At 44.2% G+C, this 72,089-nt stretch overlaps 2 protein-coding genes, 2 long non-coding RNA genes and 1 pseudogene across 4 annotated transcripts; 2 read left to right on the plus strand and 3 right to left on the minus strand.

Annotated features, from left to right (window-relative positions):
• Positions 1 to 5,215: 5,215 nt before the first annotated feature.
• LOC103635063 (protein DOG1-like 4) lies at positions 5,216 to 6,675 on the minus strand. The gene has a single exon (XM_008657622.4). The coding sequence runs from the start codon at positions 6,115 to 6,117 to the stop codon at positions 5,440 to 5,442; it is 678 nt and encodes a 225-aa protein (XP_008655844.1). The 5' UTR covers positions 6,118 to 6,675; the 3' UTR covers positions 5,216 to 5,439.
• Positions 6,676 to 12,504: 5,829 nt separating this feature from the next.
• Positions 12,505 to 25,178, minus strand: LOC100037755 (R2R3 Myb transcription factor MYB-IF25). Its single transcript, NM_001112467.1, has 3 exons — positions 25,046 to 25,178; positions 24,777 to 24,906; positions 12,505 to 13,243 (listed from the first exon to the last, which is right to left on the minus strand). Exons 1-3 carry the CDS (start codon positions 25,176 to 25,178, stop codon positions 12,505 to 12,507), a joined length of 1,002 nt encoding a protein of 333 aa, NP_001105937.1.
• On the plus strand, positions 13,250 to 18,762 carry LOC103635064 (uncharacterized; annotated as a pseudogene).
• Positions 20,173 to 21,275, plus strand: LOC109941558 (uncharacterized). Its single transcript, XR_002264216.3, has 3 exons — positions 20,173 to 20,454; positions 20,896 to 20,939; positions 21,035 to 21,275. It is a non-coding gene; the product is annotated as an uncharacterized lncRNA (long non-coding RNA).
• Positions 25,179 to 39,253: 14,075 nt separating the features above from the next.
• Positions 39,254 to 39,850, minus strand: LOC103635066 (uncharacterized). The gene is made up of 2 exons (XR_004851947.1): positions 39,746 to 39,850; positions 39,254 to 39,661 (listed from the first exon to the last, which is right to left on the minus strand). It is a non-coding gene; the product is annotated as an uncharacterized lncRNA (long non-coding RNA).
• Between the last annotated feature and the right edge of the window lie 32,239 nt (positions 39,851 to 72,089).

Raw genomic sequence — 72,089 nt, forward strand, 5'->3', positions numbered from 1 at the left:
ATACATCCAAGACTTGCCAATTCTTGGGAAGATCCCTAGTGTCCTGGAGTTCCGAGGAACAAAATTTTGTTTTCCTATCCACCGCTGAGGCCGAGTACATTGCAATAGGACACTGTTGTGTGCAATTACTTTAGATGAGGCGAACACTTAGGGATTTTGGCTACAATTTGAGCAAAGTCCCACTCCTATGTGATAGTGAGAGTGCTATTTGCATGGCAAAGAATCCTGTCAAACATAGTCGCACTAAGAAAATAGACATCCGACACAACTTTTTGAGAGACCACCAACAAAGAGAAGATATCATTATAAACCATGTGAGCACTCATTCCTAATTAGTCGATATCTTCACCAAGCCTTTGGACGAGAGAAGATTATGTGAGTTGAGGAGTGAGCTTAATATCTTAGACTCACGGAACGTGGATTGAAGTACTAACACTTGCTTATTTTTCTTATACCTTGAGCATGTTGTATTTTATATCAATTGCATTTTCATGTGTTTATTAAGGTCAAGTTGTAGAAAATCATCTTCGAACATCACAAATCTAAGTGTTATGGATGCACGCATTTTGGGGAGGATAGTCTACAAGTTTACCTCCTTGAGACTAACAATGTTTTTGGAGTTGATCATGTGTGTGGTCTCAATGTTAGAAAGGGAATGGTGGACTCGAGCAAGGACTTTCTGCACTTGAAATAAAAGAAGGCTCCAAGTCCACTCGTTTGTATTACCCTGGTTTTAGTTGTTTATTCATTTGGAGTAGTGAAGAGTAGGCCATATGACTTTCTTTGTTTTGGTGCTTCATGCCAAAGGGGGGAAAGTATAGGCCAAAGCATAAATGTAGCAATCACTTAGCCAAATTTTCAAAATGTTTTGGTTTTTTCAATTGGTGTCTATTGGATTTATATGTGAAAACCCTCTTGAGAAGCTAAGAGGAGAACCATTTTCAAAATCTTCGTAAAAAGGGGGAGTTCTTGTCTCTTGTGCAAAAAGTGGGGTTAAAATAATTTGTTTTTGACTTGAGATTCTAACTTGAGATATTTTGAAGAAAGAAGCTTTCAAACTTAGAAAAGAATTTGATTTGCAAAATCAAAAGTCTAAGTGGTGCAAAATTGATCCAAACATGTGAAACACTTAAAACCAACTTAGTTGAGCTCAATTTGCATCCTTTTGGATCATATGAATTAGAAACTAGTTTTTAGTTAGTCATATTATTTATGCTTTGGTTGTGTTGGTATAAATCGCCAAAAAGGAGAGATTGAAAGGGAAATGGGGATCATTTCCATATAGTTTTGGTGATTAGTGTCCAACACAACAAATTGGACTAACTATTGGCTAAGTCGATGAGCACTGGTTTAATTCGAGGCAAATTGAGTAAAGCAAAGTACAACTCAGCTCAAAGGAGGCCACAAAGGGCAACTCTTGGTAAAATGGTAAAATTGTGACCAAAACATGCATTTTGGCTTGAGTTTGAGTTGAAATAGAAAATTACATGGTATATGAGCTAAAGGTATGGACCTATATTTAGGCATGTCAAACATACTCTAAATTTGTTTGTCTAAGTCATAGAATATCTCATCAGAAAATCTAAGTCGATTTGGACAAGTTTGGTCCAAAAACAACTTCAACTCAGGGTTCTATGGCACACCTGACCGGGTCCGTGCGCCACCGGGCCAGTTTTTTAGAGACAACTACAAGAGGACTCTGGTGGCCTAGTGCACCAGACTAGTCCGGTGGTGCACCGGATTGCCTCCGTACGAACTCCTCGACTTTGGGAATTCATCGGGTCGTCTATAGGAGTGGTTCAATGGTGCACTGGACCACGCAGTAACAACTTCTTCGGTGCCCAATGGCTACTTCAAAGGGAGGAGGACACGTGGTGGTCCGGTGGTGGATCGGAGCGGTCGAGTGCTAATCTGTTTCAGAAGCAGCCAGTCAGGATCCTTGAGGACTCGTCCCTGTTCCCGTTTCAATGGTGCACCGGACCGCTCCGGTGAACCACCGAGAGCATAATTCTAGTAGGTTTTTGGAGGAAGGTTCAACGACCATATGCTGCCTTGGGGCTATAAATAGGCCCTCATTCAACCACCACAAGACACCAAGCATACTAAAAGCTAGTACTTCATTTGCATTTGAGAGACAACGAAGCGATATGAGTGCCAGTTTTAGAGAGATTGATATTCTGCTATATATTGTGCATTCATGTTGAGACTTTGTGGTGTTGTTTTGCTGCTCTTGTGTGTTCTTATTCTCCCTCTTGTTGTTCTAAGAATTGTAACTCTCATTGATTTGTGTACGGCCACAAGAGACCCGTCTCTTATTTGAGCTAAAGGTAAGATCCGTGGCACTCAAGTTGATAATTGGATCACTTGAGATGGGTTGAGTGCAACCCTTGCTTGTTGGGTCACAACAACGTGGACTAGACAAGTATTTGAGGCTTGACTGAACCACAGTAAAATCGTCATGTCTCTTGTGCTTGATCTCTTGCGATTTTTTACTTTCTTTCAACTCTCTAGTTCTTGCTTCATTCTTCACTTGTGATATTGCTCAATTTGATTCCGCAATCTTGTGAGAGCAATCAAGTGGAAGAACCTCTCCTCCTTACCACTCTGACTTGATCTGTTTTTGCGCTAACACTTAATTTGGATCAAGTTTTTATTTAAGTTGTGTTTTTCAGGCATCACCTATTCACCCCCTCTAGGTGTCTATCAGCTCCAACAAGGACTAAGGACAAGCTTAGACACTTCTTAATACCTTGGTAAAAATACCAAAATCACTAACGAGAGTTTGTATCTCTATCGTGCTTAAGCTTCTACTTTTATATTGTGTACATTGATTATGTTGTACCTTCCTAGCTTAGTTGATAGGTTTGAAAACTAGGTTGTATAACTCTTTATGATAGAGGTTGCAATACATAGTCAAAAACCGTAGATGCACATAGATATTTTATTTATTGCATATGTTTTGACTAGGAAAAAATAGAGGCCTTAGTTAGAGAAATAGATTGTCTAATTCACTCTCTCTTATGTGTAAGTGTCCTATAGTTACCACTAGATGCATAATATATCAAAAGAAGAGTTGGAACAACCTAACATCGTGCCTGTCCATATAGTGGAAATAGTTGTGCGTTCTTGCGTACCGGCACAAGTAACACATTTGTCTATGCACCTCATGTTGTTGTCTATCAACAACGTAATAACAATAGCAATATATTCATAGTATCCACTCATATGGGAATAAAATATCGTGACACCGATGTGCTATCACCGCGTGCGCCGTGAGAGGAAAGACGAGGGCGGCAGCTTGGACACCCGCAACCCTAGGAAGAAAGACAATGTAGTTGCTTTGTATATATAGACCTCATTACTAGACTTATACCTAGCCTTCTAATGGATCTTGATTACCTATTAAACATATAATCAACATCGCTAGGCAGAGCCAAATTCTAATAGAACTTGACTGCCTAATCAACAATAGCACTAGGACATGCCAAATAAGTACAAGTCTTCATGATCGTATCGATGTGCATTAATTAGAGGTGGTGAGACCATGACTAGACTTGATCATGGATCACCCAATCCGACCAACTTGATGTCCAAAAAAACCAACCGATCCAACCCAACTAATGCGACGAGCGGACACAAGTCATAGTTTTTGACCCGCAACAATTCTCGGGCTAGGTACAAGCCATGATTTTTTTACCCAAACCCGACCCAACCCGAAAAAACCTAATCCAAAAGTCAAAAGCATCGATCCAACCCGAAAAAACCCGACCGACATGTCCAACAGGAAGGCACGGACCAACCTAACTCGACACGACACTATGCACGGGTCGGCCGTGGGCTATAGCAAACAACCCACGATCCGACTTTGACCTGATCCGAACTCGATCTGACCTGATGTTTGAACGGTTCTACCCACGACCCTTAGAACTATGTCATTAGGCCTAAGATGAGACTGACTATTTAACTCTAACAAAAACTGCTTGGAAGCAAAGCAAACACGCCCTTTGCAATTAGGCCCCTATAGCTTATGCAGCCTCAGGACACGAACTCACTGGGGTGCAGTTTGGTTCACATATTTGTTCTTTTTTTGAGAAATTCGGGGGGGAGAGCATCCCACCTTTTCATTTCCTTAATAGCATATACACGAAAGTTCTTTACATGTCAGTTACAGATAGGGTAGCAAAGGGGAGGGGTAGAAGACTACCGCCCATACAAGGGCAACATCATGATCTGCGGGGGGTAGTCTACAAGCCTAGAGATTGTCGTCTTCACGACACCTCACAAGGAGCCGATCATAGCATGGGGGGAGAGAGCGGAATACAACATCATGTCGATGTTTCCAAAGGCGCCAACAACACAGGAGCAGGAAAGCATTGAAATGGGTAGGAGGGAGGTGCACCGGCGGTCGGACTTGTGAAAGAGTTGCTACGTCATCCTCATCCAACTCGACACCAATACGGGCCCAGAAACCCGTAGAGAAGGGGCACCCTGCAATAAGATGGGTGGAGCTTTCAATCCCTGAGTTACAGATCACACAAGAGTCACTGTTTAGGCAATGTTTCTTCAGCAATCTCTCCTTCATTTGAATGCGGTTCTGTTTGCGGTTCTGTACCAACAGCCATCCGAAAAATTTCAATTTGGGTGGAGCTCGATTCTCCCAAATGAACTTATGATAGTCACAATAAGCCCCAGTTGCGATCACGGTCTTATACAAGGCTGATGAACTGAGCTTCCGAGCTTTGTCCTCCCATAGACATATGCGAATGTCAGCCTCATCACTGAGCACTATGTCTTTCAGGATCGATGATAGAGCATCAAATCCAGCAGCAGCTGGGTTCACATATTTGTAACGTAATAGGTAAGTGATAACGGTAAACCATGTTTGTTTAACTCCGATCGTAATTGGATAGTACCTCCGTTGTCAAATATTTGTCGTCCGTAGTTTATTTTTGAACTAAGATGCGGCAAATAAAAAAAGAACAGATGGAGTATCACACTAAGATTTGATATCGGTCTATTCAAACTTATTATCGTTGGTATTCAAATTTGAATCGTTAACGTTGCCATTTAAGTTACATTATATGAACCTAGACTTATGTTGAAAGTCGTTAGTTCGCTACAAATCGGAGAGCGCGCGCGCCGAGCGGATTTGGGCATGCCAACCGAACGTACTCCAAAAAGGACTCACACGAGTACACGACCATGACTCAGACGATGACGCTGGACTCTGGAGTCTTGAACGTCGACGAACAGTCTCGGTTGACTGTTCGCATGATATGCTGAAAGGAAAACACATGAGCAGATGCCGTCACAGGATGACTCAGGTTCCGCTTAGTGCCAACGTTTGTTCGACGGACCGGACACAAACGCTGACAGTGACATTTGACCGGCTTTTGGTGCCCATGCACGTAACATAACATAAAAAGCAGCTCCGTTCTGTTAGGTGCGCCGCTGGGCTCCGTGCCCGGAGCTCCAGTCGCGGCCGGCGCGGCGGACACCGAGATGGAACCTCAGCATGGCCACGACGACCGCGCCGGCCTGGTCAGTCGCGAGCAGCCCGACGACGCCGCGCAGCGTGCGGTCCCGCAGCGCGTCGGCCGCGACCAGCAGCACGCGCAGCGAGCGCCCGACGACCGCCACGGCATCTTCGGCCTCGCCGTTCCGCAGGGGCTGCCTGCGCAGGGCGGCCAGCACCCTCGGGCCCGCCAGCGACTCCTGCACGGCCGCCACCTGCAGGTCCACCTCCCGCTCGGCGGCCGCCGTGGCGCCGCGGAGCTCCTCCAGCGCGCGCCGCTGCTCGAGGCGCAAGCCGACGCCGACGCTCTCCACGAAGCGGAACATGAGCGCGGGCTTCCACCCCCAGGCCCACAGGAAGGTGCGCTCGATCGGGTTGAGCCAGCGGGGGTCCAGCGCGGCCACGACGTCGCGGTCGGCGAGCCGGGACTTGTGCTCGTAGTAGGCGGCCACGTGGGCGACGGCACCGTCAACGAGCAGCGCTAGCGCGTCGCCCCTGCGCCGGGGCTGGAGCGCGAGCGCCGCCGTTAGTTCCGCCACGATCTGCTCCTCGCGTCCCACCCAGGCGTCGTAGAACGCCGCCATATCGTCGGAGCAAGACATGGCGGGCGGTGGGAGGGGGAGGACTTGGACGTTGCTCTTGGGGCGAGCGCGGCTGTGGCTGTGGCTGCGGCGGCACCTTTGCTGCGGTGCGCGAACATAAAGTTCACGGTTTCTTTGCCTTTAAGGTTCTCGATTGCGTGGTCTGCTTTCTTAGGCGCGGAGGCAAACGCGCAACGGCGAACGGGGGCCGGGGAACAGACGATGCGCATGGAAGCGCGCCTGGTGGCGGCCGCGGAAGGTGACGACGGCGTAGGTCCAAGCTAGTTGACTATAAACAACACGACGTCCAGTAGACCAGTACGACTAGGTGTAGGACTGCGCTCTGCGTTATATTAAATAAATGGGGCTTCGTTTCTTTTTCCCTGTTGCCTGCTGGGCCTCCCCTGTTTTAGTATCCATCAGGGGAACGAGGACAGAGCATGCCCGCTTGCACGCGACCGCGAGTCGCGAGGGGAGCGGAGAATTCCGCGGCGGTACGTCACCGTGGCAGAGGCTGCCAATTCGCATTTCGCGTCGGTGCCGCGTGGCCTTCCGGCTCGCTGGCGCTGGGGTTGGTGTTGCTCGTAGGTGGTTCACGCCGACCCACGAGCCTGGAGGTAGGCATGCCTGATTTTGCTTTCTGTTTGCTTACAGTGTGATCAGCACGTGATGTTTCTTAGTCTAGTCTCAATAGTCGTTTTATCATAGTTTTATGCTAAGTAAATAAGCTAATATAGCGTATTATTAATAAAGAGAGATAAGATACATATTTATATGATAAAATAAGTTGTGTAAGGATAAAACTTATCTACTATTTGCAGTACTCTTTATAAATCTTATAAACAGTGACATAAATTCTCACTGAGATTGGACTTACCATAACTGGATACACGTTCCACCGTGTCACGTCGGCATTTTATGCGTTCAAAATTATAATAATGTACTCCCTATGTTTCAAGATACTAGTCGTTCTAAACTTTTTTTTGTCCATATTCAATTAATGATAATGAATTTAGACACGTATATAAAACTATAAAACGCATATATCAAATACTATATGAATCTACGAACACTCTAAAATAAATACTATAAAAGTATATTGGGTAAAACAGAAAATTTCGGTCAAAGTGTGATTCTGAAGACCGGATCGAGTCAAATCTTATATTGTAGTTTGTCCGCCATGGAAGCAGTTTTTATTATGTATCTCGAATTAGATTTTGTGATGAACTGATGAGACTTCTTTGGCCTTTCAGAAATCTTGTATGAGAGGTTCAGCGGATGAATATGGCCTAGGTGGCAAACCCCTGCCATCTGTTGCTTCGACATTTATGTAGGCTGATGTGCTGAGAACTCTGAAGTGAAATTGCATTTACCTCAACAATTTCAGGTGTATTTTATAACACATATATTTTAATGTGTCATCAGTTATAACCTGGAGAACCCTGCTCCATAAATTGTCAATTATAATCTGAAGAATGATACAGTTCCTCCCTGCTCCATAAATAATAATGGGTAGTCCATGACAAGCATGTTCATTCTGAAAGATGGACAAAAGCATCTCGGTTCTGAATTCTGTGCTTAATTTTATTGTGTGAGAACTGACTAGACCGATTAGCAAAACACTTTAGAAGTATTTTCCAGCATATATGATATGTTCATGTGTTCATCATGAATGGCATTGTCAGTTATAATAACCTGAATGCTAGAGTCCTCCATGTTTCACGAATGATAATGGGTAGTCCATTCGACCCTTATCAAATCTGAATTATGTGCACAGTTTATGCTCTAGATTCTATGATGATTTGAACACGTGAGATGAACTGGCTAGACTGATTAGGAAAGTTCAGTACGAAACATTCAACAGTTGAATAGGGCCTAGTTGGCAAATGGCAATGTTGACCCCTGCACATTTCACTGTTTAGCTTCAGTATGCAAACATCAATATAGGCTGATCTGCTGAGAAGTTTGAGTTCTAATAAATTTTCCACTATTTAATAAATTCCAGAAAAATACTCCCCAACACAAAACACATACATTCCTGTGTTCATCGTGGATTATACTCCCTCCGTTTCAAAATAGTATTCGTTTTACCTCGTGATTTTTACATCTACATTCAACTACATAATGATGAATCTAGACATATAAGTATTGTATAAATCTGATAAAAAGGTAAAACAAATTTTATTTCGGTACAGAGAGTATTTGTCAGTCATACCCAGAATGAGTAGTCCATGCCAAGCTTGTGGATTCTCAAGTATGCACAAAGATCAACATTGGTAGGAACCAGGAGATTAGAACTAGCTGTGGAACACTCCGTTCTGAAGTTCGTTCCAGTTTGAGAAATCCTGCCATACTGTCAGTAAATGAGTGTCTACCTTCCTGAAAAATGTTTGCTTGCTCTAGCATCGCCGCTGCTAGGCTTTCTTTTAAAGTGCCGGAAATCAAATTTCATTGCAGGATATCATTAGCATTTCCCTGTCATGTATTCATATAGGGTCCTGTTGCTGGTTATAATCAGAATACCATACTTCTCTCAAATTCAACAGTGATATGGTTCCGCCCTAGTTTGTCGACAGTGATCGAAAATGAGTAATTCCACCACTTGTATAGTCGCGTTTGTGGAAAAAATTCTTCCCTTCCCAACATACACTCGACCATACTAACGGATAGAACTTCACTGGAGCACCCAGCCACTACAAACTCTGCTACCGTAATTGCTCTGATTATGTAGTGTTGAGACGGAGTAGTTTTAACTGTTGCTTGAGCCTTCGTTGAGCACTAGACTGCATTTGTATTCGATTGAATTCTTTGCACAGGAGATGCGTGGGGTTGGAGCTGGGAAGAACTTTTTTATTGTTTAGGGCTATTTTGACAAACCTATTTTTCCAAAAGATTTATATTTTTCTAAAGTCATTTTCCTAATGCTCTGTTTGGATTTAATCATATTAATTTAGGTAAAGATAAATTAAGCTAATATTGTTTTCTGCGAAATATATTTGTATGCTATTATTAACAATATACGAGAGATATTTATGTGATAATATTTGAGCTGAAGAGTGTTGTATAAATTGCATAGTAGAAATAAATTACGTTGATACATAAAATCATTTTACATACTCCACCTCATGAATTTTGAGATTGGCTTATATCTGAGTTTTGAGAAGTGGTGGAATATCAAATTCTAAGTCAAATAGACTAGGGCTAGAAAAAAGCTCGAGCTCGACGAGCTGGTTCGGGCTTGCAGCAGCTCGCCTCGCCTCGGACCGGCTCGATGCTCAGAATGAGCCTAAGCCGAGCCTGTTTTTGTGGCTCGTGAAAAGAGCGAGCCAGCTCGGCTCGGCTCGGCTCGGTGCAGCTCGCGAGCTGACTCGTGGCTCGCCCTAACAACAATTTGTTACATAAAATCATAATTAGCATATAATATTAGTACAAAGTGGACAATTAATTTATGTTATTTGAGATTACTATACAAAAATAATCTATTTTCTATATTATATTAGTGATATATCTATTTTAGAAATTTAAAATATGTTATTTAAAAATATATTTAAGATTTTATATTATAATTTAGAGAGCAGTTTTACGTTTATGGCTAGGCTCGTTCGCTCGGCGAGCCGGCTCGTGAGGCAGGAGCGAGCCAGCCTCGTTTTCGAGCTCACCAGATGGGTGAGCCGAGCCGAGCTCGGCTCGTTGCATGAGCGAGCCGCAGCGAGCCGGCTCAGCTCGTTTCCACCCCTAAAATAGACAACTTTTTTTAGGTGAATTCCAATTAGTCCAAAATAAATAGATTCAAACGGCCCGCAAGGGAAATTAGAAATTCCTTGAAAAATACATTTTTCTAAATAAACTAATTTTTCTTGAAAAAAATATAAATCTTGTAAAAAATAAAGTTGCCAAACTAGACTTTAAAGTTGTTTTCGTCCAAAACGTGAAGCATTGCCAATGCTGCTCCATGTAGTTGTGCTTTCGCAGATAGAAAACACTCCTGGATTGACTCGAGAGTTATCTAACGTTTTGGGAACTTAAATCTTATTTAAACCCCTCGGAATGGGAGGTGATCATAGATGACCAAACAGACCGCCTGGCACGGCACAGCCCAAGCTAGGCACGGCCCAAATAGGTATGGCACAATCAGCCCACGGGCCTACCGGGTCAGGCCTGCACAGTCCTGTGTGCCTCGTCAGGGCCCAGGCATAGCCCTTCGAGCCTTTTTTTGGGCCGGGCCAGCCCGAAAAGCCCTGGTCCAAAAGAGTGTCGGACCAAGCTGAAGCCTGGTAACAGAAAAATACAGTTTGAACAAAAAAACATGCACAATTCAACATTCAACATAGTTTGAACAAGATGTACACAAATATTGAGCTGTTAGTGCAATGCCGCCTAATTAAAAACCTTATTAGGTAAAACGCACACCTCGTTAGATATCCTAGAAAGGAAAAAAGAGTACAACTAGCTCAGTTTATAATTCAAATGTTCAAAGTTATTACAAGCCAAAGTGTCAGATTAAATCAGAATTTAGAAACACTTTACACTTCACAGTCTCAGCTTCACAAGATCAATACAAACTCAGGCAGCAGCACCAGCACCAGCACCAGCACCTTCTTCATCTAGCTAGAGCTCCTTGAAGGACTCGTCCAACTCATTGTCCACCACAGCATGTTGTGCCCGTTGTTGGTCTAGCTCCCAATCTTTGATGCACACCAACATCTCCACTGTCTCTGCATTCAAGCGCTGTCGCCGATCCTCAAGAATTCTGCCATACAAACTAAAAGTAGACTCCGAAGAAGTAGTTGAGGCAGGAACAGACATAATGTCTCTAGCCATAATTGAAAGAATTGGATAGGTTAGTTTTATGCTCATGCCACCAATTTAAGATATCAAAATCATCCTCATAGGCAGCCACATTGTCACTGTCAAGGTAAACAGTTAGCTCATAAAGACCTACACCAGGTCCACTACTACCTGAAGAACCTGATGCAGTTGAGGATCTAGAAGCACCTGTTCCTCCAAAAATTTTGCCCCATGCCTATTTTCTCTTACCTGTCATACCTGATTGATGTGTGGTTCTAGATAGCCTAGCAGCACCAAACTTAGTTTCATACTTGGCATATAGCTTATACAACTCAGTCTTAACATCAGCAAAATAAGTACTGTAATTATAATTGTTCATTAGAGCCAACAGCATCACTAACCGACCCGACAGGTGCCCCCTCAGGGTCGATGGCAGTATGACTGCTACCGACACCAAAAAGGGCAGCAGCAGCATCTCCCATGTCGTCGACGTCATCGGGAAGCTGCCCTAACTCAACGAGCTCGTCGTTGATGGTTCTAGGGTACCCGCCGTTGTCGTCATCGTCATCCATGTCCCCCTTCTCGGCACCGTACCTCAACGGCCCTGGCGACACTAGCACGACCACGACGTAGTCGGCCAGCGACCTACCAAAGCCCACAAGCAAGCAGCGAAGAGGAGATTAGGGTTAGGGTTAGGGATTGCTGACTGGGGAGGGAGAGCCAGAGAGGGACATACCTGCCAAGCCGGAGCCCAGAGCCAGAGACGAGGGTCAAGTGCATGACGATGCGTGACGAGCCGACCACCGACAATGACGTGATTAGGGTTAGGGATTTCTGGATTGGGGAGGGACCGAGGGAGAGCCGAAGAGGGGCAAGCCGCACGGAAGGAGAGTAGGAGACCCGCTGATGTTGCCGGTGTCTGGCGGTTGCGACGACGAGGCGGTGACGACGCGGGGGCGGATCGTGGATGAGCGAATCGAGTGGTGAGAGGTCGAGAGGAGCAGAGCAGGAGAAGCCGTGTGGGAGTGGGACACTGGAAGTCTAGGACGAGATGGGAGGAGGCTGAGCCTTATGCCCCGCACCCCGACACCGGTCCAGCCCCGTGCCTGCCGTTTTCTGGCGGGCCAGGCCGGGACGCCTGGCGGCGCTGCCGGCAGCCCATGCATGACCTGGTTTATTGGGCCAGCCCGGACCGGGTATGAACCCAGCCGGGTCATGCCGTGCTTGGGCCGGGCCAAAAAATTGGGCCTCGTCCCAGACGACCGGGCCTCGGCTGCATGCTCATGTATAGAGATGATTTAGGGAGAATTGTGATCATGACGTGAATTAATAAATCTCTCGTATTATTCAAAGAAAGAAAGTTGAAAGAAACAAAGAAATAAAGTTGTAGGGGTTCATTCTACCGCTTTCTCCCCCTACATTCTTACATTTCACGGGTTCATATGAGACCAGGCTAGCAGACAAAAATGTCACTGCAGCACTCCTTACTCAAACTCAGAACCCACTCACTCTGTCACACTCATCTCTGAACTGAACACACCCAAAACCAAACCAGTACTGGATCAGACCAAAAGCTGAAAACATGGCAGCAGCCACGCCAAAGGCGCACACTGTCGCCTCCTAGAGATTGTCGAGGAAGAAGAGGTCTGACATCATCTCGTCCCGCTGCCGGCGCCCCTCTCCTTCCGGTTCCGGGACCAACGACGTCTGGTCGTAGTCCCACACCAGGGGGTTCCACGTGTCATCGGCGGTCGGGATGTCCAGCCCCATGGAGTCCCAGTCCATGATGGCGTCGTCGTCGAGGTGCAGCTCCTGGGCCACATCGCCAGAAGGCCCGCCTGACCCACGGCCGCTGTCCCCAGACAGGCCACCGTCACCGTCCACGCACGAGCCGTCGGGGCCCACCTCCAGCAGCTTCGGGCTTCCCGGGGCCAGTAGCGCACTCACCACCATCTCCTCGCTCAGGGCCAGCAGGTCCTCCTCGGAGGTCAGGCCGCTAGCGCTGGCCTGCGCTTGCTCCTCGCTCTGGGCAGCGGAGGCGCAGTGAGACTGAGTCCTCGGCGTAGTTGTTGACACGTTGGCGTCCTCCTCCTCGAGCTGCTGCTCCGCTTCTGCTACGTTGTTCCTGCCCTTGCCGTTCTTCCTCTTCTCCTTGTTCTTTCCAGCTGGCTTGGCCGCGGCCACGATGCCTCGGCTGCTGGCCCGGCGGCCGCCGGGCAGCTTGACGAGGTCGATGTTGACGACGACGCCGTCGTCGCGGGAGTCGCCCGCCCGCCCGCGCCTGCGCAGGTGCGAGTTCCAGTGGTTCTTGATCTCGTTGTCAGTTCGGCCAGGCAAATGACCGGCGATCAGGGACCACCTGGGAAAAAAAAAGGAAACTTGGCATTCAGAGAATGGACAATCGAGCAACTCCAAGAAATTAGCTAAATTGATGAGCATCAGTAAAAATAGAAAAATAATGTTCAAAACTCAATCCAACAAGCTATCCTTCTTCTTCGCTATTCTATTCTACTCGGTATCTGTCCAGTTCACTCGGCATCTTTGGCTAGCTCGTCCGCCTCGCCATCTCCCTTCTTTCATGCGGGCGCTCACGTATTTCTGTTCTCGCACACCCTCCCGCCGCAGCGAGGGGCCGAGGGCTCGTTGTCATCGCCGTCGTTCGGACGGAAGGTGGCGAGGTCGCGCTCAGTCGGCTGCGACAGCCACAGCTTCTCGGGAGACTTCCTGGCCTGGAGCGCCTCTCCATCGGCTTTGGCGGCTGCACGCTCCACCGCGTCGACTCCCACAGTCTCACTGCAAGCCCCCAAGCGGCCAAGCCCAAGGCCGCGGACGCGCTAGGCTACCAGGGCGTCGGCGAGGAACACGAACAGGACCAGCACCACCGCGTCAAGTGCGTCGAGTTCTTCGGTGGCTGCCTAGGCACTGCGGCCCCGCCTTCGTCATCCTACTGGCTCTCGGCACCCAACGACAAGAACGGCGGGAGCACAAGGGGCACCGGCTCGTGGAGCCACTGGAGCTAGGCTTGGGTGCTAGCGAGCACCATGAGGGCACTGAGGCTGACCAGCTCCTCGTCCAGCAAGAGCATCATGGCCGCGCCAACAACCACGTGAACGCCACCATGCATGCGAGGTTTGCTTCATGGGTTGATCGCCGCGCTGCGTGAGCAATCAATGGCTGGTGAATCGTCAACAACCCATGAACATACTAGAACAACATAAATGTATTCATCTTTCTTGACAGACAATACAATATTTAGAGAGTCTGTTGGTTTACCCTACCATTTATAAGAGCAACTCCAAGAGATTAACTAAATTGATAAGCATCAGTAAAAATCTCTACAACTATTAAGGGTCTGTTTGGTTGGGCTGTGGCTGTGAAAAAAGTTGCTGTAGGCTGTGAGCTGTGGAAAAAGCTGCTGTAGACTGTGAACTGTTAAAAAGCTAAAAATTGTTTGGTGAAAACCACTAAAAGTCATTAAAAGTTCTTCGATATATGTTTTCACAGTTCCATCCAAAAGCCGCTAAAAGCAGGTCCAGAGGTGCTTTCAGTTTTGCACTACGAGAAAGTCGGCTTTTAGAAAAAGCTGCTTCCTGAATCTAGCCCTTTGGTTGGCTTTTGGCTTTTAGGGGACAAAAGCCAAAGCCAAAAGCCAAACCAAACACACCCTAAGCGTCATCTGTAGACTGCCCCCGCTCTCTCCTGCCTCCCGCGGACCCGCACGCGCACAGCAGACAACCGCCGCCGGCACGCGCACACCCAGCCGCGATTCCCCCGCCTCTAGCAGCCCGCCCGCCCGCCCGCCGCACGACCGCCCGCCGCGAATCCCCTCCCGCAATGCCCGCGGCGAATCCCCCGCGCGAACCGGCCGCCAGCAGCCGCCTCGAGCAGCTCGCACGCCCACCGCAAATTCCGCCGCACGACCGCCGCGAATCCCCTCCCGCAACCCGCAACGCCCGCGATGAATCCCCTGCTCGCAGCGAAATTTGATATCCTCCTCCCAGTCTTGTCCTTCGAACGAAGCAATAGCAGCCGCGCCATGGAGAAGATCTCCGTCGGCGTCCGCTTCCGCCATCCCAACCTGGTGGCCGCTAACATCTCTCCAGACAGTTCCGGCGGAGGCATCGACCACGAGTGGCGTATTGATGACTCCCACATTTCCCTCCTCCACCGCGCCGCTGGCCCCGTCCTTGGTGCCTCCTTCGCCTTCGGTATGGATCACGCTCCTCTTACGACGTCCCTCTCCTTCACTGTCGCTCTCAAACCCTAAACCCGTCCGCTCGTGCCTCCTTCCTTTGGCTGCTTGGTTGGTTGGCTCCGCAGACCACGTCTTCGACGGTGCGGCGACCAACGAGCGGATCTATGGCACGGTCGTCCGGGAACTCGTTGGCGCCATCGGCGGTGGATTCAGCGGCACCGCCTTCACCTACGGCCAGACCAGCTGCGGGAAGACATTCACAATGAACGACTCCGATGCCGACCCGGGCATCATTCGCCGTGCGGTCCGCGACGTCTTCGACACCGTGCGCCAGGTGTGTTGATTGCTCGATTATCTGCTCCCCGAACAAGACATTGTTAGATTGGTTGATGCGATTGTTTCTGCTGCGCGTGAGTGATTTGTTGGATTGTCATGTAGGCGGTCTTGTGTCTGCTCGTTTTGGAAACCACAACCGGTCTGACGGGCCTGAGGAGATCCAGTTGTAGGATGGTGGTGGCCTTGCGTTTCCTCGTTATGGGGTTTGTGGTGCCAAATCGGATGGAAAGCATAGTGCGACCTGTGATTTTGAGGAGTCCGGATTGAGTGCCTGTGGTTATCTGGGCGCTGAAGACATCATCAGCTTTGGTGGTTCTTGTGAAAGGTTGGACCTTAGGGACCTCAATGGTGGGATCTTCTGCGATCTTGCTGGAGAGGTTGGTTCTCTTAGTTGCTGCCACAACGATGGCGGGTGTGCCAGATTCATCAAGAAGACAAAGAGTGATGGATGGCCTGCTGGTCTTGAAAGGCCTAGCTCCGCTGCAAACCAGATAGAGAACTTCGTTGATGACTCAACTATAGGTGAAAGCAACCATGGAAGCGAGGTGGGGTTCACATATACGGTAAATGGTAATCTGTCTCATTCTGTAGTAACAAATGACTCAGACTCAGATGAAGTTAATGGGATGGTCAATGGCTGCAACGGTATGGGAAAAGAAATAGATGAAGTTAGTGCTGCTATTGGACAGGACTGGACCAGGAAAAACATGGATAAGTGCACTATTGCGTACACAGAGAAGGAACTAAGGATTGGTATTGAGCGTGGAGTGAAACCCAAAATCAGATGGTTATCAAGAGGCCCGCTAGGTGAAGCAGCTGTCTCAAATGGCTTTCTTGTCACAAAGATACAGATGAAGAAGTGTAAACTCACTGGAGAAATAACAGTGTTTGAGGAATTCTCAATCACCATACCGCCAAAATCTGCTTTGCTATTTCCGTGCCAGCGGGCAATCAGCATTGATGCTTTAGGTTGTCAGGTACAACATTTGATTGTGTTGGATGGCACTTGGGCAAAAGCACAGAAGATGTACCATGAGAATCCATGGCTGCAACTTCTGCCACACGTGAAGCTGGAGTCGGATAGGGTTAGCTTGTATAGTGAGGTGAGGCATGAGCCGAAGGCTGGGTGCTTGTCTACCATTGAGAGTATAGTTGTTGCCATGAGGAAACTGGGAGAGGATTCAAAGGGACTGGATGATCTCTTGGATGTTTTTGAGTCGATGATTGCTGATCAGCGACGATGCAAGGATGAGAATGTGAAGCAAAAGCTCAAGTCCTAATCATAAAAAGGTCTTATCATCATCAGTCTGTTACCTAACTTCATGATGACCTCTGGATGCATTTTTCAGTCTAGATGACATATATACGTTAATTCATACTCAGAATTTTTAAATGCCAAGATTTTGTAGTTATATGGTGTTTTCCATTTGAGCTTTATCTCATTTTTTGATAAGGGCAGAGCATATCATTGTCAGTTTCACCTTCTATGATCAGATCTGACTCTTTTCTCATTATTGCTAAAGCTCTCATAGACAACTATTTTGTAGACTTGAATGTATGGTAGTCATTTTGAATGGGATGATGATACATCAGATAAGTAGTTATATAACACTGTATTGCTTCTGCTTCTATTCTCCTATTCTTAAAAAAACTGCTTACAATAAACTATTTAGTTGACCCCCTTTGGCCCTTTCACTGATCTTTGTCCAGTTATAATTGTAGTACAACAAAATTCCATGCCATGAAGTTTGGTACAACAAATCAAAAACTGAGTTGTTGAGAATTTTTCTATTGCCATGGGAATGCCTATTTTTCATCCTGCCATTAAAATTTTGTGCATCTCTCTGCTTCCACCACTTTTGGCTAACTAAAGATTTTGCCCCTTAAAATTATCATGACGAGCACGCAGCTGGAGGTCCTTGAGAATTGAGATCCTGGTTTCTAATTAGCCTCCTTGCACAATAAGCAGCTAAGGCTGCCTAGAAAACTCCATGTTATGTTGGAGCTTTTGACATTGAGCTTTTTCTTCCACTTGTTTTAATAATAACTTTAAAATTAAATGTGCATTTTAAATGCTTACCTGTAGTTCTATGTGCTGTCACATATCAGTAAAAAGGTCTAATCTGGATCAAGTGTGTTCTCATGGTCACATTGATTGACCAAATTGTGTATATTACATGGGATGACAAAGGTTTAGAATTTTAGATGTATTTTCCTGCCAACCTTATAGAAATAGTCCCATTATTTATAGGTCATAACTCAGCTAGAAATGGTATGGGATGGTGCAAAGAGTTCAATAGACTACGACCTGCAGTTATTAAATCATCACATACATACCTTAGCAATTTGAGCACCAAGCCTCATCTATGTCCAGATCATAACTCAACCGATGACGGAGTGGGATGGTGGAAGGAGGAGCATTTTAGTGCTGCAGATATGGATGGTGATGGCTTTCTAAATCTTACTGAGTTTAATGAGTATAACTTCTTCTCTGACCATGCAGTTTCTAAATCCCTTATTTTCTTATCCAACATTTATTAGTTTGAATTTCTGCATGCAGTTTTTTACATCCAGCTGATACTACCAACCCAAAGCTAATACATTGGTTGTGCAAAGAAGAAGTCAGGTACAAGTTTCCCCTCAATTTTTCTATTACATGTTTGTATTCAAGTCCATTGTTTGCCTTATATTAGCTGATACTACCAACCCAAACCTGATAGATTTTTTTATATGCCAAGGCTTGATTTTAAATTTTATGGGTATTAATACATTATTTTTTATTGTCACACATGTTATCAATCAAGCAGTTTATTTAGATTCAGTATCTTTTATAGCATTTTCTATTCATTTTTAATGGAAAAGCTTTATTTGTGTCTGTCAAATTTCATATCTTCAATCGATTATTTGCTTTGCTCCCCTTTTCTGTTCCCCAAATACTATTTTGTTTTGACAAGAAATGTGGACTTATCCTTAAGTGAATGAAATACATATGTTTATTTTTCTTTTGTGCAAACTGATCTCCTAGAATTGTTCTTTTTCTGATTGCTTTATCTCTTAATTGGCTTAATAATGGATTGATGATGTCTGCAGGGTCTTCAAATGTGACAGTGTATTTAAAATGTGATTCTGTTGTCTTTGCATATTGTGCACTGTCAAATTGTACTATCTTAGTTTATGTTAGTGCACATTGTGCTTTCAGTAGTTTAAGCTGCATTTTTTGCGACTTCTCATATATGGTAGCTTCCTTTTTTCCCACACTGGCAAAACTGAATTTCATTGATAGTAACAAAATTAGAGTTTAGTATGTAACATTCAGAATGAAACACAAAACTAAATGGCCCACCCTGATACTGCTCGCCTAGGCAACAGCCATCACGGTGTTACAGCCTACACCCAATAGCAGAATATTCCACGCTAACAAGACAAAAATGCAAACGAGGGTTCCAATTAGATGGCTCTCGGCCTTAACAGCACACAGGCTGAACTAACTGACGTCTCCTAGGCTTGACCAGCATACGGCACGATCTGTCTTTACTCTTGCGCCCGAGTCTTCATATCTTGCTGATGGAAGAGAAGAGCAATCATCTTGATGGTCTCTGCATCTTGAAGAACCTGCTTCTCCAGCTCCGACTTATGTAGCTCTGACCAATAAATAAAAAAAGAGCACATCACACATATAATCTCAGTAGGAGATTTAATCCTCTTTTTTGTCAAAGCAGACAGTTACAGCTTCAAGCACCATGTTCAGTCACATATTGCTTTACTTGAATGCAAGCTGCATTGCTCGTTGCTTTCTTCTCCATTTATTAAGCAAATTTGAGACGCCAGATGCCTTCAAAAGCACTTAAGAAATTAAGTAGTGTGCACATATATATTTTTTATTTAGAGATTTCCAGTCGTGGTGCAGAAAATCATGCTTCTTGTGCTTGTATCAGTTCAAAGATCCCATGCAAAATCAGAAATATAGAATACTTCAATTGAATTGAGTTAATTGACCATGGTCACACTAACTTCATTGTTTCTGGTCACTCCTAGAGTCTTAATAGTACTCATGTGAATAGTGTGCTTATTGATGGGTGTTAGTTTTGGTGAACTGAATACGAACAGCAATGCACCTACTTTCTCTTATTGCTTATTTTGTGATCCAGCTATGGTTACTAATATATTAATATGATTTATGACTATCTTGGTTATCTATCTGCCATTGGGCAGGCACTTAAAAATATAGTCTGCCTCATTCTTATTAGCATGGACTTCACAGGAATGTTGATCTGAAAACAATATGAAACTGCTAGGGTTACCGGTTACCAAATTGGTTTAACTGTTTAAGGGCAATACAAGTATTGACCTTTTATTCTATTTTTGGCTTCTTAAACATAATAGCTACTCATTAAAATACTGATGTGTGATTCTCTGCATCTAATTTCTGATTAATTTTTCAATGCAAGGATCTACCATGTGCAAACTTTACAAGAAGTGATAAAGCGTGAATTTGGTACCTTCTCTGTATACTGTGGATATGTTAGAGCTTATGCGATATTAACTGTAATGCTTCTTTATTTGTGTTTGTTGATAGTAAGTTAGTGCAAGCATGTGAACCATATTTTGAGTTATGTGTTCAGCTATTGGAACTGACACTCGTCATTGTTTGATTGGTTGAACCTGGGTATGGTAATATGTTCTTCTAAGTTTGAAGTCATTCTCCTTTTCCACTATTTCTTCTTTCTTCACCGTGATGCATTTTTCTGTTGATTTTTGTGAATGCTAATCTAATGGTTGTAACTTCCGTCGGCAGAAATCTGTTGCTTCCCCTGGGCGTGGTATTCTGGCAATTGATGAGTCAAATGCAACATGTGGAAAGAGGTTATCATCTATTGGTTTGGACAACACAGAAGTGAACCGCCAGGCTTACAGGCAGCTTTTTTGTTTTGTTTTGTTTTGCCAAACTTATACAGCTGTTCTTTGAAATGCCTCACCAAGTGGCTACTGTTTTACTGCTATTCACATTATCTGGCCCTGTAAAAGCGTCAACTTATCTGGTAAGCAAAGTTTTTCCTTATGAGTTAGTAGGTTCAGCTGCAACTCTGTGGTTAAAACATCCAAAACTAACTATTTGTCACATTTCCTTAAAAGCTAACCATCGATGCTGCTGTTGACTTGGGTGCTTTATTGGCAAAGCCAACAATGAAATGAATAATAGCATTCCATTCTAGGAAAACAATTACAAAAATGCTTATTATGATAATAAAAGATTGTTTGCTGTAAAATATCCTCCAAGATTTACATGTTTTAAATAGCAACAGCTGGGTATATCTATCATGTTGCGGCAATATCTCTTATACTATCCCAGTTATGATTTTTGTAGTCAATTTTCTCCTTAATATACTTTTACATTTTATAGCTACTTATATTTGTCAGATTTAAAGAATGCAATGATTCTGCATTCAGGCTGAATTGCACTCCTTGCACTTTTTTTGCAGCTAATGCATGGAGTAGTTGGTCTCATCATGGGTACTGTTTGGAGGTGAGAAGTACAGAGGTTAAATATTGAAGCATCTGCTTTCGTCATCGACTTCTTTAACCCGCAAGTGATGACATTTTTTCTTCTTCTATAATCAGATTGGAGACCAACTGGATTGTCTCCATCATCCTCTGCTCCATTGTAAATTCTCTGAATTTGTTTTAGTACACGGCATTTTAAATGTCCTGACTTCTGTGTACAAACCTGTAGCCTCACTACAAACTTCTTCAATAATAGAGTTAGTCATGCATAAATTTATCGTTCTACATATAAGAATCAAATTGTCAGCTTACAACATTGTTATAGTTGTAAATCTTATTAATCTTGGTGTTAGTTCTTGTCTTATCTTTGCGGAGGCTTTTTTAAAACGAGTAGTAGGTCCTTATACTTGTTAACTCTTGCACACGAGGTCTACTGCTCTCAGTACCATGAACACACTTACACGACACTACTCAAGAACTGCCAAATCATCAAAAACATAAGAATGTAAATGCTAACTGTGGACATTAGGAGCTCACACTTGACAACATTAGGGAAACCAAGTCTGCATTATAAGATTTAGGAATTTGAATGGTACTTGGAGACAAGTTTAAGGATCGTACTGAGCCCAACACTACAATTTGTCTTGTAGGTCCTGTGCTGCTGGGATTTTTTCCCATGGAGTTGAAGATGAATTTACGAGGTTCTATCATTATCTTGTAGTATCATTTTTCCTAAAATTGCAATTATTTTATTTTATTGCTTTCACATTACAGGTGAGAAGAACTGCATGCAAATCATTAGGAGCGCTGGCAAAGTTTTCTACTCAGTACACAGAGAAGGCCTTGGACTTGTTGATGGACATGATGAATGATGATACAGAAGCAGTTAGGCTGCAGGCTCTAGAAGCACTATTTCGTATGGCAACATATGGATGTTTGAGTGTGCACGAGAAGCACATGCATATGGTATTAACTATGAACATACTCTGTTCACAAATGCATGACTGGTAGGTACAATCAATAATTTCTATTGCGTAATTTAAGATCTCCATATTTTAGTTAATAACATGGTCTTTAAAAACTATGCCCCCCATGGAAAATGATGTTAATGTCCACCCATTAACTTTTTGTTTTGTTTCCTGTCATCTGAAGATCAAAGATCCTAAGAAACAGTTTCTGGTTTATGGGTCTAGCAGAGCCAGAAGTGAGCACCTACAACCCTTTTAAGTTAAGCAACACAAGTTGAATTCATGGGAGCATGTGTTTTGTTACCAAGATCCGTTGTATATACATATGACTTATCAATGATTTTCAGGTTGTTGTAACTATCCAGTATCGTACAACTGACCTGTTACCTAGGGGGAACACTGCATGAGTGTTGTTGGTATCCTTGTCTGGCGAGCAAAAATCTATCTTATCTTTTGTTTCTCTTATTCGTTTGATTTAGTCCAGTCATTTCCTTAAATTATTTATAGATATGAGGCAGAGGGGGTGATTCTATTGCAGGAGGAGGGAGTGATTCTCCTGGAGGTGGAGGATGAAGTGGTCATCGACTTCAAGCCAACTCCAAGTGCCATGTCGACCTCTGCCTCCGCTCCCTGCACACATCCCTCCCAGTCGTCTTCAAGGTCCAGACCTCCTCTCCGCTCAAGTTCCTCGTCAGCACGTTGCGCGGTGCCGTGTCGCCGCTTTCCTCGGTGTCCATACGCGTGGTGCGAGGCATCCCGCTTCATCTCTAATCACCTTTATGTGCACATCGTCTATATGTGACCTCCTTCTCCATATAATTTCAACAAATTTTACTTTTTTGGGCTCCGTGTAATTTCATTGGTAAAATCTCTACTACTTATTAACGCTTCAAAGTTAACCTGTCATTCCGTGTTATATATATATATATATATATATATATATATATATATATATATATATATATATATATATATATATATATATATATATATATATATTGGTATTATATGATCCCGTTGCAACGCACGGGCACTCATCTAGTAGAAAAATGATGTTCAAAACTCAATCCAACAAGCTATCCTTCTTCTTCGCTATTCTATTCTACTCGGTATCTTGTCCAGTTCACTCGGCATCTTTGGCTAGCTCGTCCGCCTCGCCATCTCCCTTCTTTCATGCGGGCGCTCATAAAACTCTAAATTTAGCTAAGATTATATCTAAACTCTTGGAGTTGCTCTCAGTACCGCAAGTGTATTATGCAGATGAGAGCGGTCCGGGGGGGAGAGGTGCTTCAAGGGCTGCATGCAGGTCATGGCTGTCCATGCATGGCCGCAAAAGGTTCGTCAGGCGGCGGCATACACACATGTGGCAATAAAAACGAATACCGGTGGTGAATCCAACCACCCTGGCCTAGTCGTGGCGAGTATGTAAATGAAGCGGAATGGAATGGAATGAAGGCCTCGTTTGCAGCTGCGTCCAGCGCAAACGCAGCATGAACCGCCGAGAGCCCGAGACGCGTAGTACTTCGTACGTCTATAGGTCTAGTCTCACGGTGACCGGGAGAGGGGAACCGACCGAGGAGCACGAACAATGTCAGCAAACACGTACTACGAGTTGTAGGGCCTGTTTGGTTCGTGGCTAACTATGTCACACTTTGTCTAAGGTTAGTCGTTTGAATTGAAGAACTAACCTTAGGCAGAAAAGTTAGGCAAAATGTAGTATCCCAACTCCGGCAGCGCAGTCATGGAATATTCGCAGGACAAGGAATATTCGTTTTTTTCTAACTCTGACTTTATTATCTCCCGTTCGAATAATAAAGAAAACAAAACCACGTGTCGAGGGAGTCGGACCCGCGTGGCAAACGACTGCATTGGTGCAGGCAGGGGTCCCGATCCATTCATTTTCAATGCCTGACGCCGACCTGGGGCTCTCGTCTCGTTCGTGGAACAAACGATCCAGCCACGTCCACGGGGCGAGCGGAACGAAGGAAAGAAGAAAAAACTGGACACCCTCGTTTCGTGGGTGCTCTGCTCTGCTCGTCGTTTTCCAGGGAGGAACTAAGAGTGCATGGACAAAAGCGACCGAGGAGGCGAGGACTAAGAGTGCATGGCGCCGGCGCCTGCCCGGACCTTTTGACAAAAGTGCCCATTGACAAGGGTGGTGACTGGTGAGTGGTGACTGACGGTCCAGGTTTTTTGCTTGCTTGGTTCATCGTCCATGAAAGCAAAGCCAACAAGAAGGTGCACCACGACACTCACAGTTTTTCTTTGGGGGAAAAACCACGACGGTGCCGGCTCTGTTTCAAAGATACTTTCGTTCCGGAGAGCGGAGGCGCTTGGACCCAATCAACGATAAACCTCACTGCACTCGTTTTGAGCACCTTTGCATTGCAAAAAATAAATAATTAAAAAAAAGCTTTGGTTACTCAACATCTTTCCACAGTCTTATTACGCAGTAACCTTTGGTTTTGGAAAACTACGTTTCGACAACCATTTCTTTTTCCCCTCTAAAACAAAGACACAAAGCAAGGTCTGGTTTTGCCGGTTCTCATTTCCTATTTTTTATTTTGTTCCCCTCTCCTTTCGGTGTGTGTGTGTGGGTATTAATTGAATTAACTTCGCCCCCCCCCCCCCCCCCCCCCCCCCCCCCCCGCCCCCCACCCCACCACCAAAAAAAAAACAAGTGAATTGGACCTAAAGGAAGTCAAATTCATCTTTTCTGAACTATTACACGCAGCCTTCCACAAGAACGAACTCTGAACTCTGTTGAGATGGAGGGAGTCAAACTGAAAGATGGAGTCTGCACACAACCCAAGCTGCGGAAGTCGAGGGAGAGAGCTGATCGCGAATCGAATGCCAGACAGACAGATAGATAGATAGATATGGGTGGGTACCTGTTGCCAAGCGTGGCGTGAAGCTTGACGATCACGTCCTCCTCCTCCTCCGTGATGTTCCCCCTCTTGAGACCCGCCCTCAGGTAGTTGATCCACCGCAGCCTGCAGCTCTTCCCGCACCGCAGCAACCCTGCAAAGAGAGAGAGATTGGCCACAGATCAGTCGTCTCAGCTCATTGGCGAACAGAGAGCTAGCCTTTTGTGCATGCAACATCTCAACCATTTCCCTTTTCATTTCCTCTGAATCAATTGGTCGTTCGATCCACGTACCAGCATTCTTGGGCAGTGATCTCCATGAGCCTTCCCCGTGCTCCTCGATGTACCTCGCCAGGATCTCGTCCTCCTCCCTGGTCCACCTCCCCTTCTTCAACCCCACCTTCCCGCAGCACGGCGCCCTCCCCATCTGTTTGCGAGGTGCAACTGCAAGAAATGCGGCAGCTTGCGTGTGCCTGCCTCGCCTGCGCTGTGGAGTGGAGGGGAAAAGTGAAGAGCTTTTGAGGTTCTTCTGCGGTCCGTGGATACACAAATGGACGCACACACACGGCGCGGCTCTCCGCACACTCCACACGAAGAAGATGGGTGTCCAATTTCTGTGGGACGTTTCGCCGGGGGCACGTAACATCAAAAGCGTGGGCACAGCTCTCCTGCGTGCGTAAATAATTTTCAAGGCGCTGGGTCTCACACAGTCCTTGCCACCTGGTCATTGATTTGATCACCAGACCAAAATCCTTGAGGGGCTGGGGGTCATCGATCTGGGACTACACAACTAGAACTTTCTCATGAAATTCATTCACAAGTTCGACTACATACTTGACCCCCTTGGGTGGACCTTATTTGAAATAATCACTATCATTAGGGGGACTGTCTGCTTTCAAGATGACGTGTTCGTTTTGGTGGAGAGATGTGCTCAAATTGCTACCTACGTACAAATCTGACTTCAGGGTCAACGTATTCGATGGCTGATCGATTTCTCTACGGTTCGACATCTAGGGGCGAGAACACCTTGCTGCTGTTTACGCTGGATTTCTTTCTTTTGCTGTTAATGCTAGAGCCACAATTCAAATGGCAATGAACCTAGAACACCTCTATTCAAGCCTTTTAATAATTCCTCATGCTCCAGTATGACTTTCAATATCTGATCGAGGATACCCTTAGCAATGACACTTGGATTTACTTCTACGGTCCTCCTCTTCTTAGAAGCTTTATGCGTGTCTCTTTGGTCAATCAGTCTCTCACCGCACCATTACTTGTACATGGACATCTAAATGCCAACCGAAGCACAAGGTTTCTTTAGGCTACAACTGTATGACAAGCTCAACACGAAACAAAGGTTACAGATTAAAAACATGACCTTGGACTCCTATACTTGTGAAAATTGTATCCTACAGAAAGAAGAGACTTCCGAACACCTATTTTTTGTTGCAACTTTGTGAGACGGTGTCAGACAATGATTGAGGTTCAGCCCCCAGGCTCTGCGAGCCCGAGAGGTGATGTTCACCTCTTAAAAGGACAATTTACCAACTTTTTTGCTATGGAAATCATCATACTAAAGTCGTGGAGTATTTGGAAGGCCAGAAACAAGTGGTTGTTTGAGCATACTCTCTAGTTGTGGGCGACTGTCTCGCCTCATTCAGGATTAAAATGAAGAGGCTTACTCTTAAAGTCCACGAGCACTTTTTGGAACACAATATTTATCTAGAATCTAGAACCCCGCCACCAGTTCCTTAACCGTGCTCCCATCATTATAATATAACATCTTGCACATACCTCTATTTCGCTTTTTAATATAATCTTTCAGTAGATGAACCCTCGTTCGCTTATGTTCCATAGGAAATGACTATACTATTACGAAACTGAGCGCACTGATCATTCTTGGACACACAAATAGAAGGGACAGGAAAATTACTGAATCAATCACGTTAGACTGTACGAACAGCAGAACTTGAAATTACTGAATTACTAGTACAAATATCAAATATGCAATGCCTCTACCTCATTTGTTTGGTGCTAGTGCTAGCTGTTCTCGATGGCCAAGAAGGCCCGTCCCCACGTTAGATTTTGGAGCTGTTGCTCCCCTTTTGCTTTTTCTTTTTTTGCCCCAGAAAGCTGGACAGCTTTTTCACGTGATACATAGCCCCTGTTTGTTTGGGCTTTTTCCAGCTTCTGGCCACCAAAAGCTGCTGCAGATCGTCAAACACCCCAGCTTTTCAGCCAGCTTCTATAAGAATCGCTTTGGTAAAAACCGTCTAAAATCAATATGAACACAAAATCGGTTGAATCGTCATGATAGTAAGAATCTGTTGCTTTCTAGATCCTGAACCCTTTCGACCACTTTATCTTCCTCCGCACGTAATCCACACAATACTCAGATTCTTCCCACAGCCAGATTCTCTCCACAGCCAGATTCTCAGAAAAGCTGGTCAGAAAAAAGCTGAACCAAATAGGCCCATAGCACTCAGAAACAGAAGATACACGACCTTTTTATGCCTTGTTTTTACGCTTTGGACTGAAAGCTCAAGATAGAAGGGACATGGAAACAGTACATGTCTATATGGTGCCGACTGTCGAGTGCTGAGTGTTCCCTAATCGCCCCCTATGATTTTTGTTTCTATTTTGGGACCCAGTCAACCCACAATGACAATGGCCCTTGATGCTCGATTGCTTTTTCTCGTTTAGGCTGGGCTCAGAGGCTGCATAACTGATTTGGTGACAAGGGATCATGGAGTAATTGAAAGAGAAATTAGTTCATTCCCATCTGATTCTCTTGTCATCAAATCAACCACATGTAGATTTTTTTTCGCGTGGTTTTCTCTGTTTCTGCATCGTGTCTGCATGTGCGGATGCGCCCCCTTGTTTTTTCCCACTGATTTTGTGGTACCTTCTCGTAATCACCAATCTAAACTTTTGTTTCCTTGGTTAGGTTATTCACAATGGGAGTTTTGTGAGAGAATCCATAACGTTAATTAGTATGTTATGTAGGATTTTTGATGACATGACACTATATTTATTATGAAATAGATGAAACTAGTTTCATCACTATAAAATCAAGATATTGGAAATCGCGTGAAACCACTATTAAGAGTAATTTGTTTCATCTCCATCTATTTCATCTAATTCTATTAGCTATTTAGATGCATCATTTAAGTCATATGTTAGCATATGAAATTGTGTTACAAAACTCTTCGTTAAGATAGCATATTTTATTTTTTTATTTTATCTTACTCTTGTTGACGTGACAATATTGGAAATAATGTGACGAAACTAGCACTAGGATCTGGGAATGACTTTATACATTTTTTGTTTGATTGGGATTTGGGAGAGGAAATTTAGGGTACTGTATTGTCTCAAAGCAGGGGCGGATCAAGGGGGATAAAGTGGGCCATGGCCCCCCTGAATTTTTGATACTACTAATATATGTAATATGTATTTTCTAGAAATAATAGAAAAATGTTAAACATAATGGACCAAAATAAATTTCGTCTGTGGGCCACTGCGCCTCCTCCCAGTCTGGCGTCCTCCACTAGCTAACACAGCTAACAAACGGGCCAAGGACTGTACACTCTAGCCGACGCCTGACGCCTCTTCCCATCCCAGTCCAGCCTCCTTCGGTCCTCCCGAATACACAGTCGCTGGTGGTTTCTTCCCGATTTCCGTTGCCGACGCCAACGACCACAGCAACACAACCTGCTTCTTCTCCTAAGACCACAACCTACTTCTTCTCCGACTACCGCGGCCACCATCACCGGCCAGCACCCCGTCCACTTCTGTCGCAGGCTCGTGCCTCACTCGTGGCGCCTGGCCAAGGAAGTTCTGTTAGGCCTCGTTTGTTTCGTTAGAATTAAATTACATTTTAATAATTATAATTTAGACAAAACTAATTAATTTCATATATTTATATATGTAATATATTTGTATATTATCTTAAATGATATGAGAGATAGTTATATACTACATTTATGTTATAACGAAGCAAGTAGAAGAGTGTGCTATAAGTTGTACATCGGAAAAATAACATGTAAATCTATAGAATCAATTTCTATCTCTCATCCAATGAATTTTAGATAGGCATATATGATAACTTTGGAAAGTGGTGGAATGTCATATTCTAAAAAAATAGGCTATTCTAATAGTAAGATTCCAATTTCTTCAAAATGAAAGGAAACAAACGAGGCCTTAGTCATTTGCTAGGAACGGAGTATTTGACCGACACAATACGATGCTACGAATGTGTATCTTGCGAGTCAAGTTTAAAAGTAAGTGAAGTCGTATTTGGTTGATATAATCAATTGGTAAGAATGCATATCAAAATTTAGATTTATAAAAAAGTAATAACCACATTTGTTGAGAATATTTTTAGCTATGAATGTAATTAAGAGAGAACTGTGTAACAAGATTAAAGATGATTGGTTGATGATATCATTATTCGGCGATTTCAGTGTCTCAAAACTAGAAAGATACAATTGACTTGTCAACATAAACTTAACCGTATGTTTATTTATTTTATTTATATAGTTATCTTGAACACTTATATCATGTATTGATATGAAACTACTTCAACTTTATGCAACAATAGTTTTTTATAGTCTTGATTGATTTTGTCATGAGGTGTTTTGGCTCCTCTCTAAATTCTTATCCTGCGTCCGCCACGTTCTCAAAGCCTCTGTATATCATGGCTTTAAACTTTTAATATGGAGATAAGTGATATATATCTATAAGAACTCCCAGCTTTTAAAAAATATGACCTATCTAAAAAGCCATACTTTAAGAAAAACTCATGGCAATTATGTATGGTCGCACTTGATTCCACGTCATTAACTATCGTTTTGTGTCAGGAAACTACGTAGTACTTGTTACAAAAAGTTTCACATGTGATCAATCCCAACTGGTGGCAGTTATTGCCTAAGGGTCGCACCCCTTGGGGACCCTGTGTACTACACTATATATACATCTATCTCTGCAACAAAGAATCAATCCTCTGCCATTTTGTCTCTGTCCTTTTCATTTGCCACTGAGCACTGCAGTATATTGTAACACGTTATCAGCACTGTCTCAAGGAGAAATCAGAGAAGGGAAAGAGGAAGAACACGCTGTTCTTGACAAGAACAGCAAGATCGATCTACACATCAACAGCAAGATGCATAATGATGACAACTCGACGGAAGAGGAATTATGCCTTGTGGACAGTTGTACCACAAACTCTATACTTAGGGAGATCAAATACTTTCAGACTCTTAAGAAAAGAGATGGGAAAGTTTTGACCATCGCCGGACGCGATGCAGTGATAGTTGGCTCTGGTCGAGCAACTATTACACTCCCCATGGGTACTGAAATTGTGATCGAGGATGCATTATTGTATCCTGATTCTACACGTACCCTCCTAAGTTTTAGAGATATCCGGCAAAATGGATTTCATATTGAAACCCATGATGAAAATCAAGAAGAGTTTCTCTTCTTGACCAAGCCGAATAAATATGGCAAGCGCATATGCGAGAAAATTCCATCACTCACGTCCGGGTTGTACTATACATATATTAAGAGCAATGCACATGTTGCATATAAGGTAATTTTCCAAGATGTTGATGCATTCCAAATTTGGCATGATCGACTTGGTCATCCTGGCGTAGGGATGATGAGGAAAATTACAGGCAATTCAATTGGCCATAATCTGCCCACAACAAGTTTTCCCAAATCTCAGGATTTTGTTTGCACCGCATGTGCAACTGGGAAACTTATTTTGAGACCATCATATCTCAAAATTAAAGCTGAACCGCTTAAATTCCTTGAAAGGATTCAAGGAGATATTTGTGGGCCAATTATGCCAACTTCTGGGCCGTTCAGGTATTTCATGGTACTGATTGACGCATCTACTAGATGGTCACATGTGTGTTTACTATCAACACGCAACCATGCATTTGCCAAGATAATGTCACAAATTATCAAGTTAAAGGCAAATTTTCCTGAACACCGGATTAGTTCAATCCGAATGGACAATGCTGCTGAATTCAAATCTCAGGCCTTCAATGATTATTGTATGGCGCTGGGGATTCAAGTACAGCACTCGGTACCGTATGTCCACACCCAGAATGGTTTGGCTGAGTCACTAATCAAGAGGATTAAACTCATAGCAAGGCCATTATTGATGAATTGCAAATTGCCTTCGTCGTGTTGGGGTCATGCAGTTCTGCACGCTGCTGACCTTATACAATTACGACCAACTGCATACCATTCAACATCCCCAATACAAATGGTACGTGGAAATCCTCCAAGTATTTCCCATTTGCGTAAATTTGGATGTTGTGTATACATTCCAATCTCACCACCTCAGAGAACAGCTATGGGCCCACACAGGAAAGTGGGGATCTATGTGGGATTTCAATCTCCGTCGATCATTAAGTATTTAGAACCCTTAACAGGGGATCTATTTACAGCCCGTTTTGCTGACTCTATCTTTGATGAGGAACATTTCCCGGCATTAGAGGGAGAATTTAAGTACCAAAAAGAATGCCAGGAAATAAATTGGAATACTCAAAGTGTTCCAGGTTCTGATCCACGTACTTCAGAAACTGAACTGCAAGTTCAGAAAATTATACATTTGCAAAGACTTGCAAATGAACTGCCAGATGCATTCACTAATTACAAAGGTGTCACTAAATCATTCATTCCTGCTAGGAATGCACCAGAAAGAGTGGAAGTACCGAATAAGGCCACTCAACTCCTAGAGAGGAGAAGTATGGTGAATAAGCGCTGTTCTGTTGCTAAAAAGCAAAGAACAATAGTGAATGCAAAAGGACACCAATATGATACAATGTATCATGTGGATTGTGATGATCCACAACCCAGCTCGGATGTGCACATAACCGAGGCTGGGACATCGGAAAATCCTGGACACATCAATTTGGGAAATTCTGATGAGTCTCTAAGGAATGATGAAATTGCCATCAACTATGTTGAGACTGGTGAAACATATGATAGAAAAGCTACCAATGTCGACATATACTTCTCCGAGCAGATTGCTGAGGACCTTCAAAATGATCTAGATCCAAAGACCATGGCAGAGTGCAGTAAGCGCTCGGATTGGATCAAATGGAAGGCAGCAATCGAAGCGGAGTTAGCCTCGCTTTACAAAAGAGAAGTTTTCTCTGCTGTAATACCTACACCACGTGATATCTTCCCTGTGGGATATAAGTGGGTTTTCATTCGGAAACGAAATGAAAATGGTGAGGTAGTGAGATACAAAGCAAGGCTAGTAGCACAAGGGTTTACGCAAAGACCCGGCGTTGATTTCAACGAAACCTATTCACCAGTCATGAGTGCAATAACATTCCGATATTTAATATCTTTAGCAGTGCAAAATCGTCTATCTTTGCAGTTGATGGACGTAGTGACCGCATATCTCTATGGGTCACTGGATTCTGATATATACATGAAAGTTCCTGATGGAATAGATATACCGAATCCAAAGGCGAAGCGCAACATGTATTGTGTAAAGTTGTAGAAGTCATTATATGGCTTAAAACAATCGGGCAGAATGTGGTACAACCGATTGAGTGAATTCCTTTTGCGTAAGGGATACACGAAAAATGATGATTGCCCGTGCGTCTTCATCAAAAGATCCAAAGTGGGATTCTGTATCATATCAGTTTATGTTGATGACCTTAACATCATAGGAAATAAACTTGATATTGATGAAGCACGTCATCATTTAACGACGGAATTTGAGATGAAGGATTTGGGTAAAACCAAATTTTGCTTAGGTCTACAACTTGAGCATTTACCTTCTGGAATCCTTGTACATCAAAGTACATATACCCAAAAGGTATTGGAAAAATTCAATATGCATATGTCTTATCCTTCAAAGACTCCTATGGTGGTCAGATCTTTGGATTTAAAGAAAGATCCATTCAGACCACGGGATGATGAGGAACAGACATTGGGACCGGAGTTCCCATATCTCAGTGCTATTGGTGCATTGATGTATCTTGCTAACAATACCCGGCCGGATATTGCTTTTGCAGTAAATTTGTTAGCAAGGCACAGTTCTGCCCCAACGAAAAGACACTGGGTTGGCATTAAGAATATTTTCAGATACCTAAATGGCACAAAGGATCTAGGACTCTTTTACAAGAGAAGTAATGATCCTAGTTTAATTGGGTATACAGATGCCGGCTATTTATCTGATCCCCACAATGGCCGATCGCAAACAGGATTCGTATTCTTACAAGGTGGAACTGCCATCTCGTGGAAATCGTCTAAGCAGACTTTGGTGACCACGTCCACCAACCATTCTGAAATAATTGCATTATTTGAAGCATCACGTGAATGTGTATGGCTTCGTAGAATGGTGAATCATATACTCACAACTTGTGGTATTGGTTCTCTTGACTCACCAACAATTATCTATGAAGATAATTCAGCTTGTGTTGTTCAGATGGATACAGGTTATATCAAGAGCAATATCAATAAGCATATTTCTCCTAAACTGTTTTATCCCCATGAACTTCAAGAAAAAGGGGATATAAACATCTTGCAAACAAAGTCTTGTGATAATCTTGCAGATCTATTCACAAAATCTCTACCATACTCTACATTTCAGAAATGTGTTGAGGGGATTGGTATGAGGAGACTTAAGTGCTTGCAAGGTTCAGGGGGAGTAATTCCCCATGATATATGACCTGTATTGAACCATCATATTACACTCTTTTCTTTGTATGAGTTTTGCCTTGCTAAGGTTTTCTCATCCAAAGTTTTTAACGAGGTAATATCAACAAAGCTATATGCTTCATCATTGATTTTCCCCACAGGGGTTTTTATACATGATGATTACAAGCATATTTTTTCTTTTGGAGACAATGTGAGATTATTCTCATTATCCAAAAGATATTGTGTACTCCTTATTTTTCCCACAGGGTTTTTGAGGAGATAAGATAAATTGCAGATGATCAAACGGTTTTGGGTTGATCAAGGGGGAGTGTTACAAAAAGTTTCACATGTGATCAATCCCAACTGGTGGCAGTTATTGCCTAAGGGTCGCACCCCTTGGGGACCCTGTTACTACACTATATATACATCTATCTCTGCAACAAAGAATCAATCCTCTGCCATTTTGTCTCTGTCCTTTTCATTTGCCACTGAGCACTGCAGTATATTGTAACAGTACTCTTTGTTATCGAATTTGACGACGTGCGAAATTACGGCTTGGTAGGAGATAGGCCACGCACTTCCACTAACGGTCTTTCTCTCTCTCTTTATTTTGCTCCAATGAAGTCTTTGTGCGTACCTCTTTTACTATTAATAATTTGGCAATAGGAGCAAAAGGCCATGTTCAGTAGCGAAGCTAGCAAATATTTTATCGGGGTCATCAGTATTAACTACTAGATCTTTACTATAGAACTTTTGTTATTAACACTGTTTTCTATTAGATATTCAAAAAATTACCGGGGTCAGCTGACCCCAAAATAAGGGCTGGCTCCGCCCCTGGCCATGTTGGTGCTGATTTGACACCAATTACTAGAATGAACTAACTAGCGGTACTTTCATAGACGACACGGACGATCAACGATTCGGGGACACACGGTCTGCGACCTCGCTGCAGGAGCGACTTTTCTGTGTCAGGTGGTCTTAGGGTTGGCAAACCACTCAAGATACCTTTAGACGACGTAGAGTCAAATAAAGTTCAAGATCTTTAGAGCACCGAATCACCTCTATGATGACAACCACCTATTTGGGACCAAACAACAACGAAGCCTAGGGCATTCTCGTGATGGACAATACATTGGGTTCAGCTCTGCATGGACGGTGGCGAGGGTCACCGGGGCTTTTGGCGGTGCTCCCTACGACGACATGGACTGTCCGCGGCTCAGAGCCGAACGGTCCACGACCCTGCTGTGGGAATGGATCTTCCCTGCGCGCTGGCTAGACGATCTGGGTCAGCAGGTCACCCGGGACGACCCAGACGATGTAGAGTCGCCTAGGAATTGAGATATCAAGATTCAATTTCAATTCGAGGATCAGATCTTGAATGAAATGGATAGGATCGTCTTCGGGTCGACAGGCCACCCAAGGCGGATCTAGACAACGTATAATCAATTAGGGGTGGAGGTGGATATGCAAAAAACTACAACTAAAGCTACGTTACACCTACTGCTAGGGCAGGAAAGGTAAGTAAAGCAGATTGGTTCGATTGGAATGTGTTCAGGGGTTCTCAATTGGTCGTACCCCTTTATATTTATAGACGAGGAGGTCAGAACCTATTCCTAGGCGATAACCAACAGATCCCACATGATTAGATGGATAACCACATATGTGATAAGGATGATCACCCGAGTTAATCTGATTGCGGGGTGTGCGGACTGTTCGGGCCCTCGGGTCGGACCGTCCGCTTATTTTGGTGCTCAACACATGCCCTTGCCTTTCGGAGGAGCTTGACGAACCAAAAGCACCAGCACACTTCGGAAAAAATAGATCTCATGAGTTATTTTGTTCCCGAAGTAAGGACTCAGCTCGATGCAAGTCGTCCACTCTTGTGATCAGATAATATAAATATTTGATGCACAGAGGCCGTTTTGGATTTCATCTTCTTCGGTCATCTCTACCTGATCAACATGTTAATGGGCAAAAACTTGTGGTGCACCCAGCCCGAATAAGCAAGCGGATTCGACCAATAATATGGATTCATCGTCGTACCACCCCAAACTTGAGTAGGACAACACATCGACGATGAATAGACTAGAAAGCACCATGACATCCCTAGAGTAAAATGACCAGGCGTCTTGGTTGTACCACTTTTTGGGCCGATTTAGTCGGCCTTTGCTTTCGCACAGATCACCCTTTTGACTTTGTTCGTTTTACTGTCCGGTCATGTGGAACAACCTTCTTCGTATATTTAGCAAGCAACTGATTAAAAGTAGGGCAGACTCTGCTCAGCCGACCAAATGTCTTGAAAGTGTTTTGCTCCCTAGTAACTATTTTAGTACGTTGTGGTCTGACGTTTTGAGGTCGCTGTTGCTTCTGGTTGTCCGCGGATTATCCGACCTTCATGGCCGGACTGTCCATGACTATCCCGGACAGCCTTAGTGTCTGTACTGTCTGGCATACGTAGGATAGGTGACCATGATCGGGTATCCGATCGTGTTTGCTCCCCGAGCATCTGTCCTACCCTTTGGATGGAGATATAAGCTTAGCGCGATGATTATATAGGATTCATTGGCCATATCAGCCACTGAGAGCAAAGATGTTTATTCAACTATAAAACTTGCTCACATGGAAGAAACACACAATAGCCAACTCAATGATGTATAAGCTCCAGTATTGGCTATACTAACAAATGAACCATTTTCTTGAAACTATTCGGCAACACAGATTATGTAGTCTGCAATTAAGCAATAACCAAATAGTGATAAGAAAATATTATAAGCATGTTCATCCCATGAATAAATATGACTAAAGCAAATTATAGCAAGAATCATAACTACCAACAACTGAAATACTTTGGCTTCATATGAGCAGCAACATATCGCAACTATCAACATGCATAATAATTCAGTTGCAGTCCTCCAAAATACAAAGATGCATATGAAGCAAAATGATGCCATGAAGGATAACCGAACATACCTTGGGATGAACTGCACGGCATACTGATATATGGCATGGCTGAAAAATATGGATGATGCAATGACCAATAGCTTTTCTGACTTGGGGCAAACCTTTCACCCAAACATCCTGTACTTGCTTTCTTCCTTTTTGTCTACTTTCACTCCACCTATTTCTAAAGCATCATCCTTACCTGATCTTGAGAACTCTCGTTAGGAGACCATGTCATGCCTCTCCTTTTCAACTCTTGTACACCGAGTTTTCCTAGCCTCTCGTTGTGCCAGACTGATAATCCGAGTGGGCTTCTCAATTGTGAATTAGTGTTGGACAACGATACGTCTTCCTTAATCTTTAGCACATTAGGCTTCTTAAGTTTAGATCTAATACCAGGACTATCGCTAGCTGATTTCTCTATTGTTTGGGCACTACTATCCGAAGTATCTAATACTTCATTCGGCTCTGTAATGCATGAATTCAGATCTAAACGTTTGGCTTATATATTATCCCTGTTCACCACATAAACTTGCTTGACCACTCTATTCTTATTTTGAGCTCTAGGCCGATTCTTAGAAATAAAACGATCTTTGTTATATGATTATTTCTCAAAAATTAGAATTGCTATGAGCTTAATACTCTATGTTATATGGTCTAAAATATGAAGAACAATAAGCATTTGAATCATACCAGCCCCAATATGGATAAGGATGAAAGTACGAAGGAGATGAACCGTATTGCATTGGCATTGGTAGCCCAAGAGGAGGATATGTTGCTGATGCATGAAACCCTTCTCACCAATCCTGATTTCTAGATTTGCGCTTTGAAGGTGATCTTGATGACTTCGAAGGTGCTCACGATGACTTAGCATTGCCAGCTCAACACCCTTTGCCTTGATTTGCTTGTGATATTTAGCCAGAAGTTGCTCAAAATTAATGTTTGGCCTTTTATACTTTTGTTTATCAATACTTTCAGCTCCAAAACATTTAAATTTGGGCATATCTGGTTTACCATGCCCCACGACGCCTCCAAGTAACCACTCCGCATGACAGATTTGGCACGCGAGGGTCACCAATGATAACATTTTTTCCTTTGTCTTTTGTCGACCGAACATGGCCGAACCAAGTCTTTCTTGTCCACCGGTCCAATGTCTCGATAGGGACAAATTGTCTATCAACATTCATTTACCAGCGATTGTATTTGTCGACAGAATACATTACAATCATTAGTGTTACGAAGAAACGAGCCATGCCATTTACAATATACGCACCTTTTGAATTCCTCCATAGGAGGAATTGTGTGCCACAATTTAATGTTGCTATTCTTAAGTAGCTCATCAAATATTTTATCACACTTAACAACATTAAATGTGAACTTAACTTTCCCCATTTGTGCTGAATGCAGGGGAGGGCGAGCATTAGATTTGGCCTTAACAGGACAAACAAGCTCAGTGACCTGTAATTTTTTCAGCTTCACAGGAGCTAAAAGGCATTTGGCCTCATGCGCAGGTGATGACATGCTACGACTATGGTGTGCTATAGATGGGGTGGAGCATGAAAATTGTGCTTGACGGGCCGTAGGGTGGTCTACGTATGCACACCCGGACTATTCGATTGTGCTAGGCATCGGCTACGAGCCTTGTGGTAGGCTTAGTGGCATAAGGTGCTGGACAGTCCATTGGAGGGTCGGACGATCCATGATCGTGCGTGGACTATCCGGCCATGCCTAGAGCCGATCTATCGTGTAGTGAGGATGGTGGTAGCATTTTCTCTGGATATGAGTTCATCGTCATATCCTAATATGGCTGAGACCGAGAGGCCCCATTTGTTGCCGATGTATTTGACACAATTATTTTAGTGGCCAATTTATGTGACAAAAATCAGGTGTATGAGTTTTTTTTCTAATATATGTGTCATATTCTCCATATCCTCCATTATACTTTTAATTCGATTATCAAAAGAAATTTGATAGATTGAATATCGGCTAATGACATGGTGATACTTACAATAGGGAGCTACAGTAAGGTTGTTAGAGAATCACGCTTTATTTTCCTCTCCTTGACGACCTTTTGGTAGCTATCTATCCTGAAGTGTGAGAGGTACCACTTCTCCATCATCTTGTCTTTCTGAGCCTTTTATCGCTGGAACTCCTCGTCCAGCCTCTTCATGTGGTCTTCTAATTTCTCATCCTCAGCGGCCGACGAGTTAGTCAGCCTTGTGATGATGTCTGGGCAATATTGTTGTGATCTTTATGATCGACCATTGTGGCCGATCTAATAGGTAAAACTTAATAGGTCTAATCTAATAGATCAGATGTGATAGATCCAATCTTTACGTTCCTAGCAGAGTCACCAAAAAGTGGGTTAACGCTGATTTGACACCAATCACTAGAATGAACCACCTGACGGTACTATTAAGAGAGTTGGCCACAATAATCTAGATTGAGACTTGCAACTTCGCCGGATTACTGTGGCCAACTCACTTGACAATGACCCTGTTTCTTAGCCCCCCATATCTCATTAGTTTAGTGAGTTTCATATTTAACTTGTCCTATTGGCAAGAGTCCATAGATAGATGGTTCTCTAGATTATGGGCGTGTTTGGTTCGGCTTTTTTCTGGCCAGCTTATCTGAAAAGCTGGCTGTGGAGAAAAGCTGGCTGTTGGGAAAAGCTGGTGGTTAGAATTTAGGTGTTTGGTTCGCCAGCTGTGCAGAAAAGTTGTTCGTCAGAATCTACGTGTTTGGATACAGATTCTCAAATTGCAGATTCTGTTCGAACAAACGATAAAATGAAACCCATAACACATAAGTTCATTACAAAATAATTAGTGGAGTTGATTACATCATAAGTACCGTTACAATTGCACTAAGTCAACTACGCCACTAATGCATTTGCAATTGCATCTCGAAAATCACTCATGTCTAACTCATCAGATGTGCTAGTACTACTCTCACCTGCAGGTAGATCATGACTTAGGCTATTAGGTCCTACTTCATCAAAATCTCTATCGTGTAGAGCACTATCTCTAATGAAGTTATGCAGTGTCATACATGCAATAATTATCTTCGATTGTTTCTCAAGCGAAAATGAAGGGAGACTTAATAGAATTCTCCACTTCATTTTTAGCACCCCAAATGATCGCTCAATAACATTTCGTAGGGATGAGTGCGCATAGTTGAATACTTCTTTACTCCCAATAGGTTGCCTCGCATTTTGCCATTCCGTAATGTGGTACTTCTGCCCCTTATAAGGTGCAAGGTACCCCTTTCTATTTGGATAACCCGAATCGACAAGATAGTATTTACCTGCACAAACTCAAAATACAAATGTTACGTATATGTGACATAAAATAGTATTGTATTCTACAAATGTACAAAATATTTATATACCTTCCGGTGGATGGGGGAACCTGTCCGCATAAGTTATTAAAGTATCCTGTAGTACTCTTGTGTCATGTACGGAACCTGGCCAGCCTGTCACCACAAATGTGAACCTCATATCGAAGTCACATACGGCCATTACATTCTGCGACGTGTAACCGTGTCGGCCAATATATTTCGCTTGTTCTGAAGCCGGGACTGCCGCTGGAAAGTGACTACCATCTATTGCGCCTATGCAATCCTTGAAGTGTGGCCAAAACCTCGCCTCTCGCAAACGATGATGAATCTCGACGAATTGTGGGTCTTTCGGCTTGATTATGTCAGATGACATCTTATAAAGTGCATTAAGGACATCACTATACTTGCGGCTAATTGTTTCCAATGAGTGACCAAATTTATTTCTGATCTGCCTAAACGATTGTGGACCCCCACATGCCCACAAGAATATGCCAAGAGCTTCCATAGTACTGACACCCCTGCTTGGAAGCAGACCATAATTTTGTACCAACGTGTCATGCAATCGTCTAAAAACAGTTCTTCGCATGCGAAACATGTCAAAACAGTCGTTACTAATCTCCAACGTTCTTTGAACCCATTGAATACCAGATTCGACCAATGTTCTTCTAGGAGCCTGACTGAAATGCCTGCCCCAAATGTCTACAGCATATAGAGCAACAAGCATTTCTCCATCTGTTTCATCATGAGATGTGTGTGCATCCATTTCATCATCAGATGTGTGTGCATCCATTTCATCATCATATGTGTGTTCATAAGGATCACACATCTGCATGGACACAACCAAGAGCCACAATTTCATATGCAACCACAGTTTATAAAACACATATAAAGAAGCCGAACAGTTTACAGGCATATGAAGTTCACAGATTCACATAGCTCACAAAGTTACAGCTCTGATTATTCTAATACATGTTCAACTCGAATATTTGGAAAATTGTTTGAAAGCGAAAATGATACGTACGAAAACTAACACGACATGACTCATTAAGCAGACACAACTAACATAATACTGAACATATAAGCCTCAGTTGTCGGACCAGCAACATATACTGAAACGACATGACTGATGAAAACACATAACCAACGATAATAGTAAACATGTAGGCCTCTGTTGTCGGACGTCCACCAGCTAAGTGCTCTTTTTAGTTTCTAACGCGTAAGCATTGCGAAGCCAAGCGATTCTTCCTTCTTTTGTCTCCAAGGTTGCAAAAACATCTCTATACTTCTTCTGAATCAGAAGATGAGTCGCAAACAAATGTAGTTCGCTCCCTTCTGGTGATCCATCTTCCTTGACTTGTTGCATCTGCTTTTTAAGCTCTATTCGAACTGGGTCATTGTCAGAAGAGGTAATGGACTTGTTTGTGGTCAATGAGCGGGACTCAAAAGCCTCCACAAGTCTTTTCATGTACTCTTCCCTCGAATCTTTTTTCTTCTTTGGTTTTGGGGAATCATGGCGCATCTTACGCTTCCCAGTAGCATTTGTGCAGGGGTCAGGTGTGCTGTTTTCACCCCCACCTAAAGTGTATTCCAAATGATCATCAGAAGATGAATTAGCATCCTCGACGCCAGGAACCAGGGTTCTTTCATTTGTGCAGACAATGGGTCCAAACATAACCTTTAGCTCGTCCTCATTCTCTAGGGGGCTGTTTTGAACATAATACAACCTGGCATTGTCTGCACCAATTCGTAGTCCTACTTTTAGATGGCCAATACTAAGGTTAGTCTACGAAAAAAAGATGAACTTACTTCATTTTGCTTGGTCCACCACTCATCTGGCGCACTGATTGAACCAGTATGAGGGTCTCGACCAAGACCTGTAGCCCTTTCATTAAGAGTTTTCCACTGGGTGAACATTCTCTTCAACGAATCCCACCTATTCTTCATTTGATCCCTGGTGTAAGTGCGACCAGTGCGTTCCTTAAACTTCCTTATGAGGTTAGCATACCCTTCTGCATTTAGAAATTGTTGTGGCCTGTTCCGAGCATTGACCTCTTCTACACAAATTTCTGTGTAAATTTTTGTTGCTCTACTATCCCACTTTGCAATCACTTTGCCGGACTTGTCCATCTAGTGCATAACAAGTATATAGTTTTCAACATACGTAGTAGTGGTCTCGGATTAAAAACAACAAAAAAGATGAAGAATATACTGGCCATATTATGTTCAGATAATACCATAAGTACTAAGATTCCAATTTGCTTAATTACACAACAAGAACCTTAAATAAACTGGTACTAGACACAAAATGACAGGGAACACATTTACAGCAGCCCATTAACCAAAAGAACAAACTGATTCCCTGTTTCCCTACGCCCTTAGTACACAAAAGCTAAGGGACTTCATCCCTGTTATTCAAACACCTAACTCCAAGGTTCACTCCCTTCTACCTTAAACATCATTGTCACTAAATGAAGGCATCTGATCGGAGTCATATTCAACACCCCAGAAGTTTTGGAAATGCCCCGCAAAGTCCCAATGTGGAGTAAGGTCGTCGTCAGATGGGGGTGGTGACGACAAGGTAGAAGGTTCATAGCTGCTGTCAACCGGGATGTTTACGTTGTTCACGATGTCCAAATGCTCTTGCAACACCAGAGAGTCTTGCTCCAGCATGCAAGCTATCTCCTCCAAAGCTACACGAAGTTTGGTAGCATCAAATGAGGTCAACCCGCGTCCAGGACGGATTGTTTCCCTCGCTACGGAAAATATCTTGTCCGAAATCTCTTGCATCCGTCCAATTGCCTTGTCGGCTATGGAGTCTGCTGAATCCATCTGATGTGGATTTATTAGGTCGTTAGTATACCAGACATGGGGACTATCTACACAAATTAGGCGTACTTACATGTCCACTGCCTAGGCTGGTGACAAAGGAGGGTACAACTACGACTAATTACTAGTCTCCTATGCACTAATAACAATACGAAGACAGTATGAACGGATTTACCAGACACCGTGAACATATTTGCAACTGGATCTTGGAAAACATACACAACAATCTTAAAATTGTAAAGCAGTAAGAGGGATGGAAAAATTGATGTGAACATCACCTTCGTAGGAGAGGAGATTGTGATGCAACAGAGACAAACACCGAACTCCACGAGATCTGAACATCAAATATCAGATGATATTCGTTACTAAGCAGTTCACAAATTTGCTTCATTGCATGGCCAAGTTTTCATGCAACCTAGACCCTAATCAGTTCATGGGGATTACCGGATCCGTATACCCTAAACCCTAAGCAGTACATGGGGAATACCGGATCCGTAACAGCGCTTAGGGGATGAGACGATTAATGTACCTGCGATTACGAGGAGTTCGGAAACTGGACGACTCCAACCTTGTGGACGAAATGGCGGCGGCGCGGCCCAAACCCTAGCGACGTCAACGGTCAGGGAGGTTTGCGATAGGAGGCAGCCGGGGACGAGCGGAGACGGAACGGAATGCAGGAATGTACCTGAGAAGCGAATACCGCGGAAGGGAGTGTGGTCGAGGTCCCCGACCCGATGCGGCGGAGGAGGAGGCGGCAGCCGACGGAGAGCTGAGGCGCGGAGACGACGCGTCGCTCGGGCGGCGGATGTGGAAACCCTCGCGAGTAAGGCCGGCTTGCAGCGGAAGCGTCGCTCGGGCGGCTTTTGGGTTTCCTGAAGGCGTGCGGCTTCTGTGAGAAGCGCGACCGCCAGAAGCTGGCCAGAAGCTAGGCGTTTGGCCGCGGCTTCAGCTTCTGGCGGCCAGAAGCCGCCCAGAATCCCAACCAAACACACACTATGCACCGCAGCTTGCGATGATAATGAGTTATGATTCAAATGCTTCTTCACAAAATGTTAGGTCCTTAAATAAATTTTAGTTTAAAAATGAATATAAATAAAATTCGATCCTAATGTGATCTGATCATTAAACCTTATAATATAAAATTTAGATTCCATGGTCACCCATAGCCGCAGCCGCAGCCCGCAGGTCGTCAAGTGCAACGTGTAGGTATGTAATGTGCTTAATTATTATTTCTTTGCGAGGGATGTGGTCGCCATGTAAATTACGCCCTTAATTATTATTTTCGTATTTCTGCCGGGTCGGCAAACGATCGGTGTACACGTATGTAGTACAGCTAGAGCATGGAGCACGTGGTTTGCTAGATACTGTTTCTTCTGCATCACGAGATCCTGTTGTTTTTTTTTTTAAAAAAAAGAAATAGTACTACTATATAGCTTGGGAGAAGATAGGACAAGAGCACATGATCTACGGAGATCTTCACGGCGATTCCACCCGTATCATGGCGTCTCTGAAATCTGCAGACTTGTTGGCAGCATCACCACAACATCAAACCCCACCTGTACTAGCGCATTCCATTTTTCTAAGCAAGCATTTGGTCACTGATCGATGTTCGTCTGATGCGTAGCTTCATCAGTCCTACGAGCGAGTCTATTATTTATGCATAATGATCCTTTCTTCAGATCTCTCAGCATTTGGAGATCTCGATCTGCAGCCCTATGCATGTCTAGGGATTAGAATATTACTATAATACTAAGACACACGTATTAAAATTTATAAATAATTGAAAACACACAACGTCTGATCGATATAACTGACAACAAATATCTTGCTGCCCTTCGAAAGAATGGACTCCCAGCTATGACCGGATAACAAGCCATCACGGCGTTTACGGCTTGTTAAGGAAGGGAGCTTAATTCGCTGGATTTTTTTCGGTTCGTGAGCAAACTCGTTAAGGGTTAGTTTGGCAACCCTATTTTTCTAAGGAATTCTATTTTTCTAAGGTAAATTAGTTTATTTTATCCTGAGAAAATAATTTTTTTTGGAAAAATGGTGTTTCCAAACTAGTGCTAACAGTTTCAATTGCAACTATTGCATAAATCAGAAATTGCTACCTAGTTTCATGCATACATCAAGCCTCAAAGTAACTTTTGTGTTATGGTTCCATCACCGTTACAAAGACAAAGAAGGGTAGTGGTGGTTCTCATGTTTTTATTGGCGTTTTTTATAACCATTAGGGGGCCAGTATAAATATCACTTTTTATATACGGTTAATTAAGAACCGTCAGTAAAAGTTGATTTGTACTGACGGTTCAGTCAACCGCTAGTAGAAATCGATTTTTATTTGGCGGTTGAAATAAGAAAACCGCTAGTACAAATTATTTCTATGAAACGTAAACTGGATTTTAGATATAGAATAAATTATTTGGCGGTCGAAGTCGTGGTATTTTTCGCATGCTCGGCGGGTATGATCAAATCCGTGACCTTACCCTCACGCGTAGCCTTCTCTACCACTCTCTACCCATCACTTATTTATGTCAAGATTGTCATTTTGTCGTCCACATATTAGAACAAATCAAGTATAATGGGGTGTTCAGTTTCTAGGTACTAATTTTTAGTCCCTCCATTTTGTTCCATTTAGTTTTCCGTACTTGGTAATTTAGAGACTAAAATAGAATAAAATGGAGGGACTAAAAATTAGTACCTAGAAATCAAACAACCCCAAATTGATTGTTTGAGGCTGCAATTGAATTCTTACGAAAAGTTGTCAACTACAAATTTGAATAATTTTTAAGTTATACTATTTTATTTTAGTACATTTCCATCCGAGGTCCTTTGCAAAAATTTGCATTTTAAATTTGACAGATTCAAATGTATTTTTGAGAGCACAAATGATTTCAAATGAAAAAGTTGTCAACTACAAAATTTCATAACTTCTGTAGAGCTACAACTTTTATTTTGATGGTTTTCCCATATAAGGTCGTTTGAAAAACTCAAAAATATTGATTTCAAATTATTTCTACTAGCGGTTCCTTAAGAAAACCAAGGGTAAAAATCATACTGGCTAGTAAAATGCATGATTTACACTGGTGTTTTTTTACAAAACTACCAATAATAACATGTTTCCACTAGCGGTTCCTTGAATTGCGCCGACATTTTATTTTACTGGTGTTTGATAACCAAAATCTCCTGTAAAAATTAGACCCAATCGCAGACATTGAGCTTTTTCTACTAGTGCTTCCCACACATGTACTTAGTCACCTCTAAGAAAACATATTGATTCAAAACTTAGTTGCATGTATATTGCTTCTTTACCGTTGTTTCAACGTTACCTGTTGAAAGCATTAGTTGGGAGCCTTATCTTGCCAAAGCTCCTCAAAACATGGAGTTGTCAATTGTTTCTAAGTCCTTTTCAGGTGTTCCGAAGGGATAATGAGGTGCACCTTCATTTAGGAACGACACACACACGAAAAGCGAAACTAAGAGCTTCAGCTCCATGATTTAGGAGTGTATCGTCAAGTCAACGAAGAAGGAAAAAACCTGAAGGCTTGATTAGCACACCTGCGAAGGAAAAGGCAATGATACCCCTAGATGATATTATAGTTTGTATATATGTATAGGAACGGAAGGCATGTTTGTAATTTTATACAAAGTTGTACTTCAGCTCGCTATTATAAATAGAGATATAGTGTCATGCAAGCGGGGACTACTAGGAGGAATCTAGATCACTCTGCCTTTGAAGTTGTGATTTTGTTACTTTCGTTTTCACTACTCTGACTTCTGAAGGTATACCTGTAACTATTTGTAATCTGAAAAAGATAGTAAGAGAAGCATAGTAGTAATGATTCCTCATAGAAATTTTTATCACTACTATAAATAGAGATATAGTGCCATGCAAGCGGGGACTACTAGGAGGAATCTAGATCACTCCGCCTTCGAAGCTGTGATTATATTACCTTTGTTTTCACTACTCTGACTCCTGAAGGTATACATGTAACTATTTGTAGTCTGAAAAAGATAGTAAGAGAAGCATATTAGTAATGATCCCTCTTAGAAATTTTATCTTATTGCTTGGAAGCCTTTGATTATTATAATCTTCCTCCTTCAATCTATCCACTAGATAGATTGAGAGAACGAAGGTCTTTTATCCCTAACTGTGTTGTCCTGATTCGGTCCCCTTTAGGAATCAAAGCAGGTGACCAACAGCATCTAGATCCTTACTAGTTTTAGTGATTAATGACAATGTAAGGTTATTATAACTAATATATGTTTTGCAGATACAAATTAAAGTTAATTTGTAAGGTCACAATGATAAAGATCATTTGGGCAATCTATGATTTTCATGTCCCTAGCTATGGATTTTGGTTTTTAAAATGGTAAAAGACAAGGTTAAGGATGGACTAGTTATGAGTGTTGTTTGGAGTTGAGAGACATTTAGAATAGTTTAGGAGTTCATTTTTTCTTTAAACATACTATAAAGGGGGCATAAACTAGTAGCTTGATCTAGATAAATCTAGTGAGTTTATTGTGATGCACACTAGTTGTCTTTACCACTTGATGTCTTAGGAGAGGCCTAAAAGAACCATGTATCAACGCCCATTTATATTTTTTTTCCAATTTGGACACGTTAGAATGGGTTTTTGAGGCATCAGACCTTGAGTTTCAAGGTTGTTGGACCATAGTTTACTAGTCTAATGCCTACATGCACTACCGAAGAATGCGACAACTATACTAGTTGGGAACCGGATATAGTACTAGATTCCCAACCAGTACTAAAGATGGGACTTTATTACCGGTTATTGGCATGAACTGGCACTAAAGATGTAACCTTTAGTACCGGTTCATACCAAGAATTGTACTACATGATCACTTTTAGTACCATCTTCAGAACTGGTTCTAGCCAAGAACAAACACTACAAGTGGGTCCAGGAGCATTTGAATGTCTTTACATTTGATATAGATTTACATTTTGATATATATATATATATAACCAAAAGATATCATAGAGTTCATAACATACATACAATATAAAACAAATATAGTTCATAGCAATCATCACTTCATAGTTCACAACTCAGAGCTCACAATCACTTCATATTTCACAACTCACTATATTGTTAACAACATTCAACATTAACACAACATCGTCTAGCTAAGCATTAACGACAAATAAAAGATAGTCTTTTGTTTCAGTCTTTTAATGCCATGAATATCTGGCGATGTTCCCAATCCTCTTTTAGTATTTTGAGACCAAGATGAAACACCTTTCCTCTGAAACCACGCCTCTTAAGTTTTTAGTACACTTGTTCATATTCATTGGACCATTATGAAAGTACACTTAGTCAGCTTTGGTGGATTGAATGACAACAATATTAAAGGACTAAGCAATTTGCTAAGTGTTGAACAGGAAAGTTAAGTATAATGGATATACTTGAGCATGTCAATGGAATGCAATCAAAGGTTCAACACTAGGCAATATGGGGATAATCCATAGAACATGAAATGGTTATAAGAATGTAGAATATCATAATCAATATGAGAAAGCAAACAAGATTGAAAGAATCAGAATGAGACTTGAAGTAAGGATGAATTGTAGAAGTCTCATGCAAAGAAGGTTTGCTATGAAGTGTGATTTGAAGAAGATGATGGACATTGATTATTTTGATTATTCAATGTGATATGACTTGAAGATACTTTGGTAAAGTGAGGACAAGGCTAGAAAGGGCTTCGAAGGACCTATCAAGGTGAAGGTCAAAGCAAGTGGGCTATTGGGACCTAAGATCCTAGGCTAAGGCAAAGAAGAAGAAGAGTATCTGCAAGAAGTTTAAGGTTTGATCAGAATGTCAAATAGATATGTTGTGTTGGAGTTCATAACATCAGAAGACATGATTTGAAGCCATCAGTTTAACTCATATGTGATGGGATGGTTCAAGTCATAAGGCTCAAGGTTATGAAAGAAGTGTGGTCACAAGTTCAATAAGAAGGTGTCGAAGTTAGAACCTAGAAAGGCTCATGTGTTGTGCAGACTTTGATCAAGAGAACCAAAAGCGAGGAATCAAGAAGGAATTGGACTATGGGTCATTCCAGAGTTTGGAAAGGTTCTTGGTGACCATAGCAAGGTATTGGAACTCAACAAAGTGGTAGGATTGTACAGATTTGAAGTTTGAGGTTCCAAGTGCCTATTGAGGCAAAAAGTTGAAGGAAAGATGGAAAAAAGTTGGAGGAGTATTTGAGGCTAATGGGATAAATTAGAATGTGTGGAAACATTCAAGAAACATGTGTCTAAGTCATGGAAGTGTCCAGGAGAAGAGTCAAATGAAGACATTGAAGAATGCCACAAAATCGACTAAGTGTGTTGGTCTGTGGTGCCCCGGAATAGTCTAGTGGTGCACCAGACCGAGTAAGCAGAGAGGTCTAAAAATGGGCATTTGTCGGTGACGCACTAGGGGCGCACTGGACCATTCCGGTGGCAATTGGGGCTAGCTTTCCTGAGAGGTTATTTTGGAAGTCTAAAAACACTAGCACATGGGCCTAGTCTAGTGTGCATCGGACCTATCAGAAAGCTATGGCTAGTTCTAGACTCCAACTATCGAATTGACATGGCGATGGTATGGTGGTTGACCAGACCGGTCTGGTGACCCTGACATCGAACATCTTTTTAGAACGGTAATAGGAGCAGCAGGTGTGGCAGAAGTCCTGTGGTGCACCGGGTTAGTACTGTTGGAGGTTGGTGCACTCAAAAATTGTAGATTCTTGGCAATGACTAGTTTAGATTTGGGGGCTATAAATACCCTCTTTCACGACCCCAACTATAACAAGAAAGTGTTCAGAAGTTGATATACATATCCCTAGCTATTTGAGTGCCCTCTCTAGTGATCTCTTTGTGAGATTAAGTTATTAGCATGTAATCAGGCGATAGAAAGTGGTGTTGAGGTAGAGTGCCTATGTTTAGAACAAAAGAGTTGTGTAAAGAGCTAGAGAAAACTAGATCAAAAGATTAAAAGTGATAAGCGACCATGGGCAAGAGTGTGTGATCTATGACCATTTCCTTTAAGCATCCACCGTTTAGCTCCCAAGTTGAGGCGAGCCTTGGGTTTGTTGTAAACCAAACAAAAGATTTAGTGGAAGTCTCAGTTTATCATAAGTAGTGATAAACTTGAGCAAAAAGAAGAAGCTGAAATAGAGAACAAGTCAGTTGACTAACTCCAACATGGACATAGGCAAACGGTTGAGGCTTAGTCAAACCATGGGAAAAATAGAGTGTCTTGTCCATTCTCTATTACATATATAAATATATGAACTTAATTAGTTTTGTCTAAATTATAATTATTAAAATAGAATTCAATTCCAACGAAACAAACGGACCCTAATGGAAATTTACCATAAATAATTAAAACTCTCCGTATAGTGTGGGTGGGTGGCACTTGATATCTGTATTCCCCTCCTACTGAAGATTCTTATCCAGTTCAGCAATCCCTTGCATAGAGGTACCTGCGTGCATACATGTCAGAAAATTAAAATGCTATACAAACACACAAAAGTTAAGAGTTGAATCGTTTTAAATAGTATGCAAACATCGTTAAACAAAAACAACTCATGATGGCAGCTCAATGCCACAAACATCAAAGGTATCCATAATGGCACGTGATGACCCCAAAATGGAAAATGTGAATGGCAACCTCCAATACAAAGGCAGTTTACCTCACCTGGCCTGTATAAGGGCAAAATAAGACATCAGTACTGGCAATCCCCTGGGTTGGGTTTACGGAAAATGCAAAAAAAATGGCTGATAGCTTTAGCTGATCATACAGGTCTTTAAGATTCTTTGTATAATGTATGAACTTGGTCTGAATCATGGATGTATAAAATCCCTTTACAGCGATACATGTCCATACATGTCTTTAAGATTCTTTGTATAATGTCACAGTTATGAAATATTTCAAAACTGACAATCAGCAGATATATAGAATGATTATTCATTGTGACCATTTAAAAATCCAAAAGTGACCCTTGCAGCAAACTGTGCAAGTCAAAATTCCCAATTTAGAAAACTGTGCAAGTCAAAAAGTCTCATCAGATGCCAACATGTGCACCAGATCAAAAAATAAACCAAAGCAGTCCACATACACAATTACATCGAGCACTGCTAAGAGCAGCCGAGGATTACTCAAATTATGTACATATCGGTCACAGGGACGGCCACGAATGGCTAGGGCTCAAACTAGCCAAGTTTAGGTTCCAAATCTTGATTCGGCTTTTGGCTAGCAGGAGAGGTCGCGCGTCGGTTATCAGGCCTGAGCTACAGGAGGTCACCACCCAATATCCTACATCGATCTCACTCAGCGGCCCAAGCAGAGTACCCGGCATACAAAAGTTTAATATAATCTGGAATAATGAACATTGCAGCAAGAACCATAAAAAAGGGAGGTAGAGTGGGTGCGACATTCAAAGGGATGAGTGTGCATAATATATATGAACATCTGCATTTATGCTAAAGAGTTAAAGAAAAATGCTTCCACGCTTAACACTTTAAAATTTTAACACAAAAAAATCCAGATAAATCAAAAATGCTATTTCCATCAAATTATAATGTTAAAACAATTTCAAACAGAAGATTGAAAGGTAAAGAGTTATATAGAATACTTCCAATATTCTTGTTTATATTTGTAAAGGGCACAAGAACTACCATTTTGTAATTTACCTTTGCCATAGTAAATTACTTAGATATATCAAAAAAAAAACGCCATGGTGCATTTACAAATTAACTGTTCATAGGAAAACATGGCATATGGCATACTTATTTCTGGCGCTGATTGCTCATGATGTTGAGGTGCATTATCAGTCCTTTGTGCCATTGCCTGAATGACAGCAACCAAACCTGCCATTGCCTGAATGACAGCAACCAAACCATCCAAAGCAAGCACATTTATAGCTGACAAAGGACTGTTCACAGGAAATGCACTCTTAGACAGAAGGTAAGCGAACTCTTAAAATATTTTGAGCATTGTAAATCACAGTCCATATTTGCATACATCTCAGCTATAAACTCTTTCTGCCGGCAAAAATCAGTTAGAGCCTCAAGGGCAATTCTTGCTGCTGATAACTTGCTCCATATATACTTTGTGCTAATCTTAGGATAACACATGAGAAGAAAGCCTCTATTTGCAGCTTAAGTTCATGGCGCAGATGATAAAAGGGAGTAAAAACAATGCTGCACAATATCGACAAGATCAGGGGGCTCATTGACAGGCCAACATGCATTAGATTGTGGAACAATTCATCCTGTACAAATGCTAAAAGTTCTTTTTATGTCTGTGTATAGACGAAGCCGACAACTCAATAGCCGAATTAATCAACCCAAAAGCAAAAAGCGGGCTCCTCCCAGGAGATGGACCGGGAGCTGGATAGTCTGAGCACCCATGCCGTGGTGGCCTGGTTCGGAGGAGTTCGGCCGGAGACAAGCCTGACGAGGGCGTTCTGCTCCCGGTTCGGCGTGCGTGCAAACTACATCAAGGTGGCAGAGCATTACCAGAGGACTTCTTCATCACCTTTCAAGCACCGTCACCAAAGGGATGCGGCGGTGGCGCAAAGAGACTTCAAATACGGCAGCATCGACTTCCGCGTCCGACAGTGGCAGCTTCCAACACATGGTGACCACGACGACTTTCAGTACCACGTTCGCCTATGTCTAGAGGGTATTCCTCTCCACGCCTGGAATGAGAACATCGCCAAGAGAACAGTGACAAGAAGTTGTATCCTAGACTATGTTGAAGAGCAGTCCCTGAGGAAGGAGGACGCGCGAACGCTCAATCTCTAGGCCTGGACAGTGGATCTGTTCAACATCCCAAAGGTAACTTGGTTGACCATTGTTGGCAGGACAGCACTGGTCCATGAAGGAGATGCACCACCGGCGGCCAGCAGCGGCTTGACTTTCCGCGTCATCGTGCACCTAGACTTGGTGGACCCAGCAGGCAGAGGGGGCCGCGCTGCTCCCCGTGACTATAGCTGACGGCTCGGCGTCGTTGATGGAGAGAGCGGGCCTCGGGACTGCCACGACCCGACTCCACCACGCTACAACAACAACGGTCGCCGAAACGACGACGACGACAACTATGACAACGACCGACATGGGCGCCACATCACCAGAGGGAGCAGCTGGAGCTCTTGACTGTTCTGGAGCCTCTCGCGTGCACCCAAGGAGCGGGAGCGGTCGGCATCGCGCCGTGAGCACCATCGCGACCATGGCTACGGAACGGGTGGGCGTCGACACCAGGCTGACGCAGCAAGCATCAAGGAGTAGCAGGCGGCACGTGGACGGAGCCGTGAGCATCATCCACGTCGATTATCGGGGCGTGCTGCTGCGCGCTCAGAACCACGCCGACATGGTGCACGTCGGGATGAAACTCCAACACGTCGGGCACCGACAAGCTGTAACCCAGCTACAACTGAACTGAACAGGAAGGACAAGTCTCCACCACCATCTCCAAAACTGAAGAGTCACTTCCGTCCAGGTTATGTGAACCGCCGGCGCCGCAACACAACCTCGACAGGCACTGTGGAGAACGAAGACTCGTCGGGTGCACTCTCCGCTCCCTTAGAGGTTGCTGCTACACATGGCCTAATAGACGTGTCACGGGTTTTCCGCCGCATCCTGGAATCCTTGCTGCCAGTGCAAGGAGGGTCCAGTTCTCCCCTAGTGCTTGGCGCAGAGGATGCGCTGCAGCAGGTACCGGACAGTTGGGGGCTATCCTCACCCACTACTGTAGAGGGGGTGGCAGCAGCCACATCGACAGCGACCGACGACTCCGTTCTCAAGACCATCTTCGTCCCGCCGTCTGCAGCGGTACTTGAAGCGGTGGAGCCGACCGCTACGCCGGCTGTTCGAAACAACCGTCCACGCAGCTTCAACGTCTCCGCGGTATGCCGAAGTGCAAGAATCTCTGCTACTAAGCCAATGCCCTCTATGATACGCGCACAACAAAATTTATGCCACAAGCTTGGACTTCTAAAAACTGATGATCGGTCAGCTTTCGACGTTGCTTTGCAGAAATTCTCCACTCTTTTCAAGGGGCCACTACCAAAGGAGGTGGCTGCTGCTTTAGAGTCCCTCTTCAACTTGGATATTGTTGATGCAGAGCTCGTGGATGAGGCATTGATGGAAGTCGCTGGGGACGGCATTGCAGAAATCCAAGAGAGTGCGGCGGAGTTGCAGGAAGAGGTCAGGCGCAATGCCTGCTCAAGCCTGCTGGTGGCTGCTTGACCTGTGCAGCGCTACTTTATTGTGTCTCCTCTATTGCAACTATGTTTAAGTTGCCTATAGTAGAACTGAGGGCCGCGCTCCGCAACTCAACCCATGTCGCCAATAGCGGGCTTCTTAATTCCTGTTCTGTATGTCTTAGACTCCCAATTATGGGTGCTATGATGGCACTCCCCTCTTCCTATAGTTGTTGTCTGTCTGTTGCGTTTGCTACAGATTGTGGATGGTGTGCTACTGATGGGTTGTGTGGCCTTCCTAGTTACTGTTGTGTATTGCTAAGACTCCAATTAATGGGTATGTGAACACACTTCCTTCTTCATGCACCTACTATTATTTTGCTGCGTTTGCTACAGTCTGGGGAATGTTCGTTGATGTTGCCTTGCAGAATTCATGTCGTGTGTTGCTAAGACCCCGAATTAGGGGTAATGTGAAGGCATTTCCTTCTTCATGCAACTGATGTTTTGTTGCCAGGCGGGATTCCTTCCTTTTCTAATGGCAGGGATCAACTTAGAAATTCTTTGTTGGAACGTACAGGGCCTAAATAATGTTGCATGATGTGAAACCGTTCGTGAGACAATTGCCACAACTACTTGTCATCTGGTTTGCTTGCAAGAGACCAAACTGATTTCGGTTGACCAATTCCTAGCAGCCTCATTGGGAGGACCTAAGCTGGACATGTTCTGTTTCAAACCTGCTGGTGGCTTTAGTGGTACCCGTGGTGGCATTCTTATTCTGCGGAATAGTGACTTTATGGAGCTTGTTAACTGTACCCAGGGTGAGTATCACATCTCAGCTCATGTTCACATGAAGGAATCGAACGCCGCATTCCTCCTCACCACGGTGTATTTGGGCCTGTGAGAAATGGTAACAGGGCTGTGTTCCTACGCGAACTGCAAGACCTCAAGCCTCAGTTGGGAACATCATGGCTCATTCTAGGAGACTTCAACTGCATATACAAAGCAAGGGACAAAAATAACAACCGTCTTAACCTGTGGCTCATGAATCAATTTAGATAGGCAATAGATGAGTGTGAACTCAAAGAATTACACTTACATAATAGGAAATTCACTTGGAGCAATGAAAGGTGACGCCCAACATTGGTCAGGTTGGATAGAATATTTTGCAATGGTGAATGGGAGGATCTCTTCGGCAGTCATGGGCTGCAAGCCTTGTCTTCTTCACTATCGGATCACTACCCGCTCCTCCTCTCAAATCAAACCAGCTCAAGACGACCTCGTTCCTTCCAGTTTGAGAACTTTTGGGCCAAGCTGCCGGGGTTCAAGCAAGTGGTCCAGGCAGCATGCATGGCGCCGTCGGTTCATCATGAGCCATTCCACAGGCTCTACCACAAATTACAAAACACGGCAGCGACGCTACGTGAGTGGAATAATAAAATCATTCCAGATGCAAGGCTCTATCTGCATATGGCTCTAGAAGTCATCCTTAGACTCGATTTAGCACAAGAAAATAGGCAGCTACCCCCCGCTGAATCGAGTCTAAGAAATAAGCTGAAGCAGCGTATTATCGGGTTGGCGGTTGTGGAGAGAGCGCGGAGAAGGCAGAATTCGCGCTTAACCACCCTTAAGTTAGGATACGCCAATACCAGATTTTTTCATCAGAGAGCAAGTTCTAGAAGGCACAAGAATTTCATCCAAAAACTTAAGAAAGAGGATGGTTGGGTTGTCACGCATGAGGACAAGTCTCTGGAGGTCCAAAGTTTTTTCCAAAGCACTATGCAACGTCCTGAACCTAGGTAGTGGAGATTAATTATGACATCTTCAACTCTCAGTGATACAATCTGTCCTCCCTTGACATGCCTTTTACTGAAGCATAAATTAAAAAAGTATTGACCTTCTGCCGGCTGATAAGGCTCCTGGGCCCGATGGTTTTACAGGGACCTTCTTTAAATCTTGTTGGGACATAATCAAGCACGATGTGATGGAGGTAGTTAAGGTATTTCACGATCTTCGGTGCATGAACCTGCAACTCATCAACTCGACAAATATTATTCTACTTCCTAAAAAGGACGGAGCGGAGGCAGTTGATGATTTTAGACCGATTAGCCTCATTCATTCCTTTGTCAAAATCATCACCAAGACTCTTGCTCTCCGATTAGCGCCACATATGCATGAAATCGTCTCACCATGCCAAAGCGCGTTCATCAAGAAGCGGACTATTCAGGATAATTTTATGGCCGTGCGTAGTGGAATGAGGCGCTACCAACGCATGAACATACCCTCGCTCTTCCTCAAATTGGACATTGTGAAAGCCTTTGATTCGGTCCGATGGGAATACCTTCTCTCGCTGCTTCAACATCTAGGCTTCCCTTCTCGGTGGAGAGATTGGATTGCAGCCATCCTCTCAACATCCACCTCAAGGGTCTTTGTTAACAGGGTCCCGAATCCCCCTTGTCTCATGGTCGAGGACTTAGACAGGGAGACCCACTCTCACCATTGTTATTTGTGCTTGCCATTGACCCATTGCAGAAAATTTTAGACTTGGCAACAGAGACAAGACTTCTTAGCAAAATCAGGGGGCGCTCGCCTTGCCTTCGTCTCTCATTGTATGCTGATGATGCGGTCTTGTTTATTGCACCAAAAAAGAGGAGGTCGAGACAATACTAAAGCTGCTCGGGCTATTTGGTGAGGCGTCAGGGCTATTGACAAACTTCCATAAGTCCACAGTTGTGCCTATCCATTGTCAAGGTATTGACCTCAACGCGGTCCTAAGGAATATGCCAGCCAGAAGGGCTACCTTCCCCTTAAAAGCCCTGGGCCTCCCGCTCTCATCATCCGGACTGAAGAAGAGCGACTTTCAATTCTTAATTGACAAAATCTCGAACAAGCTTAGTGGCTGGAATGGGAAAAACCTCTCTATGGTTGGCAGACTGACTTTAGTTAAGTCAGTCATTACCTCCCAAGCAATCTACCTTCTCTCTGCCTTACAGGCTCCTAAGGAAATATTGAATTTAATTGACTCGAGAAGGAAAAAATTCCTTTGGGCTGGGTGTGTGCAAATTATGGGAGGTAAATGCAAGGTAAATTGGATCCGTTTCGCAAGGCCAAAAGTGTGTGGAGGCTTGGGTATCCTTCATTTAACCAAATTTGCAAGGGCCTTGCGTTTGCGTTGGCTGTGGCAAGATTGGGCTTCATCAGCTAGGTTCTAGACGGCCTCGGAACTCCCTTGCACGATAAAAGATCGATAGCTCTTCTCAGCAGCGACATCGATTTTGGTGGGAGACGGGATAAAGGTGTCCTTTTGGAATGATGCGTGGGTGCAAGGGTTAAGACCGAAGGACATTGCGCCTCTCATTTCCAATGTGTCCCGAAGAAAGAACAAATCTTTGAGTGAGGCGCTGTTGAATCATACATGGATTAGGGACCTTGTCACACCCGGTTTCAGAAGGCAAACCGAATGCGAACCATGTACGTGCCAGGATCAGCAATTCACGTACACAGCAGTTACATAACATGGACATCATCACACAATGCTCAAATAGTATTAAAAAGGGAAATAATAGTCGATTTACATCATGTGTCTGAGACATCCACATAGTCTTTACAATAATCAAAGTGCGAAAACGAAACGTAGATAACCGCGGCCTTCACAGGCAGCCGACTGGGGATTGCCGCTAACCCACGCCTAGAACTCGTCGTAGTCTTGGAACTCCTGGAGGTCTCCTTCCACAGCTTCATCTTCGCCTGAGCAGTGGTTGCAATGCTGACAACCTGGGGGGGTTTTGTTAGAAATATGCCCTAGAGATAATCATAGAGATGAGCATATTTCTTTGTATCCATGATATATATATTGCTTAATTGAATATCCATGGAAGGCACCTTGTATTGATTAGCAATTATGTGAATTGTTTTGTGAGATTCTTTACTTATATGGTTATTCTAAATGATGTCCCTAGTCAGAGTCGATGACTAGCACATGTATTAGTTGATGACTACATTTCACAAGTCATGAACATGGAGATGTTAAACTAATAATGTGGGCGCATGTATGACATGAGGCTGGACCGACCCAACGTGAGATATTGTAATATAGTTCTCTTCTTGCAACATGAATACTGTATCCTTAGACCTGAGATTGTCGCATGTTCTCAAGATGTGAATTGACTTACTTAGGGACTATCAAACGCTATCCCGTAACTGGGTAGTTATAAAGGTAGTTTTGGGTTTGTCAGGAAGCATGCTATGAGGCATGGTCAGTCAAGATGGAATTTGTCCCTCTCTTTGTGAGAGAGATATCTCTGGGCCCCTCGAGTGATTGGATCAAGAAATGCATGGCCATGCTAGGGTTAAGAGTTAACCATTGAAAGGATTCCAATTCACAGTATCGAGAAAGAGAGGTCAGCTTAGAGCCAGACCAAATATCGTGAGACAAAGGGAACAGCATGTACGTAATGTCGCAATGGTTCGTCTGATATGATCTTTACGTACACATAGGAGTTGACATGTCTTGCTAGAGGCCGCTGTCAATTATTGGGCCAAGTAAGAGTACTCGGGCTATGTCTATTTGTACGTGAACCTATAGGGTCACACACTTAAGGGGAAGGAAGCCTAATTCGGATTAGATCCGAAATTAGACTGGGCTTTAGGGTTAATGATGGGCCTCGGCGTCAGATGCCCACCATAACGCCTATATAATAAGGGGCGGGGGCGCGGTTAAGTGATAACCTAATTCGCCACCTGCGAACTAACAGCCGCCGCCCACCTCTCGCCCTCGCCAAGCCGCCGTCGTGAACCTAGCAGTTCGGTACGCGGCGCTTCCTCCCTGTACGTGTGGATACCTCGGAGGTGCTGCATCTGGAGCACTTGGACGAACCGTGCGAGGACGTGAAGGACGCCGGCGACTGCACGGCACTGCTCGACGCGTTCGTCTACATCGAGACGTCTTCCGCTGCTCTGCGCGTCTAGTGGTAATTCCATGACCTATAACCGCAGTAGTTCTTGGTATTATGGGGTTGAAAATTTTGTTTTGCGCTAGTGTAGCCTCCCCGTAATCCTACAGTGGTATCAGAGCCAGGTTCTGCGTAGTTTTAGGTCTGGATCTAGGTTCATGAGATGGATCTACTTGATGCACGGTTTGATTAGATCAATTGGTAATAAAGGGTTGAAGTAGATTACATCGGATATGACTGGAGAGATCAGTTCGTCCTTCTCTGTTGTATGCGCGACTTGCCCCTACCGGCTGGAATCACCATCGGGGCTAACTGCGTACACAACCGGCAGATTGACGTAACAGATCAACGTCATGAGTGTAATCTTCTTCGGGTCGAAAGTCTCGGATTTGGGTTGATTTGATCAACCGCATGAGATTTCCAGTGGAATTTCCATACATACGATGCATGGAATCCTGTGAGGTTCGTGGCTATCTGCTGAAGTGGCGAACATATAGAAACGTGTTTGTCTAACCTGTTTTTGCAGGACATCTTGTGATCGGTATGGCTATTGTGTATATGATGCATGTTAATAAATTATTCATGACCTGCGTGTCGTGACCAGGGCAATACGGCTGGAGCCACATGTATTGTCCAAATTTAATGTAATGACCTGCGTGTCAACATGTGATGATCCAAAGCGTATATGTAATTTGTTTACCAGCATACGTTAGATAGGTCTTGAAGGACTCATCACCGGAGGATGGCATACCTATATCATGGAGATGGAGATCATCGTGATGGACAGATTATTGGAGATGGGGATCACCATGTGACAGCAAGCCATACCGAATCACAACTGTTGTGTGAATGCCATTCTTATTGTTCTACTTGTTTATATTGCATATATGTCCTTGCGTGCGATGTTATAAGTAGGACGATCCCTCATAAATGTTTAAGCTTTAATGCCTCTCCAAACCTTGCACTATCATAAGTCTTGTACAATTGGTGGTGGGTCTATGAAATTAGGGTGCCACCAGTTTTCCTTGACTAGATAGGTTTGTATCGGATACGAACTGCAGAAAGGGTTGGTTAACTTAAACAAAGTCAGCTTAATGGTTAAGGACTTTGAGGCATAAGGTTGGGAGCCGAGACATAGAGATGTCACCCAACAACAGGAGTCATATATATATGATATGATTAGCAAGGAGTTGCTTACCGATCTACCTTGTCTTCTAGCGGTGATGCTAAAGCTCACTAGTAGACTTGTTAGTTGTGGGTTCTGAATCACTAAGTATCAATCGAGGGATATTGATTTTAGTGGGAGTAGACTATTAAATGTTTAATATGATTTACTCTGTCATGGATATTTTTGTCTTAGTATTTTGCATTATTTTGTTGTAGATGGCACCTAGCACACCAACATTTACTTTGCGATCAATTCTTGAAAAGGATAAGTTAAATGGAACAAACTATACGGATTGGATCCGTAACCTGAGAATTGTTCTCAGGGCTGAAAAAAAGGAAGACGTTCTAGACACCCCACTGCTAGAGGATCCTGATGAAAATGCAACTGCTGCAGCTAAAACCGCTTACAAGAAAGCAATGGATGCTAATCTTGAAGTGAGTTGCCTAATGCTTGCTTGCATGGAGCCTGAGCTGCAGATGCAGTTTGAGACAAACCATGAGGTGTACGATATGATCGTGGCGCTCAAGGATATGTTCCAGACTCAGGCTAGGACTGAAAGGTTCAATGTGTCCAAAGCCTTTCTGGAATGCAAGCTAGCAGAAGGCGCAGCAGTTGGGCCACACGTAATCAAAATGGTTGGTTACAGTCAGAGGTTGGAGAAGCTAGGCTTCCCAATAAGCCAAGAGTTGGCCACTGACTTCATTTTAGCATCTCTTCCCCCCAGCTATGGAAACTTCATCACGAACTACCATATGCATGGGGCGGAGAGGGGCCTCAATGAACTATGTGGCATGCTGAAAACAGCAGAGGGGGACATAAAGAAAAGCGCTGGCAGCAGCGGTCATGTGATGGCGGTCCAAAACAAACCCAACTTTAAGAAGAAGGGTAAGTCTCAAAAGAAGAAGGGCAAGGCAAAGGATACAATATCCAAGCCAAATCAAAAGCCCAAGGCTGGACCAGCTGCAGATGCAGAGTGCTTTTATTGCAAAGAACTTGGTCACTGGAAAAGGAATTGCAAGCAGTACTTGGCCTCTATTAAGGATCGCGGCGGTAAGGGTACAGCCGCAGCAGGTACACTTGCTATTCACATTACAGAAATTTTTCTTGCTGATTCTTATATTAATTCTTGGGTATTTGATACCGGATCGGTTGCCCATATTTGCAATTCGATGCAGGGAATGATAAGAAGTAGAAGCGTGAAAAGAGGAGAAGTTGATTTCCGGGTAGGCAATAATGCAAGAGTTGCTGCGTTGACCGTCGGGACGATGCAACTCCACCTCCCATCAGGATTTATTTTGGAGTTAAATAATTGTTATCTAGTTCCTAGTATGAGTCGAAACATTATGTCTCCTTCATGTTTGATGAAGGATGGTTATTCATTTGCGAGTGAAAACAATGGTTGTGTGATCTCTAAGAATGGCATGTTTGTGGCTTTTGCATCCATTATGAATGGGTTATTCATTTTAAATCTTGATGATGCACCTATCTGTAATATTAGTGCTAAAAGGCCTCGGCCTAATGATTTAAGTCCTACCTTCATGTGGCACTGTCGTTTGGGTCATATAAGTGAGAATCGCATGAAGAAGCTTCATTCTGATGGGCTTTTAACTTCGTTTGATTTTGAATCATACGAGACATGTGAAGCTTGCTTACTTGGTAAGATGACCAAGGCGCCTTTCACGGGTTTACCGGAGAGGACATTAGATTTATTGGAACTCATACATACTGATGTGTGCGGACCAATGAGTACGACAGCTAGGGGAGGATTCCAATACTTCATAACCTTCACTGATGATTTTAGTAGATATGGGTATGTCTACTTAATGAAACACAAGTCTGAATCCTTAGAAAAGTTCAAAGAGTTTCAGAATGAAGTAGAAAATCAGCGTGGCAAGAAAATTAAAGCACTGCGATCAGATCGTGGTGGTGAATATTTGAGTCATGAGTTTAGCAATCATCTAAAGAGTTGTGGAATTGTTCCACAGCTTACGCCGCCTGGAACGCCTCAGAGGAATGGCGTGTCTGAGCGACGTAATCGGACTTTATTGGATATGGTTCGATCAATGATGAGCCAGTCGGACCTACCTTTGTCGTTTTGGGGATACGCTCTAGAAACAGCAGCTTTCACACTAAATAGGGTACCATCTAAGTCCGTAGTTAAGACACCATATGAGATGTGGACTGGGAAGACTCCCAGTTTGTCTTTTCTGAAGATTTGGGGTTGTGAGGTTTACGTCAAGCGACTACAGTCGGATAAACTCACTCCAAAATCGGACAAGTGCATGTTCGTGGGATATCCAAAGGAAACTCTAGGATATTACTTTTACCACCGGTCAGAGGGAAAAGTGTTTGTCGCCCGGAACGGTGTGTTCTTAGAGAAAGAGTTTCTCAAAAGAGAGAAAAGTAAACAAAAGGTGTATCTTGAAGAAGTTCAGGATGAGCCAGTGGGACAAGATTCAACAAGTGATGCTAATGTAGCAGAACAAGTTGAGACGTCTATGGCAAGAGAATCACCACCACAACCACGAAGGTCAGCAAGGCTTCGCAAGGCACGAGGAGAAGTGCTATTGTTGGGCAATGGGGAAGTGTTGTTGTTAGACAACGACGAACCTGCAACATATTCAGAAGCGATGATGGACCCAGATTCCGAGAAATGGCATGTCGCCATGAGATCCGAGATAGATTCCATGGGAGAAAATCAAGTTTGGAACTTGGTTGACCCGCCTGATGGTGTTAGACCTATAGAATGCAAATGGATCTATAAGAAGAAGAAAGACATGGATGGAAATGTTCACATCTATAAGGCTCGACTTGTTGCAAAGGGTTTTCGACAAGTTCAAGGAGTTGACTATGACGAGACATTCTCGCCAGTAGCGATGCTTAAATCTATTCGGATCATTCTAGCTATTGCCGCATATTTCGATTATGAGATTTGGCAGATGGATGTCAAAACAGCTTTCCTTAATGGAAACCTAGATGAGGACGTGTATATGATACAGCCCGAGGGTTTTGTCGATCCGATCAATGCTGGAAAGATATGCAAACTTCAGAAATCCATTTATGGGTTGAAGCAAGCATCTCGGAGTTGGAACATTCGTTTTGATGAAGTGATCAAAGGGCTTGGTTTTCATCAGAATGAAGAAGAAGCTTGTGTTTACAAGAAGGAAAGTGGGAGCGCTGTTGTATTTCTGATCTTGTATGTGGATGACATATTATTGATTGGGAATGACATTCCTATGCTGGAGTCCGTCAAGGCTTCACTGAAAAAGAGTTTTTCTATGAAGGACTTAGGGGAAGCAGCATATATTTTGGGCATAAAGATCTATAGAGATAGGTCGAAGAGGCTTATAGGATTAAGTCAAGATACGTACATTGACAAGGTTTTGAAACGGTTCAACATGGAACAGTCCAAGAAAGGTTTCATACCTATGTCACATGGTAAACACCTTAGCCAGATGCAATGTCCTGCGACGGCTAATGAGCGGGAGCGCATGAGTAAGGTACCATACGCCTCAGCGATTGGATCAATCATGTATGCCATGATAAGTACACGCCCAGATGTTTCATACGCTATAAGTGCTACGAGTAGATACCAGGCTGATCCAGGTGAGGATCACTGGACAGCGGTAAAAGGCATTCTTAAGTACTTAAGAAGGACTAAAGATATGTTCCTGGTATATGGGGGTAAGGAGGAGCTCGTTGTAACTGGTTACACCGATGCTAGCTTCCAAACTGACCCAGACGAGTTAAAATCGCAATCAGGTTTTGTGTTCACAATAAATGGTGGTGCTGTTAGTTGGAAGAGTTCCAAACAGGAGACTGTGACTGATTCTACAACAGAAGCCGAGTACATTGTAGCTTCTGAATCTGCGAAGGAAGGTGTTTGGATAAGAAAGTTCCTCATCGAGCTTGGTGTGTTTCCTAATGCATCTAGCCCATTGAACCTCTACTGTGACAACAATGGGGCTATTGCGCAAGCTAAGGAGCCAAGGAACCACCAGAAAAACAAACACGTACTGCGGAAGTTTCACCTCATACGGGAATTCATTAGGCGGGGTGAGATAAAGATATGCAAAATACATACGGATTTGAATGTTGCTGATCCTTTGACAAAACCTCTTCCACAACCTAAGCATGAGGCACACGTGGGATCTATGGGTATTAGATATCTTCTAGATTAACTCTAGTGCAAGTGGGAGACTGTTAGAAATATGCCCTAGAGATAATCATAGAGATGAGCATATTTCTTTGTATCCATGATATATATATTGCTTAATTGAATATCCATGGAAGGCACCTTGTATTGATTAGCAATTATGTGAATTGTTTTGTGAGATTCTTTACTTATATGGTTATTCTAAATGATGTCCCTAGTCAGAGTCGATGACTAGCACATGTATTAGTTGATGACTACATTTCACAAGTCATGAACATGGAGATGTTAAACTAATAATGTGGGCGCATGTATGACATGAGGCTGGACCGACCCAACGTGAGATATTGTAATATAGTTCTCTTCTTGCAACATGAATACTGTATCCTTAGACCTGAGATTGTCGCATGTTCTCAAGATGTGAATTGACTTACTTAGGGACTATCAAACGCTATCCCGTAACTGGGTAGTTATAAAGGTAGTTTTGGGTTTGTCAGGAAGCATGCTATGAGGCATGGTCAGTCAAGATGGAATTTGTCCCTCTCTTTGTGAGAGAGATATCTCTGGGCCCCTCGAGTGATTGGATCAAGAAATGCATGGCCATGCTAGGGTTAAGAGTTAACCATTGAAAGGATTCCAATTCACAGTATCGAGAAAGAGAGGTCAGCTTAGAGCCAGACCAAATATCGTGAGACAAAGGGAACAACATGTACGTAATGTCGCAATGGTTCGTCTGATATGATCTTTACGTACACATAGGAGTTGACATGTCTTGCTAGAGGCCGCTGTCAATTATTGGGCCAAGTAAGAGTACTCGGGCTATGTCTATTTGTACGTGAACCTATAGGGTCACACACTTAAGGGGAAGGAAGCCTAATTCGGATTAGATCCGAAATTAGACTGGGCTTTAGGGTTAATGATGGGCCTCGGCGTCAGATGCCCACCATAACGCCTATATAATGAGGGGCGGGGGCGCAGTTAAGTGATAACCTAATTCGCCACCTGCGAACTAACAGCCGCTGCCCACCTCTCGCCCTCGCCAAGCCGCCGTCGCGAACCTAGCAGTTCGGTACGCGGCGCTTCCTCCCTGTACGTGTGGATACCTCGGAGGTGCTGCATCTGGAGCACTTGGACGAACCGTGCGAGGACGTGAAGGACGCCGGCGACTGCACGGCACTGCTCGACGCGTTCGTCTACATCGAGACATCTTCCGCTGCTCTGCGCGTCTAGTGGTAATTCCATGACCTATAACCGCAGTAGTTCTTGGTATTATGGGGTTGAAAATTTTGTTTTGCGCTAGTGTAGCCTCCCCGTAATCCTACAGGTTTGGTGTGTAGAGCAAGAGTGAGTACACATCAACATACTCAGCAAGTATCCTGTTTGGCTGTAGTGGACTAGCTTTATGTGGGGATAAGTTAAGCAGTTGCTTTTAGTTGGTCATGTTATTATTTACTAGTAGAGAGCCAGGTTTTAACATTAACCCAAGTTATTAGCCCGATGTACCCTTTCCAAACGGAAAGAATACCACTTACCAGCACCATAGACATAACCAAAACCATCAGTCTCATTGCCACCTGTAAACCAAAATGTCTCTGATCAAGTACCACTAATCACTGGAGCTCCCTTGGCCGCTCATAACCGCGAGCACGGCTGATATATCAGTTTTCAAACACTCTACAGAGGTTGCGCACTTTACCCATGAGCCGTGATTCCCTTTTTGCCTCGGGTTGTACGGACCCTTGAACACTCCCAAGGTGAGTAGGCAAGGTCTCACTACGTAGCCTTTACAAAGATTCCCCGGGGTTGTAGCCGCCCGTTAGGTTTCCTAACTGTACCGCACTCCTCCCCAAGGGACAAATCAACCTTGGCAGAGAGAGCCGCGTACACCGAGCCCCATTGACGGCACGACGGCGAAGCGAACTACACCCCGGATCCTCTAATTATTCAGCTAAGGGCGTCCCACTCCACCCTCATGGTTGCACTGTTTTCCCGGGCGGTCATCCAAAGAACAGGTCCTTACGGAGAGGCACTCGAGAAACCTCTCGAGCCCCCTTAAAGGCCACAAGTACAACATCATAATAAAAGAAGGGAAAACAACGTATCATAGATAATCTCATCATGTTCATTGATTAGAGTTGAGCAATAGCATAAAGCTAACCAATAATAATCCAACCAAAATAGGTGAACAAGGATATGGATAACAAGAGCTAGTCAATCCTTAAGTATAAATGTGTAATGCGGGAGGTGAATTAAAGAATGAATAGGACAGAGATAGGTCAAGGCACACTTGCCTCCACCAACCGACTGCTGCTCAGGGGCTTCTCCTGCGAGTTCCTCGGGCTCTTCAACCGGATCGTTCTCTATGCGATTGCAAGCATACATACATCCATCCATTCAAATTAGGAAACAAACAGTACACCATACAAGAGAACAAATAAAGTAAATATGCATAGAATATCACATACGATAATGAACTTACCATGGTTAGAAAGAAATGAGAAAAGGTCTCGCGTGAGTTAAAGCTTATGTCCGAGACGCACTATGGGTTGATGAATAACTAGACGTCACGTGTTCTAATTCCAATTGGTCTTAACAAAAGAATTAGCTACATGCACTAATGTAAACGTGACCACTTTTAGTAGATTAACCTTGAATGAGATAGATGATTAGCTATACAAATTAACTAACGTAACCAATTTCCAAATTGGGATTCCTATCTTATTAATATAAACAACGTGATTAGCGCGCATAGGATAGGGGGGGTAGACGGGGACGTCTGGGGGGGTAGACGGAGACACGGCGGGCCGTGCCAAAGCATGCGCACTACGCGAGCACGCGCGCGAGGTCGCACACACACGCCACGAACTAACCGTGCGCACGTCGGGGCCACACGCTAGCCGAGCTCAAGGCCGCGTGCCCTAGGCACGCTGGGCCGAACTCGAGGCCACGCCGGGGCCGTCACGACGCGAGCAAGGCACGGCGGGGCGAGCGGGCAAGCGCGCTGGGTCAAGCGAGCACGGGCGAGCGAGAACGCCGCGGACCATGGCGGGCGAGGCACGGACGGGGCGAGGACACGGCCGGCCACCACGCCGGGGCGGGGACGGCGCGGCCGAGCTGGGCACGGGCGGTTGAGCCGGGGCACGGGGCGGGCGATTGAGCCGGGGCACGAGGCTCGCCGGGGCGAGGCGACGCGGGGGCGAGCTCGCCGGAGAGGGCGAGCGCGGGCGGCCAGGGCGCGGGCGGGGAACGCCATGGGGCGGCCGAGCCGGGGCAGCCGGAGCGCGGGCTCGCCGGAGCGAGGCGAGCCGGGGCCGGGGGTGGCCGAGGCGGGGCGGCCGAGCGGCGGCGAGGGGCGGGCAGCCAAGCGGGCGGTCGGGCGCGAGGGGCCGAGGGCGGCCGAGCCGGGGGTGGCCGGGGCCGGGGCCGAGCTCGCCGGAGGCGGCCGAGCTCGCCGAGCTGGGGACGGCCGGGGGCAGCGCGGGGAGGGCGACCGAGCCGGTGGCTGAGCGCGGGGGGGCCGAGGGTGGCCGGGCGCGGGCGAGGCCGGGGCTGGGGCCGAGCTCGCCGGAGCGGCCGAGCTCGCCGGGGCCAAGGCGGGCGCGCCCATGGCGCGGGGGCGGGAGACGCCGGCGGGAGGGAAGGAGGAGGGAGGGGAGGAGAGGAGGGAGGGGGGAGGGAGAAACCTCACCGGAGAGGGAGGCCGGCGCGGCGGCGGCGCCGGGGAGGGGCGGCGACGGCTAGGGTTAGGGTGAGGGAGAGAGAGGGAGGGAGGGGATGACGAGCGGGGCCCGCGGGGAGGGGATTTAAAAAAAAGAAAATGGGAGGGGGCGGTTGGGCCGACTGGGCCCAAAGGGGGTGGGGGCGCGTGGCTGGGCCGCCAGGCGGCCCACGGCGGGAAGGGAAGGGGGGGCGGCTGGGCCGCCGCGAGGCCCACGCGGGGGGGGGGGGGGGGAAGGGGGGGCGGCTGGGCCGAAAATGGGGAAGGAGGGGGGGAGAGGAGAAGGAAAAGGTTTTCTTTTTCTAAAATCTATTTTCCTCTAGGTGAATGCATTCACATTTTTAAACAATCAAAAGATATGCATGGTTCGGCATGGTGCATCACACAAAATAAAATATTTTAGGGTTTTGCTTTACATGGGACCTCAAGCCGAATCCCGCTATACTTTGGAAAAGATCAAGGTTTAGCGAGGGGAAAAGGGAAAAGGAAAGGGTAACGCCTGAATTTGGTGAGAGAAAAGAAGAAAAAATTCTACCCCCAAATTCAGGGCGTTACAAACCTCAACCTGTTTTCTGCTGAGGTGACAGAGCAACACATTGTGGAGTACTGTAGGCTTTGGTCATTATTGCAAAGAATATCCTTGCAACCGGGTATTTGCGACTCTATTAGTTGGAAACTCTCAGCAGACTGACAGTATTCGGCGAAATCAGCATACCTTGCCCAATTCCTCGACTCTGAGCTTACAAATATGAACTAGATCATTTGGAAGGTATGGGCATCACCGAAATGTGAATTCTTTAGTTGGTTAGCCATCCAAAATAGAATTTGGATAGCGGATCGTCTTGCGAAGGGGGATTGGCCCCACAACGCTGCCTGTGCATTGTGTAGGCAAACTTTGGAGTCAGGATTGCATCTCTTCGTGGAGTGTCGTTTAACCAAGCGGATTTGGGGAGAGATTGCTGTATGGGCAGCGGTGGAGGGCCTTAGTCCAAGTAACTGGGACCGCAGTGAGTCTGTCCTACAATGGTGGACATCCCTAGCTACAACTCAAGATTGCAATAGGAAGGGCTTGAGAAGCCTCTTAATTCTAGTGCATTGGACCGTCTGGCGTGAGAGATATGCTAGGATTTTCGACCACAAGTCCTCCACATGTGCTCAGATTCTCGCATCTATTATATATGAGGTATCAGCCTGGATACGTGCAGGAGCCAACCAGCTGGCTAATCTCCTAGCATCTCTTTAGTTTTGTGTGTTTGAGCTTGGTTTTTCTCCTAGTCTCCTTTCAGTTTAGTCTTGTGTGTTTGTGTTTTTCGGCTTGGTCATGCTTTTGTGGGGTGTCTTTGTATTTTAAACCTCGCCACTTTAGGCTCCTCTCTTTTTAATATAACGGGCAGATCTCCTGTCGATTCGTTTAAAAAAACAAAAGGCGGCACATCCGCATCGAGGCAGCGGACAGCAGGGCCAGTGCCCGCGACAACCAGGACCAAGGCGTGGCACGCCAGCGCAACACATAGGAGTGACACGACTGCGAGGCTATGCTGGAGATGATGTCGATGGTGCATAGGAGGAAGTGCACCACGTCCTCCACCATGAGCCAACACCGGTCAGGTGCTTCTCGATGGCTGAGAGATCGACGATCTGATCCACTGGATGTACAAGACGGAGAGGATCCATAGGATGGAGATGGAAACGAGAGGCCAGGGGAGGGATCGAGCTTGAGGACGTGCCCTGTGGCGAGGTGTGCACGGAGGTGAGGCAGGATAGGCGTCGTAGAGGAGGGATGCAGGATGTAGGGGAGGAGCGTGAGGAGGGAGATTGTGGCAGTCTCGAGAAGGAGGGGTGGCTGGCACGACGTCAACCATTGCGGCTCGAGTGCGGGAGATGGGCAACACGTGAGGGGAGGGCGCGGAGGTGGCCGACACGGCAGGGGAGGCGGGCGGGGTCGGGGGCGTGTCCGGGGCGGGGTCAAGTGAGGGCATGGAAGGTGTGGATGCCTATTTTGTGTCTTTAATATAGTAGTATAATAATAGATGCGATACTTCTCGGTATATCTTATCTCTACATCTGTTGGTCACTTGTTCTCAAATGCTATGAATCAAGAACAAGACAACATAAATATTAATGGTGAGAGACCTTCGTCCTCCGAAGCACTGTATCCCTTAGGATATAATGATCTTCGGACGAAGGCCATGAAAGGCATACCTTCATCATATTAATATGTAAAAAACAAGAATATATGAGACATAAAAGATCATGAATTACTATATCAAATAATTAGATCATCAATATTTTTATTATATGATCATGAACAAATATTACTGATATTGGATTATATTTATACCTTCGGCTTGACAGAAGGCAAAAGTCCAAAAGTGACGTGCAAGCAATTACAAGTTAGTGTGAACAATACAGGGTTACTGTTCACCTATTTATAGGCGCGGGACACAGCCCGGTTGAAATTACATCCATGTCCTTGGCACTTATTACTGACTAAGGAGTAATCTATCGAGGGCTGGACAATATATTCCCCTTTAGGTCGGTTCCATTCTCCATTGCTACCCTTGCGCTAAGCCGAAGCTTCATCATCCGTAGCTTCGGAACTGGTTCATCCTTCTCCCAGACTGCCTTTCATACAGCTTCATCTCAAGATCGAAGGTTCCTGTGACAACATATTATACTCGAAAAGCATGTTAGTCATGTTTTTGAGGACCTTCGGAAGACGAAAGCCCCCAACAGTAGCCCCTCGCAGTATTAATTTGTTCTTGTAACAACGAATTCAGATTGCGACATGAACGAAGGCCTTAAGCCGAAGGTCCGAAAAACACCTTCCTTTCGCTAGAATAGCGAAAGTCAATGACAAATGGGGCCCGCCAAGTTGCAATGCACTAGGCGTATAAATAGAAACGCACATCAGCGTCATTTGTTATGCCATTTCTGTTCCTCGCGTTATTTTCTCAAACTTTTAATTCTCTTGCGACCAGCTCTTGTTTGATTTTCAAACTTTGTGATAGGCTGAAGTTTTGAAAAAACTGTCTGAGGAGAAGAAGGTTTCTGATGTGACAAAGGTGGCTGAGGAGAAGAAGGTTGTGGACCCATTTATTGCTGGGTTTTATGAATCTATGGCAAAAACAAATACAGAAAAGATCACCAAGGAGATAATGGCGGATTTATCTGAAGATTCTGATGACAGTGATGACTTTGATGTGGAGAGTGGAGACGAAGATTTTGAAGATCGGCCCTGGCGGCCAAGCCATACTATCTTCGAAAAGTCGACCATTAAACAAAGTTAGGTTGACGCCATGAGGGGAAGGTACTTTCGTGATATGTCTATTGTGAGGGTTGGAGGAGACAGCACCGCCCCTGCTCCTGAAGAAAATAAAGTTGTTATTTACCAAAGCTTTTTGAAGGCAGGCCTTCGGTTCCCATTGAGCAAATTTGTGGTTGAAGTGTTGAAGATTTTCCAGATCTTTCTTCACCAAATTACTCCCGAAGCTATAATTAGGATGGGGATATTTGTTTGGGCTGTAAGAAGCCAAGGGCTGGAACTGAGCGCAAAGTGTTTCTGCAATATGCACGAGCTATTGTATGAGACGAAGGCTACTGGGAAAGAACAGTATCACAACAACTTCGGTTGTTATGGATTCATTGCCCGTCCCAATGCAAGCTACCCTGTTCCAACATTTCGGAAAAGGTGGCCCGGGGCCTGGATGGAGGAATGGTTTTATGTCAAGAATAATCTGATTGAGAGGGAGGACATTAAGGAAATTATCCAGCGCCCGATCTAGTCTCGCTTCGGCCTTCGAAGGCCGAGGGTGGCGATTGAAAATGATGACGAAGCATGTCAAAAGGCCTTCAGCAATGTCTATGCTTTCATTGGTACACGGGACTTGATCCAAGAGCACATAGCCTACAAGGTATGGCCACTTGTGGATAGCTAGGGAATGCCAAAAGAGACTGTTATTGGGTCCAGTGAAGGTGGATTAGTTCGCTTGAAATATACCTTTAGATTCAGAGACTGGTTTGATGAACCAAACAACGATTGGCTGAAGAGTATTGAGGCTACTAGCGATGAGTTGCTTGGGACATATACCAAAGCCGAAGATGATGCTTTGTCCTCGACCTTCGGAGGTCGGAGCAAGAAAAGATTGAACAGAGTTTTTGATGCGATTGGGTTTATATATCCTGATTATTGCTATCCCTTGCGGAGGCAAGGAAAAAGGAGGAAAGGTACCACTTCGGCCATTTCCGGTGCGCCGAAAGGCAAGAAAATCAAAGTTTTGACCCACAGGCCCAGATACATTGAAACGGCCATAGTGCCGAAATTTGGTGAGGAGACATCTTCCGCTGCCGAAGCAGAACCAGCTGCTCCC

The sequence above is a fragment of the Zea mays genome, chromosome 8, assembly GCF_902167145.1.
Source record: "Zea mays cultivar B73 chromosome 8, Zm-B73-REFERENCE-NAM-5.0, whole genome shotgun sequence".
Classification (NCBI taxonomy): domain Eukaryota; kingdom Viridiplantae; phylum Streptophyta; class Magnoliopsida; order Poales; family Poaceae; genus Zea; species Zea mays.

Bases quoted from the DNA above. Each gene is read 5' to 3' on its own strand.
- LOC103635063 (XM_008657622.4), bottom strand. From the start codon at position 6,117: ATGTCTTGCTCCGACGATATGGCGGCGTTCTACGACGCCTGGGTGGGA.
- LOC100037755 (NM_001112467.1), bottom strand. From the start codon at position 25,178: ATGGGGAGGGCGCCGTGCTGCGGGAAGGTGGGGTTGAAGAAGGGGAGG. The intron at 24,907-25,045 runs GTACGTGGATCG...CTCTCTTTGCAG, and splicing joins ATCACTGCCCAAGAATGCTG to GGTTGCTGCGGTGCGGGAAG. The intron at 13,244-24,776 runs GTACCCACCCAT...TTTTTTTCCCAG, and splicing joins CACGCCACGCTTGGCAACAG to GTGGTCCCTGATCGCCGGTC.